At 35.0% G+C, this 72,089-nt stretch overlaps 6 protein-coding genes across 6 annotated transcripts in view; 1 reads left to right on the top strand and 5 right to left on the bottom strand.

The window, feature by feature from the left end:
• LOC141721547 (uncharacterized) overlaps window positions 1-3,008 on the bottom strand; it is a 4,117-nt gene extending 1,109 nt beyond the window's left edge. Inside the window, exons 1-4 of the mRNA XM_074524494.1 lie at window positions 2,624-3,008; window positions 1,448-1,748; window positions 832-990; window positions 348-643 (exon numbers count right to left, since the gene is read on the bottom strand). Coding sequence (XP_074380595.1) covers window positions 348-643; window positions 832-990; window positions 1,448-1,748; window positions 2,624-2,824 — 957 coding nt within the window. The 5' untranslated portion in view covers window positions 2,825-3,008. The remainder of the gene's footprint in view (window positions 1-347; window positions 644-831; window positions 991-1,447; window positions 1,749-2,623) is intronic.
• Window positions 3,009-29,775: 26,767 nt separating this feature from the next.
• LOC141720040 (uncharacterized) lies at window positions 29,776-30,456 on the bottom strand. Its single transcript, XM_074522396.1, has one exon. The coding sequence runs from the start codon at window positions 30,454-30,456 to the stop codon at window positions 29,776-29,778; it is 681 nt and encodes a 226-aa protein (XP_074378497.1).
• A 2,305-nt stretch (window positions 30,457-32,761) lies between these two features.
• Window positions 32,762-36,795, bottom strand: LOC141717301 (uncharacterized). The gene is made up of 10 exons (XM_074519384.1): window positions 36,541-36,795; window positions 35,821-36,121; window positions 35,500-35,658; window positions 35,101-35,396; window positions 34,693-34,761; window positions 34,383-34,520; window positions 33,640-33,940; window positions 33,405-33,563; window positions 33,000-33,295; window positions 32,762-32,883 (listed from the first exon to the last, which is right to left on the bottom strand). Exons 1-10 carry the CDS (start codon window positions 36,730-36,732, stop codon window positions 32,782-32,784), a joined length of 2,013 nt encoding a protein of 670 aa, XP_074375485.1. The 5' UTR covers window positions 36,733-36,795; the 3' UTR covers window positions 32,762-32,781.
• A 3,022-nt stretch (window positions 36,796-39,817) lies between these two features.
• On the top strand, window positions 39,818-41,019 carry LOC141720039 (uncharacterized; the record flags this gene model as incomplete). The annotated part of the gene is made up of 3 exons (XM_074522395.1): window positions 39,818-39,983; window positions 40,510-40,662; window positions 40,778-41,019. Coding segments are annotated over 3 exons (561 nt in total), but the record flags the coding sequence as incomplete, so codon positions are not given.
• A 9,781-nt stretch (window positions 41,020-50,800) lies between these two features.
• Window positions 50,801-51,780, bottom strand: LOC141717300 (uncharacterized). The gene is made up of 3 exons (XM_074519383.1): window positions 51,599-51,780; window positions 51,133-51,428; window positions 50,801-51,033 (listed from the first exon to the last, which is right to left on the bottom strand). The coding sequence occupies exons 1-3, from the start codon at window positions 51,627-51,629 to the stop codon at window positions 50,932-50,934; spliced, it is 429 nt and encodes a 142-aa protein (XP_074375484.1). The 5' UTR covers window positions 51,630-51,780; the 3' UTR covers window positions 50,801-50,931.
• Window positions 51,781-51,787: 7 nt separating this feature from the next.
• LOC141717297 (uncharacterized) lies at window positions 51,788-53,287 on the bottom strand. Its single transcript, XM_074519382.1, has 2 exons — window positions 53,061-53,287; window positions 51,788-52,141 (listed from the first exon to the last, which is right to left on the bottom strand). Exons 1-2 carry the CDS (start codon window positions 53,235-53,237, stop codon window positions 51,788-51,790), a joined length of 531 nt encoding a protein of 176 aa, XP_074375483.1. The 5' UTR covers window positions 53,238-53,287.
• Between the last annotated feature and the right edge of the window lie 18,802 nt (window positions 53,288-72,089).

The following is a 72,089-nucleotide window of genomic DNA, read 5'->3' as shown; positions in this document are numbered from 1 at the left end:
ACCAACTTAATCTACTATACGATTTAGCTGCTTTAGGACTTCAAGTGCTAAATATTATATTGAATGATTACACAGAGGTAGGTGGAAATTCCTAAACAGCATATTTTCCAAAGAATGTCAAGGCTTCTACAGTCGTCCGTCATTAGATTTTTTGTAAGTAACTAGTGGTTCTGTATATCAGTTTGAAATGAATCCATGGGGAATTCAGTCTACTTGACCTGCTAGGCTACTACCAGTCAGAAAAGTTAACAATCAGTGCTTCAGAAAGCTACATTTATTGTAGTATATCATTAATGAAATTATTCCTTTATAATCAGAGAAGTAATATATGAGAAAAGAATACAGACCGAAGGTTCCAGTCCCCTCTTTTCAGCATTAAGAAGGTCCCTGATGGGAATATAGGCTGCCTGCTTGCAAAGCTCAAGAAGATCTGAGCCACTGTACCCATCACATAAACCAGCTATGTGGTCAAAGTCAATTGAACTCTCCACCCTTTCCCCCTTCAAGATAACCTTTAGTATTTCAACTCTACCCCTGCGATCGGGTAATCCAATTTTAAAAGCCAGAGGGAGACGTCTAAGTATTGCTTCATCAAGCTCTGATGGACGATTGGTGGCGGCAAGAACCATCACTCTTGCATTTTCTACATCAATATATCAGAAATAAGTAAAAAAAGTAAAATTTATCTTTAAAAACTGCAAAAATTCTACCAATTATATTGACCCTGATCCGCAGCTGCTAAACACAGTTATGATATGGAAATTAGAAAGAGAAACTGTGAGATCAACTTTAAATTAGGGTATAAGAATAATAAAGATGAAGGGAACATACGATCAGTGGTGAAGCCATCCCATAAAGCCATAAACTCTGTCTTCATGTTTGTTAATGCTTCATGGTCACTAGAACGGCGCTGACCCAAAAAGCTGTCGACCTCATCAATGAAGATAATAGCAGGCTGGAGTTTATGGGCCAAACTAAATACAGCAGCCACTGCAATTTTTTTTTATTAAATCAAACAACTTTAACATAAACGTGTTGGGACTACAACACAAGAAAGGATAAATTTAATGTACAGGATACAAAGCCCTTACAGACTACTGCAAAATTGCAGACCAACGGTAATTCTTTTAAAGGGATTTATTAAAAAAAATTAATAATCAAAATTTAAGTCAAGTCTGACTCATATGAAAAACTATAATTCTCCTAACCATCCAAGCTGCTACTATACAAAACACGGACAGAAGTCCTTAGACCGAAAGCTAAGTAGAGGTATCAGCAAAAAAGAGGTTCTAGAACTAAATAGTCGGAAAATAAAACTGGTCAATGCAAAAGACAACATAAAAATCACAACCTGATAGAATTTATATTTTAGAATACATGTCCCATCAAAGACTAAATTAGAAGAAACAATTAATAAAGATCCAAGGACTAGAGCAAAAAATCTCACCAAGTTTCTGTGCATCACCGAACCACTTGCTCATTAAATTTGCTATCCTTACATTAATGAAAACTGCCCCCGACTCTTTTGCAATAGCTTTTGCGAGCATAGTCTTCCCTGTGCCAGGAGGTCCATATAACAAAACACCTTTTTGAGGACTAAGGAGTTTCCCACCTGAAAAAAGTTCCGGTCTACAAAGTGGGAGAATAACCATTTCGTGCAGTGACTGCTTAATGCTTTCCAGCCCTCCAATTGAATCAAATTCCACATCGATGTGATCAGGATTAATAACATCACAAGCTATTACATCCTGTAAGGCAATATTTGACAAGTTAAACATTAGGATTACATGGATCTCTAAACCAACAAAGGCCTCTTGCTCTGGGTCTCTCACACTTGTCCCACTTTACAGGAGGCAGATGCTGAACTAGAAATATGATAAATAAATTCTAGGAAACGATGAAAAAATATTTTTATAATATAACTTGATGAAACTGTAGAACAATGCTCTAACATGCATGGTGCATTCCATTTATCCTATACTCAGAACCATTAACACATAATAAAAGGCATACACATATAGCACACCAATAAAACAAACTACCTGAACGTTCTTCATTTTCTTAAACTAAATTTAACATATAACTAACATTCTCATTATAGCATCTCAAGAACCTTCCCTTGTTCCATAGTTTGACATCGAAGCACACATTTAGTTTATTCCAAATATTCACAAGCACAGTAATTCATAGCTTAACACATATAATGCCACCACTACAAACCTTTATCCAACCTAGTTTAACAAGTACATCTCAAATTGCATAGTAAATTAAACCATTATACATTATACACAATCTAGATTACCAAACTACGCAATAACAGTAAATACAGTTTGAGTTCTCCAACTACAAGAAATAGTCCAATTGATAATAATTTACCCTACTAAAAATTTAAAACATAACTTACCTATTACCAAATTATAAAACACGAAAACTCGAACTAACTTTTTCAAAAAAAAAAAAATACTCGAACTAACTTAAAAACCAAATTGTAAAATTCAACACCACTACAACCAATAACACCCAATACATCAATCCAACACATACAATTAAACATATACAACAAAATGTCCAACACAATAATTTACTGGGGGCTGTAATAAAAAGGACATAAAGATAGATGTACCTCGTAGGTATTGGTCTGAATGAGAGGTCTACCAAGACGCTTAGCAATCTCTTTCTTGGCTTCGAGAGCCTTCTTAGAAGCTTCTCGATTAGGGTCAAGCAGACGTAGACCAAAAAATAAAACCAAACAACTACAGGCGGCGCTGGCAGCGTACAGTATCAGTTCTTGTAATAACTTCGTCTCTTCGCCCTTCCCCCTCATCTTCTTCTTAGATATTAATATTTTTGATGGGGGTTTTCAGGGTTTTGCACGAACTGGAGTTTGTGTTCGTGTGATATCTATGGGTGTCGTGTAAGAATGTTTTATGTAATCTAAAATGGTCGAGAAAACCTAGAACTGCAATGTTTAAGATAATATGCGATTAAAAGACTCCCTTTTTTAATATGCGATCAAACCTCTTTCCCTCTCCCATCTCCGCTTTTATTTATCTATTATTTTTTTCAATAAAATCAAGATCTAATCACTTTCGGGTTAGATCTTATCGAGTATCTTGTTATCAAATTTGTTAGTCGTGCCCATCTTTTGGGATGTTAGTGTTTTATGTCGTGATGTTCTTCTGTCATTTGTTACCGGTTTCGGTAGTCATTCTGAAAAGGATTTATATGATATCTTTGGGATCTAGGACGGTGGTGGATACCGCAAAAACTTACCTTTCACAACAGAAAAGTGTTCGTATTTTAGGGGTCTTTGTTACTCTAATATCAGTTGATATAACTAATAATTTTGAACATTGGGCTACAGATGGTGCTTATGTGAAGGACAATTGTGTTATTACTAGTTTCAGAATTGATGTAGATTGGATTACAGGAGATGTCATTGTAATACTTTTTAGTTTAAAGAATTTGAATATTCTACGTGTTAAACAATCTGAAAACAAAACAGTTATTTGGTTAGCTTGATTTTTGTTTCACAATCAGGTTGAGGTTGACAGTTCGGGGATTTGTCCCGGCTGGGGTTCAATATTTTAATGAAATTTTCACTTTATTCGTCAAAAAAAGACTCCCTTTTTCATTACTATTAATGTTTTACATTGAATTTAAATCTTATTATTATTATTATTATTTGACTCCTTTTTATGATCGGAGTTTAACGTTAACAAATATTTTTCATTTGACAAAAATTTGCAACGACACAAATTAAATTTCTTTCGAAATAAGATTGTAAATAAAATTAGGAGCATTATAATATAATTTCATAAAATTAATTCTATACTATAATATAATAATTGAAATGGTGTATATTTCGGTTCAACGATTATCCCCTTATTTTGGTTATTAAAAATAAAAATAAATACTGTTATAAATATGTTAAACTACTAAATTTCTAAATTACTAGATATAGTCTCCCTATATTTTAGTTCAACGTTATACCCTTATTTTGGTTATTAAAAATAAAAATAAATAGTTTTATACACATGCTAAATTACTAAATTTCTAAATTACTAGATATAGTCTTTTTATCACGCTAAACTATTACGACCAAAACTTATCCTACTACACTACGTGTTGAAGCCCAAAACCCATTTCCTTTACTAATTATTGTAGTTAGTCCAGTCCATTATGATTCAGTCAATTATTGTGCACATGATCCCAAAATGATTTAGGGGAATGTAGCTGTTATTTTATTTGTTTTAAGGTTGTTAGTTGGTAGTATTGTCTGCTAGTCTAGATGCCAAAAGGCTAGTACTTAGAGATATAGAATTCATATCATATTTCAAGTTTTTTTATTAATCTAATATTTATATCGCAGTAAATTAAGAATTAATAAATTATAAAGGGAATAATCGATAGAACATAAACATTAATTATCCAGTGTCTTAAACTAAAACATTATAGTGTTATCTCTATGGTTCAAACACTAACAATCTTCCACTTGCACTAGAGCCAATCACCCATGTATCTAATACTCATGAAACTAGTATGACCATTGTGCTTCTTCTGCGACAAAACATTAGTCAGTGGGTCTGCAACATTATCATTACTATGCACTTTACATTTATATCTCCTTGATAATTAATCTTTTAATAAGGTTATATCGCCTAAGGACATGCCTGTTAAGTGGCATTTATGTCCACTTAGAACGCTTCATAAACGCTCGAATTGGTGTTTTGTACTCAAGATTGTTTGTGTTTTTGATGTGTTTTTGTGGTATTTTGCATTTCAGGGCATAATCGGAAACATGAATGGTTTTACATTGTTCTTATGCTAGAAGAGTGTTAGGATGGAGCCTCGGTTGATTTTGCGAAAGATGCCACCAGTTGCAGTCAAGAAAAGAAGAAATTTCCAGTTTTTCCAGAAGCTCGGTGTAATATCCCATATTTTCAGATATTATTATTATTATTATTTGGAGTTGTTTATGTGATTTTTATGTGAATTTTAGGGAATTATATGATAAGTGGAATTGATGTTTGGATGTTTCTATATGATATTCTTTGAGTATACTAATTTTATATGTGCAGAATAAAATATAGATAATTATGGTATTTTTCTGGTAATTTTTGGATTGATATATGATTTTGTAAAGAAGTTATAGATTTAATAAATTATTTTCTGAGTAATTATAAACTATTTTATAAAGTCGGAATCATCCAACTTCAACCGTTTTTGTGTTTTTACAACCCGAAACTCTTCCGAAAACTCCTTCCTAACCTAATCTGGTAATTCCGGATATTTTCCGTGTTTTGACTTTTTCGATCCGGATTACGGTTTGACTCGTGCGCGGCCCGACGCAAGATTTTCGATACGATAAACATTTTAAAAGATCAACAAAACCCGTATTATTGAGAGACGGAATATTTTACATTATTTTCGTAGAAAATATTTTATAAGAAGCCCGGTTTTGATAATTATCCAAATCTGGTATTAAATTGTATCATTTTTATAGTTACTTAGCGGCTAAGTAATATATTTTCGGATCCGATATGATCCAATGGGATACTCGTTACTTGTTTAAATTGCATCTATATGAATCGATCCGTAAATTGGACGCGTGTTTACTTGCGTCACTCGTTTTATGTGAGTCTGAAGGTATTTTATGTGTCTTCGGGATTTTCTGTTAATTTAGGTATCGTTTCTGTTTTTCAAAAATAAACGGACCGGGACCCCGCCGGGATGTTAAAGCCCACAAAATTCGTGTTTTTCTTTTTATGAAAACAATTGTTTTCTACATTTTTGAATTATTCGCAATTTTTGGGAAATTTTGATATAAATTTTGTATTTTGCTGCTGTTTAAATTATTCCCCATAATTATTATTTTGGGGATTAATTATTTTAATTATGGGGATAAAAACACCCTTAATTTATTTTGGGGATATAATCTCAGTAAATATAAATAGCTGTGTTAGTTTTATTCTTTTTATTTCATTAAATATCAGAAATAAAAAGAATAGCCAAGAACATTTTTGGGGGTATGATTTTGTTCTTCACAAAGATTTGATGATTGTGAGAAAACCAAGAAACCAAATCAAACGTTCTACACACCAAAACGATCCTTATTTCAAGCCCGATCTTTTGATACCAGAATCACGATCTGAGGTTCAATATTCTGAAAACTTAAATTTTGTGTTCTTGTTCATGAATTCGTTTTTTATGTAGAATGATTGTTGATTGATTTTGATACTATAGATAGCTTTAAAATGATCTGGAGAGTCGATTTGAGTACTTGGTTGGGTTGTTTTAGTTCGAAATCGACTAGTCCGAGTTTTGAGTTTTTAGATTTTTTTCAAATCGATTTTTATTATTAATATGATGTTCTTGATGATTTTTAAGGATTTTGATAGTTTCTAAATGATCTGAGCTTTGTTTTGATAACCGTTTCATTGATTTTGGTTGAGTATATGGTGGAATCGAATTTCCGATGTGTTCATCGGAAAATTCATTATTTTAATCGGAAAATTAGATTGCTGGATCGATTGAACTTTATGTTGTTGTATTCGTTTTTCTGGGATGCAGTGGAGGATTTTGAGGTAAAAACCGTATCGAACGGTGTGGATTTTGGCCCTGGGAAGCCCCTGCCGGACCTGGGACGTCGCCGGCCGGTTTCTGGGTTTCTCCAGATTCCGACGGCTGTTCATCAGGTCGCCGACGAGGTTCTTCCTCCGGCCGCCAGTTCCGGCCACCATTCGATTTAAGGTTGAAGACAACCTTTATTCTCCCAACTGTTTTTGCTTTTTTACTTTTTCAAATATTTCAAAATTCATTCTATTTTCTAAAATTCTTTTCTTTTAAATAAAAAAATCAATTAGTTAATATTTTGGATTCTAAAAATTATTTACCAAAATATTTTAAATTCCAAAAAAAATTATTTTCTTTTATTATTTTTAAAAATACAAAAATACAAAATTTTTATTCATTTAAATTGATTAATTATTTAGATAATTAATCAGTTTATTTAGATAATTTGTATTAATCCAAAAATTATGGAAAAATTCTTTTTAATTTTGATTTTTCCTAAATAATGATTTAAAAATTATTTTGAGCTTTTAAAAATATATCTGAGTATTTAAAAATTAATTAATATTATTATTAATTGATTTATTCTTATTTTATTCGTTATAAATAAACCGTTGGTCCGTTTAATATGAAACGAACGCGTATAGACTCAGAAAAATATTCCGATTTCATTAAAAATACTTTCGATACCCAAATTCTTTTGTTTCGAAAGGTCGCTTGATTTGCAAACTGATTCTGAGTCGCATATTGATCAAAAAGTTATATTTATGACCCGATTTCAGTTGTTAAACGTACCGAGTCGAACCTTTTGATGAACTGAGTCATATGTGATATGAATTATGTGATACATGGATTATGTGTTTATATGTTATGTGAATTACGTGTGCATGTGGGTCATAAGTCTTGTATTTGACTATCTTCTTTATGTGCGGGCTATCGTATGGGTAGACGATAGGATGTTGACGCGCAGTTCTTCGAGTAATTATCATTTAGGCGATTAAAGTTGTATCTTTTAATTATAGATGCAGATCATTCGAGTTAATCGGGACAAGACGTTGGATAAAGAGTAAGATGAAATGGTATTGGGTATCTGGCTTCTAGCAATCGCAGGAGCAACATATCAATAAAGTGTTGAAAAGAAAGACGGAGATGTTTTGAGACAAAATGTCAGAATAGAGGCGTCTTTGCGAGTGTAACTAACTGCTAAATCTCAAAGGCAAGTATCCCTATCATCACTTATTGTTCAAGTGATATTTATTTTGAATCTTATTATGCAAATATTGCTTTCCCTATTCTCAGTTCTGAATAGATAAATGTTTTACATATCGCTGAAATAAATGAAACTGTTTATGCAAGTACTTATCTGCTATTTTATGTTCAGAATAGTCAAGTGTTTTACTTATCCAACTATTGGATGTATAAATATTTTGGATTTGAGAAAGATGACATTGTTTTGGTTTTTCTGCCCAAGTTAATGGGCGAATAAAAGTTTATAAGGGTGTCGAGTATTATGACCCTTCTCAATAAAACGTTTTAAGATTGGATGATCACAAATTGCGTAAGAGGTCGTGGCGGCGGTCCAGCGGAGATTTAGGTATTATACAGGATACAATACCTTTAGGCCGATATGTGCCTTGTGTGCCCCATTTGTTTAGTTGGATATGCTTCGGCATACCGGTGTTGCTCCGCGGCTGATCACCGGCGGCAACACACCGTCGTTCGAGGATTCCAATCTAAATTATTATATTGCTTTTGATAATCTTATAAGGAATGTTTATCAACTGTTTTGGTTTTGAAGAAAGGTGGAATACAGTTTTATTTCGGTTGCTGATTGATGTTGATATTTGAGTTGTTGTTAAATATCAAATGTGGTATTAATGCAGATGATTAATGTTGACTTCCCTATTTTAGCGCGGGTAGGTTGTGAACATCAAAATTCGTATTGATATCTAATTTGATATGACGATAAAATAAATATTAATATCAAGAGTTGAGTTTTGAATAGAGTTTATGATCCACTCCATAATCATTGCCTCTTGTTATTGTTGTTTACGATATTTCCGTAAACACGATTTTACGAGTTTTATCTCGTCAAGATTCAAAGTATTGCTGAAGCATTTCTCTCGAAAGTATCAAAAAGAGTTTTGAATACAGTAAGAAACAATTACCCGATTCTTTAATAAAATTTATGTTTCAGCAATTATGATTTTAAATGTTCTGCGCTATTGCAGATGTCGGTTCTATATCAAAACGACCCGATATTTACTATAATGATCTTGTTGAGCATTTCTTTCACTCATACTTGCCTATTTTTAAATTTAACCTCCAGTGAGGATTAACTAGCGCTGTTTAGCTGCGTAATTCGAGGAAGCAAAGAAGAAGCTTTTGGAAGGTGGTTGGTTCAGGGTTTGCGGACTAGTGTAAGTTTTATTTTATAAAGTTGTTTATATTATATTATATTATAATTGTGTTATTTTATAGTTGGGCCTAGTATACTTCTTTTCGAAGTTATACTAGCGGGTTAGTTTTGAGTTGGAATTTATTGAAAAGAGTCTTAAAATAAAGTGAAAAATTTATTTGTGAAAATTTGGATATCTTGTTTCTAGAACTGTAACCTTAAAAGATCTTGGATTAGTTTGGGGTCATAGATGCTAAATATCTTCCGCTGGCATTTGCATTTTGATTTAACAGGTTAATTTGGATTGAGTTTTTATAGTGACGACCAAATCCCTTGGCCCCGTATTTGGGGGCGTTACACTCGGCGCGGCCTCGCCATACTCAGAGCGGCCGCGCCGGATCCCAGGGCGGCCGCGATAGGTCGATTTTGAAGAATCCTGATTCTATTGGAAGACTGATTTTCTGGACTCCTGGATTATTTGGGCTGGTATTTAAAGACCTTTTAAAGATGTTTTTCATAATCAAGAGCAAGGAGATAACGACGAGAAGACCTAATAGCACAATTCAACGAAGGAGAAGAAGAACTAGTTTTTACTTGTGATTCTTTGCTTAAGTTGTAATCTTTGATGCTTGTTTTCTTTGTTGTTTGAACCTATTACTCTTGTTAACGTACTTTGATTATTTATTCAGTTTATAAAGACTTAGTTTATTTACCATGCTTTCATCGGAACCCACGGTGATGATGAGTTCGGTTATGAACTAATCGTTATCGTGGGTATCTAACGGAATTACTTATGAATTTCAATGGTTAATTTGTTTCAATATCTTAGTGTGTGGTGATTGTACGATATCCTAGTATTGGTTGTGCTTATTCGTCTTATGAGCATCGCGAACTTATAAGATAGTGGGTTAATCTCTATTGAAGCGACAGTGAATATAGAGGTCTAGATTTTGCCATGCGAGCATAGGTTCATGTATTATTGTGCAAGACATGCCTGCACTTTACCAAGGCTAAGTCAAATTGACAACCTAAGTAAGTTGTATTGTAATTTTAATTTGTATTTTGTACTTGTAACATTTAAAGTCTGTAAAAAATGTCAAAAGAGCAAACTAGAGTATTTTTCTGTAAACAGTATCAAGCCTAAGAATTCTATCTGGAAGAAGATCAAGAAGATCATGCCTCAGAAGAATTATGAAGAAGCTTGGAGTTGAATAGATCTGTTTTGGGAAAAATGTTGTAAGTCAAGATCTCTACAAGTCACAAATTTAGTGTTATAGAGAAGTCTTTCGAGAACTCCAAATGACTTATCGAGAAGTCAGGAAAGCTATTAGAGAACTCAGAGATATCGACAGGCCAAATTGAAGACATGAAGATTGGATATATCGACAAGTCACTTCTTCACTAGAGAACTCAGAGTTATCGACAAGTCAACATTCATTAGGGAACTCTGAGTTATCGATCAGTCAAATTTCACTAGAGAACTCAGAGATATCGATAAGTCTAAGTGAAGATATGAATACTAGAGATCTCGACAAGCCAAAATCTCCTATAGAGAACCCAGAGACTTCTACAAGTTAAACTTACAATGGAGTATTAGAGATCTCGATAAGCCAATATACTTATCGAGATGTCAAGTTCTCTATAGACCAAAATGGAGATCTCGAGGTAAAATCTCAAAGTACAAAATTACAGACCAGTTCAATATCCAAGATTTACAATCAACAAACAATTCAACCATCTGGATTGACAAGTCTACAAAAAGCAGCTTAAAGAGTGTACAAGATCAAAAGTGAAGATTAGCTGACAAAGGAAGATCAAAGTTACCACAGTATGCAAAGATATGCTAAGCCAGAAATGAAAGATATATTTTCTCTTAAATAAAAATGACTAGTGACAATTTACTAAAGTTAATAGCATGTCTTATTATACATTGTGTAAAGCAGCAGTTAACTAAATTATAAAGTTAACACTGGTCCTTTGTTAGTTGTACAACAATTTAGATCATGAACTCTTGTATTCTCTCAAGATAAAAGCTAAGCTCTTTATCAACAAAGAGCCTAGAAATTTTGTAGCAAAACATTCTTAATTTTAATATAAAACTAAGTGAGTTTTGAAAGATCTGTGTTCTTTATCATTGCATGTTTAATTTCTGCATGAACACATTTCACAACAACAATTGATTTACTATGTTCACAACCAAAATAGTTCAAGAAAAGCATAAAAACACAAAACACACATTCACCCCCTGTGTGTAATTCATTACCTAACAAGTGGTATCAGAGCTAAATCTGAAAGTAAACGGATTCAAGATCTTGGAAGAATAAATACACAGAAAATCAGTAGCATCAAAATTCCTACATTTGACAAAGCTAACTACACTCTTTGAAAAAAGAAAATATTGATGTTTATCAGGATGGCCAATCCACTCTATATTCAGATTCTCAAAAATGGGCCCTTCACTTCTATGGTTAGAGTTGAAGAATCAACCGATGATGATATGGCCATTTCAGCTCATTATGCTCCAAAAGACCCTTCTGAGTACACTGAGCCTGAAAAAGAGAAAGTTTCCCTAGATAGTGGCTTGCAACTGATATTGATAGAGTCACTTGACAATGTAATGTACAACAACATTGTCAACTGTGACACTGCCAAGCAAATCTGGGAAAAGATTGAAAAACTCTGTGAGGGAACTGAAGAAGTTAAATCTAATCAAAGAAGGATACTAATTTCATAATATGAGGGTTTCATGGCCAAGACAAAAGAAAGTATCACTGATGTGTTTGAAAGGTTCAATAAGCTGATAAATGACTTGCAGCTCCATGACAAATACTATGAAGCTGAAGAAATGAACTTGAAGTTTTTGCTCACACTCCCTAATCATTTAGAACAGAAAATCTCAGCAATCAGAGAAGGGAGAGATCTAAGCTGAATAATACTGGAAGTTCTTTATGGAATCTTGAAAACTTATGAATTAGAAATGATTCAAAGAAAATCATTAAGAACTGGACAAGGGCATGTTGTAGATGGTTCAAGTGCTTTAATTGTCAATGAAATTCAGACCTCTAATGATGAGCCAAGATCTCAAACTCCAGTTGCCTCAACAAGTGAGCAAAGAACAAATGATTCACAAGAACAGGTCATTCTGGAACTAGAAGAAGATGAGTTCTACACCTTGGATGAACTTGATGATCTTGATCAGTCAATGGCCTATCTGGCAAGAAAGTTCTCTAACATTAGAGTAAAGAAGCCAAGATTCTTCAAGGGTAAAGGACAGTCTTTCAACAAAGACAGCAGCTGGAAAGGAAAAGGGAAGTACACATCTGATAGCAAAAATGGTTACAAAACTGGATCTGTTAACAGATCAAAGATAAGGTGCTTCAACTGTGATGAACTAGGCCATTTTGCTACAGAATGCAGGAAACCCAAGAAAGCAAAGAAGGACAAAACTTATCTTGAACTGGAAGTAAAATATGAAGCTCTTCTGAAGAAATAGTGAAGCAAAACTTATATTGCAGAGGGAAAAAGTTGGGATGATTCTGATAATAATGAAGATGAAGAAGTTGGAAATTTTGCTTTAATGGCCTTGGAGCAAGGAGAATCATCCTCATCAAAATCACAGGTTCAACTTTCACTAACATTGATTAAATGTGAGTCAATATAAGGAAACTGTAGAAAAGATGAGTATAGAAATGTTTCACATACATACAAGTATGGTTGCTGCTAATGAAGAAGTTAGCAGACTGACAAAGATAAATGAGAAGCTTGAAAGTGAAGCTGAATTGTTGTTGGTGTAGCTTGAAACTATAAGACAAGAAAATGCATATCTGAAGAACAAGCTCAAGTGTGCAAGTGAAATTGAAGCAGTGCTATGGGAGAAGCTGGAAAAGAATGAAGTTAAATTGAAATCCTTCAAGAATGTATTTGAGTTAATTGGACATTACCATGAGATAAACAAGCCATGTGCAAACATTGCTATTGGTCTTGACAATGATGCCTTGAACAACAAAAAGAAAGATATATGTGACAAAGGAAAAGAAACAGAAAATAAAAATGTTCAAGCAATGCTGAAAAAGGTTGTCTTTCCTATGTTCAAGGCATGTGAAGTAAATTTCAGTGAAGAAGAGTTGATTATCAAGCAAGAAATTGCCGATGAAGATAAAGAGAAGAAAAATACAGAAGCAACTCCATCTTCCAAAGCTGAAGAGAAGCTCATGGACAAACAAAGTTCCAAGACACCTTTCAAAGAGACCAAGACTGAAGTTGCAAGAAAGAAGAAGAAAAATAGAAATGGAAAAATTGGGATAAACAAAAGCAATAATTTTGTTTATGTTGCAGATGCTCCAAGAAAGAAGTGTGAAAATTGTGGCTCTGTAAATCATCTAACTCACCTTTGTAAAAAGGTTGTTACAAGCCAGTTGAAGGAGCCTGCAAATACATTGAAGCAGATGCAAATGATCCCTACTCATTCTGTGACAAGTTTGACTGTATCCCTTGCAACTTGAAAGTGATGAAAAGTTGTCATAAACTAAGAGTAGACCTCAAGGAAACAAAAATTGGGTCTACAGCAGATAGGGAAAATGCACAACAGTCATTGAATTCTATTTTATCTGAAACAACTCATTCTACTTCTGCTAAATCAGTTAACAAGAAGAAAGTACCCAACACTGCCTGGGTTGCTAAACACACTTAAAACTCATTATGTGCAGGGCAAAGTTAAAAGGGTCATATGGATCATTGACAATGGATGTTCCAAATATATGACAGGTGATAAGGCCCTGCTATCACAGTTTGAGGAGAAGGCTGGCCCTTTGGTGACCTTTGGAGATAACAACAAAGGATTCACAATGGGATATGACAAGATTGTTTCTGAAAATGTTCTCATTGATGATGTAGTACTGGTAGCTGGTCTTAAAGTGAATCTTTTCAGTGTTAGCCATTTTGAAGACAAAGGTTTTATAGTCTTATTCAACAAAGAAGAATGCACTTTTATCAGCAAGAAAACTGGTGAAGTTGCTCTGAAAGGAGCAAGGAAAGGGAGCTTATTTGTTGCAGACATGGACTCAACAAATAAGGATGAAATTTGTTGCTTCTACACCAAGGCATCAGAAGAACAAAGCAAGCTATGGCATAAGAAGTTGTCTCACTTGAATTTGAAGGCAATTAACACATTGGTCAAAAAGGAATTAGTAAGAGACATGCCTAAATTGGAGTTTGCTCAAGTTGAAGTTTGTGAAGCTTGTCAGAAAGGAAAAATGAAATGATCAAGTCACAAGTCAAAAACTGTGAATTCTATAAGTGCACTATTGCAACTCATTATCATGGACTTGTTTGGACCAGTAAATGTCTTATCAATTTCAAGAAACAAATATGTACTTGTGATGGTGGATGATTTCTCAAGATACACTTGGGTAGAGTTCATGCACTCTAAGGATGAAACTCCACACATCATAATTGAGCACATAAAAAAGATAGAAAAACAGGCTGAAGATCACAATTGTGTAAAAAGATTGAGAAGTGACAATGGAACAGAATTCAGAAATACAACATTGAATGAATTCTGCAAAAATAAAGGCATTGTTCAAGAATTTTCAGCTGTTAGAACACCTCAACAAAATAGAGTAGTTGAAAGGAAGAACTAAACATTAGTTGAAGCTGCTAGAACAATGCTGCAAGATGCAAAGTTGCCAACAAGTTTCTGGAAAGAAGCTGTTAACACTGCATGTTACACTCAGAACAAATATCTCATTAACAAGGCACATGGAAAATCACCATACTCAATTATGTTTAAGAGAAAGCCTACTGTAAAACATCTTCATGTGTTTGGAAGCAAGTATTACATTTGGAAAGACAACTCTAAATATACGGGAAAATTTGACTCAAAAGTGTTTGAAGCAATTTTTCTGGGATATTTATTGGAGAGAACTGCCTACAATGTCTATGTGATGGATCAAAAGAAGATTATGGAAAACACACATGTGACTTTTGATGATGACAAGTGTCCAGGCTTGGAACGCCTTGATGAAAGTGAAGCTGAAGCCCTTGTATTTGAAAACCTCAACATTGATAGTGATTCTGATGGAGAAGAGGAAGTTGATGCACAACAGATGATAAATGAAGAGACTACTCAACAGGAAAATCATGGGAATGAAAGCTTATCTCAAATACCTGAATTTGATAGCACAAACTCAGGTGGAGAAAGAGAAGAAGGATATAACAGTCATACCAATAATGAAGAAAATGATGAAGGCACAAGTCAACAAACTCATGCAAGAAAGTGGGATAGAAGTCACACTAGAGAAGCAATTATTGGTGATCATACTGCTGGTGTGAGGACTAGAAGTGCAACTGCTAATGAGTGCCTACATACATGCTTTCTGTCTCAAATAGAACCCAAGAAAACTGAAGAAGCTCTAATGGATCTTGATTGGATATCTGCAATACAAGAGGAGCTTAATCAGTTTGAAAGGAACAAAGTTTGGGAGTTAGTTCATGCACCAAAGAATAGAATCATTATTGGAACAAAATGGGTGTTCAGGAACAAGATGGATGAAAATGGTATAGTTACCAGAAATAAGGCAAGGTTGGTTGTAAAAGGCTACTCACAAGAAGAAAGAATTGATTATGATGAAATTTTTTCTCCAGTTGCAAGACTTGAAGCAATAAAGATTTTTCTAGTATTTGCTGCACATTCAAATTTTAAAGTGTATCAAATGGATGTCAAGAGTGCCTTCCTAAATGGTGAGTTACAAGAAGAAGTTTATGTGCAACAGCCACCTGGCTTTGAAGATCCAGAATTTTCAAATTTTGTGTACAAATTACTCAAGGCTCTATATGGACTAAAGTAGGCACCTAGAGCTTGGTATGATACATTGTCAGAATTTCTACTGAAATATGGTTTTACTAGAGGTACTATAGAAAAGACTCTCTTCTATAAGAAACATGGTGAATATATGATCCTAGTTCAGATATATGTGGATGATATCATCTTTGGTTATACTAATGAAAAGTTTTACCAAAGATTTTCTAAGCTTATGCAGAGTGAATATGAAATGAGTATGATGGGGGAATTAAGTTACTTTCTTGGACTACAATTCAGTCAAAGAAATGATGGAATCTTCATCAGCCAAAATAAGCATGTCAAGGATTTATTGAAAAAGTTTGGTATGGTTGATTGTTCACCTGCTTCTACACCTATGTCTACAGCAACAAAGTTGGATGAAGATAGAAAAAGCAAGAGTGCAGATATATCAAGTTATAGAGGAATGATTGGATCATTGCTTTACTTAACTGCAAGTAGACCAGACATCATGTTTGCAACATGTCTATGTGCAAGATTTCAAGTAAATCCAAAAGATTCACATTTGATGGCTGTAAAGAGGATTTTCAGATATTTGAAGGGGACCCCAAACTTTGGATTGCGGTATCCTAAGGGAACTGGTTTTGAAGCTGTCGGTTACACAGATGCAGATTTTGCTGGATGCAAGGTTGACAGAAAGAGTACTAGTGGAAGCTGTCAATTTCTTGGTCAAAGACTAGTATCCTGGTATAGCAAGAAACAACAATCTGTATCAACTTCTACAGCAGAGGCTGAATACATAGCTGCAGGAAGTTGTTGTGCTCAAGTGTTTTGGATTAGAAATCAGCTAATAGATTATGGCCTAGTGTTACACAAAATACCTATCATGTGTGACAATACAAGTGCTATATATATAGTGACTAATCCGGTTAATCATTCTAGAACAAAGCACATTGATGTAAGATACCATTTTATTAGAGAACATGCTACAAATGGTACCATTGAGCTCATTTTTGTTCCAACAGAAAAACAATTAACTGACATTTTTACTAAACCTTTGGATGAAACAACTTAACTAGACTTGTAGGTGAAATTGGAATGCTTAATTCTTCATCCAAAGGCAAGAACTCAGCTAATGTTTTGCAGTAGATTAATTTCTAGTAAATCAAAATTAATTTGATTTAATTGGAAATTAACTGAAATATGAATTATAAATATTTCAGAAATCTCTGCATATTTATTTTTCAAAACAAAAAAAATAATTTAACTTGGAATTTTTCAAAATTCTAAGTAAACTGCTTAGCTGTTAATCTACATCATTAATATATAAAATTAACACAAGGCAGACTTAAAATTGATCAAAAGTATATAGAGAACTGAGTTCTCGATAAGTCTAAATGACTTATCGACAAGTCATTTTAAGACTTCTCGAGCGAGTTCTCGAAAAGTCAATTCACTGACTTCTCGATAAGCTCTATTATGATTTATCGATAAGTCCTTGTAAAATTCTCTAGTAGTGTTAATTCACAGAGTTCTCTACAAGTATAATTTTTAGACTTCTCAATAACTCAGAATTGAAATAATTTAACTTAATAAATTATTTTGGTAAAATACTTTTGGTAAATTTATTCTATTTTTATTTTGAATTTATTCAAATAAAAGTTAGGATTAATTTATTCCATTTTTGGACAAACTTAGTATTTATTTGACATCTCGATAAGTCAATCTTTAGTTCTCTATAAGAGTAATTTAAAATGACTTCTCGATATGTAATTTCATTTCTTAAAATGACTTTTCGATAGACTAATTTCAAACGTCTATTTTTGAGTTCTCGACAAGTCATTCGCTTTTACTATAAATACCCAAACATTTCGATACATATACATACTTACAAATTTCGAGATCTCAAGTGACCTAGCCTTTAAAGCAAAAACCGATTTCTCTCTCATTTTCACTCATTTCTCAAAAAAAATTCTTACCCATTCACTCTCATCAATCAACAATGGCACTCAATGTTGCAAGACCCTCTATTCCAGATAAAGGAACTAATTACCTCGCTTTTACTGATGCTAACCAAGCTCCTGACAGTTTCAAGGGGTTTGTGAAATTGTTGTCTGAATCTTACCTTGCAGGTGCTTTAACTGCTAACCCAGTGTTGTACCTAAATATGTTGCATGAGTTTTGGATAACAGTTGTGGTGAGGACTGTTATGATTGACAATTCTGTATCTTTGGTGGTAAATTGCTCAGTTGAAGGCCAACAAATTGAGTTTAATGAGCAAGATGTGAATAGATCTCTGGGGCTGCCAACTGCAAATCTGGTGGAAGTGCCAATTCCTGATGAGCTGACTGAGTTTCTGGACTTCATCAATTATGGTGGAAGAATCAATTTGTCAAGCTTGAACATGACCAATCTAAGGAAAGAGTGGTCATTTGTCTTTGATTCTGTGGTGAGGGCCTTCATATGCAGGAAGACAGGGTATGATAACAGTTCAAGTGTGGTGTAGATGCTGGTGTATTCAATAGCACACAATAGATACTTGAATGTTGGTCTATTGATCCTGGAAGAACTTGCAACCAGGCTGACCATGCCCCTGTCAGCTAGAGGTAAGGAAATTTTCTTTCCTAGATTTATTATGTCCACTTTAAATCATAAAGTAGTAGACATACATTTATTAAATGGTATAGATAGCATAAAAATAGGCAATTGTAAGCAAGTGTCTTGCCTCACTTACTACAAAGAATAAGGTAAATGTAAGTCTGAAAATCACTCCATTCATGTTGGAGAGGTTTAGGACTTACCCTTACCCAATACCTGACATGAGATTAAATGTACAATCTAGCACAACTATGATTCATGAACCTGTGGAAGTACAAACACATGAACACCCACATGGAGCTTCCCAAACTGAAACCATTTCTTCAAAACCCTTAGTAGCTAGAAAACCAACCACCTCATCTTCTCAAAAGGAAAAGGTGAGTAAAAAGAAGAGAAATGAGGTAACCTTAACAGTTATAACTGAGAGTGGTGAGGATCAAACTGAAGCTGAGTCACCCTTGGTCAAGAGATCAAAGAAGAGTAAGAAATCTGAGCTGACCACTCAAGCCACCTCTGTATCCTCCAAACAGATACAGTTGTAAAAATGGGGACTAAACAGACTCTAGATACATTCTCTCAACAGGGTGTGTCTATTGAAAAGAGCATTCACCCCAATGCACCTTGTACAAAGTCTGCACAGCCTGCACCTGAAGCAATTCAAGTATATGGTAGGAGGAATAAGGATGACACACACAGTGAGGGCACATCTTTTTAATCTCCCTCATCCATTCACGGGGAGCTGCCAACACTCACATCTGAGCAACAATCTCTCATATCTCAAATTTCTTCTCTACCAATAACACTTGAATTAAATTCTCAAGTGCAAGCTCAATCAAGTGACTTGGTTCAAGAAATCTTGCTCACCACCCAGACACTTCAATTAGATGGTGAGAGGCTACTAGCTGGGGTAGACCTTGATGACACCATCAAAACCATGGGGGATTCATCAGTTTTTACTGAAGACCCCATGGAGATACTAAATGCACCTTCATGTGCAAATCAGTCTTCACAGACTGTAAGGTTTGAGGGTAGTACTCCTGAGGGGGAGCTATCTAATCCTCTCCAATTTAATTGGAGGTTCCTCATGTAGGAACAACTCCCCTTAAAACTCTAGCAGAAATTGCCTTGGAAGTAGATGCTAGGAGTACAATTGTCAATAATCCTGCTACGGGGGAGGCAAGTTTATCACATTCAAGTGACAGTGCTTTGCAAGAAGCACAAGGGTTTGAGACTGGTGCATATGACAGTAACCTAGTCAAATCCCCTCCAATTCAATTGGAGGTTCCCACTTTATGTGAGGAACAACAACTTGTCAAAACCACAGAGCAATCTGTGAGTAAAACTGTGACTTCAGTCACAGGTAGTTCTGATTCACATCCCTCTACCTCTCAATCACACCTCATCTCCCAATGGCTCCAAGACACTGAAAATCAACCAACTACTATTGAAGATCTTAGAGTTGATCAACTTGGAGGCCTGGCTCAAATTTCACAACAGCTACTCACATCCAATATGTCCAATCAAGACTACCAAGCTATCATGCTCTCCTACCAGGCTGATGTGGAAGATAATCAAACAAAAATTGTTGATGAAGCTGGTCAGGATGCTAACTGTGATGCTTGATTAGACAAGGAGTTCACAATTGAGATGGATGTTGTGTTGACAAAATTCAGGGAAGAGTACATTACAATTTTGGGAAGCAATGCCAGATCCCTCACTCCACAAGAGGTATATAGTGCCATCAATGAGGTCTACAAGGCTCAAATTAAGGCTTTCCGCAACTTTGGAAAAACTTTACAAATAACATTGAATGGACATCAAGACAAAGTAATGAAGATGGTCCAAGAAAAGATGGACCAAATCATCCCTTCACAAACTGAGATCAAAAACCAATTTAAGATCTTCTCAGAACAAATGTCTAGGTATGATCTCAGTGGGATTGATAAAAGTGTAAATCAACTCAAGGAATCATTTGTAGCCTTGCACAAAGTTGTTCAAGATCATATCAGTAAAACCAATGACACAAGGTGGAAGTTGGATCAAATGCACATTGCAAGATACACTCATTCACCTTTGGTCATGAATGAAATTCAGAAATTTGTGCAAGCTACTTTTGGTCAATCTACTGCTATCTCTACTGCAAGCTCCTCTTCACTAGGGATGGAAATTTGTACCGAACCGATGGATACTCGATCCGCACCGATCCGATTGGATTTTACTGAACCTGATTTTTTCGGGTTCGGGTTTGATTTTTAAACCCGAAGTATTTTCGAGTCGGGTTTGGTTTTAGGCCATACCGTTTCGAACCCGACCCGAAAACCCGAAACCCGTTTCAAACCGATCCGAACCCGAACCCGGACCGAAACCCGTTTTAAAATATAAATATATTATATATATTAATAATAAATAATAATATTACGTTACTACTGATATAGTTCCGTCTCCCTTCCCTCTTCAGTCTTTACCTTTTGTCTTCTCAAAACAAAAACCATCGGTGCGGCGCAAAAGAGTTTACGTTACTTTACCACCTGATTCACTAATTTTCTTCATATGTTCTCTGACAATCTTATCTAAATCAAGAACACTCCTCTTATCATGTTGAAAAGCACCATCTACAATCTGTAGAATTTGTTTAATCAAATCATCTACAATTTTCTCTTGCTTGGTCCCGGCTTCCCATTAGAACCCAACATACTCTTTCTTGATTTCTCATCTCTTTCTCCTTGCTTCTGTAATTTACAGAGTGAATAGTGAAGTAAAAATATTTCGGGTTTCGGTTAAACCCGAACCCGACCGAAACCCGACGGGTTCGGGTTCGGTTTAGGTAATTTGGGTTTTGATCGGGTTCGGGTTCGGGTTAACAAAACAAAAACGGGTCCGGGTTTGGTATTTGCAAAACCCATTTTGACCGACCCGTTTGCCATCCCTACTCTTCACAAGACATTCAAGACCTCAAGAATCAAGTAGCTTCTCTGGAAACCTCCAATGCATCTCTCCACACTCAGGTTCAGGCTTTGACTTCTCTAGTCAAAAGACAACAAACAAACATAAAGACCCTGGTGGACTCTCACAAGTACTTTCAAATGCAAAACTCTGTTGCTTTGGGAGCCATCATGGAAAAGCTCAACATCCCTCTACCATCAGTTCCAGAATAGATAAGGCCTGAAATTCCTACTCCCCTCCTCATGTCTACCAACAAGACTAAGGGGGAGATAGAGGCTAGGCTAGAAAGATCCAGATCATCTACTCAACAAGTCCAGGGTGCTGAAAAGAACTCAAATCAAGAAGTAGATCTTGACATGGAGAGACTTATTAGGGCTGCTAAAGGACATAGTCTGAGCAGAGAATTTGATGAATTGCTCAAGGCCCTAAAAGCTTCCCTCAACAATAATCACTTCACATACACGAAGGCCCTGGACAAGACAATAAACTTCTTAAGGGTGATCATGGTGAATCAAGACAATTTTCTACAAAAGAGGATTGTGGTAAATACAAATGACTCTGGGATAGACAGATGTATGCAGGTGTCCCTCAATTTTCTTGTCTCAAGGAGGGCATCTGAGTTGGACATTCTGATAAACAAAGTCAGAGTTGTGACTCATGAAGACACCTTGCTGCTAACTGAATTGAAGAATGCACAAGTGGCTGCTTTTCCTGAAGCATACCTACAGCCAAGCAAATGAATAACATACATCTGTCCAAACACCAAACACTTTAAACATTTCAAATCCCTAAACAATGTGGCATGGCCAACAAGAAGCTTATCATGATTCTGTAAACTGACTTAAAATCAAAGAAGAATAAGAATTATGATGATGTAGAGATGATAAAGCTGTTGGGGAGATACTTGAGTTATGCTGAAGCCAACTTGCCCAAAACTCAATCAACAAGGATAATTTGGACGATGATGAGCAGAATAAAGATGATCAAAATCCTTCTGGCTCAAATCCAAATCAATCCACTAAGCCATCTGGAAGCAAGGGTGGAGAGAACAAGAAGAAGGATGAAAAGAAAAATGATGAGAAGAAGAGAGCAAGTGAGAGAAGGAGTAAGAGGAGACATGATGACTCAAAACCACACTAAACCCTAAAAATCCAAACACAACTATCTCAACCTTTAGCTCAACCTTCAAAATCAACTATCTCAAACATCAAACCACTTCAAGCCTCTAAGCCTAAATTTCTATACAAGCAAACTGCTAACTCTTTCCTAAAAATTCCAATCACCACAAACCAAACATTTCTAAATAAAATCTCAGTCCTACCCTCTGTCAAACCATCACACAAAACTCATTTCAATACTGTTGGGAGAAAACCTAAGAAGGCCAAGTCTACTAAAAAAGTTGAAGTTACTGAAAGGGCCATCTGGAACTGCTTTAAGCAAAGTGACTTTCTACCTTTAAATTGGTGCATCTCAGATGAAGATTATTTCCAACAACTAGCTGAAGAAATAGTTAGAGTCTGGGTTGTATCTCTAAGGGAAGTTAGAATTTACTATAAAGATGGGTCCTTCACCTTCCTTGGTTGTGATTTAATGTATTCTCTTTCTCCCACAAAAAATTAAGAGAATAATAAGTTTGCTAAAGGACAAGGATACTGCTACAAGGGCATGGAGATCAGTTCTAGCTGAATGGCTGATTACAAGGGAGGAAAGAAGAAAAAAAATGAGGCTGAATCTGAAGAAAGAGTGAGGAAGTATGATGAGGAAATTGAGATGTTTATAAAAAGATCAGGAGAACTCAAGGCCAAAGGGATGAGTAGAATCTCTAAGGATGGAAAATTTCTAAACATCAAAGCTGGTGGATTCTCAAGATTTAGGATTAATTTACTTGACAGTGGTTATCCAAAGGTAGCAAGACAAAAAATTGTAGAAGCTCTAAGTGGGACACCTATAAAAGAAGAACTTGAAGTTTTTGATCACTTAAAGGATCTCCTTAGAGAAGAAGCAGAAGCAAAAACTGTCTTTACCTGATACTTGTAACCATTCAAACTCTGTAAATCCTCTAATGTATAAAAGTTGTAATTCTGTCAAGTTTTATGTATTAATTTCATTTTCCATTTTAACTTGGGGTTAGTCTTATTAACAGGCATGAATTTGTGTTAAACAATCTTCTCACAAATTGGGGGAGATTGTTGTGCAAGACATGCCTGTACTTTAACAAGAATTGACAACCCTAAGTAAGTTGTAATGTAATCTTAATTTGTATTTTGTACTTGTAACATTTAAAGTCTGTAAAAATATCAAAAGAGCAGACTGGAGTATTTTTCTGTAAACAGTATCAAGCCTAAGAATTCTATCTGGAAGAAGATCAAGAAGATCATGCCTCAGAAGAATTATGAAGAAGCTTGGAGTTGAATAAATCTGTTTTGGGATAAATTGTTCTAAGTCAAATTCTCTAGACGTCACAGATTTAGTGTTATAGAGAAGTCTTTCGAGAACTCCAAATGACTTATCGAGAAGTCAGGAAAGCTATTAGAGAACTCAGAGATATCGACAAGCCAAATTGAAGACATGAAGATTGGAGATATCGACAAGTCACTTCTTCACTAGAGAACTCAGAGTTATCGACAAGTCAACATTCATTAGAGAACTCTGAGTTATTGATAAGTCAAATTCCACTAGAGAACTCAGAGATATCGATAAGTCTAAGTGAAGATATGAAGACTAGAGATCTCGACAAGCCAAATTCTCTTATAGAGAACTTAGAGACTTCTACAAGTCAAACTCATAATGGAGTATTAGAGATCTCGATTAGCCAATATACTTATCGAGATGTCAAGTTCTCTATGGACTAAAATGGAGATCTCGAGGTAAAATCTCAAAGTACAAAATTGCCGACCAGTTTAATATCCAAGATTTACAATCAACAAACAATCCAACCATCTGGATTGACAAGTCTACAAAAAGCAGCTTGAAGAGTGTGCAAGATCAAGGGTGAAGATTAGATGATAAAGGAAGATTAAAGTTACCACAGTATGCAAAGATATGCTAAGCCAGAAATGGAAGATATACTTTTCCTTAAATGGAAATGACTAGTGACAGTTTACTAAAGTTAATATCATGTCTTATTATACACTGTGTAAACCATCAGTTAACTAAATTATAAAGTTAACACTGGTCCTTTGTTAGTTGTAAAACAATTTAGATCAGGAACTCTTGTATTCTCTCAAGATAGAAGCTAAGCTCTTTATCAACAAAGAGCCTAGAAATTTTGTAGTAAAATATTCTTAATTTTAATATAAAATTAAGTGAGTTTTGAAAGATCCGTGTTCTTTATCATTGCATGTTTAATTTCTGCATGAACACATTTCACAACAATAATTGATTTACTGTGTTCACAACCAAAATAGTTCAAGAAAAGCATAAAAACACAAAACACACATTAACCCCCCTCTGTGTGTAATTCATTACCTAACATGTATAATTGTTATGCATGATTCGTAAGTAATTTTAACCATCTTACTTGTCCTATATAATCACGATAGATAACTTGCGTATTAAACCGTCCAATTTCAGTAGATGGCTAATATAAGGCCATGAGTAAGTATGCATCAGATAAGCTTTGAGAATGAATGAAATGAAGCTAGTTCAAACCTCTAAAATATGTTTACAATTGTTTTCATGGTATCAGAGGCATTTCAGTTCACTAGATTAGATGACTTATAATATCGTGTAAGCAGTTCTTGTTTATTTTCTCTGTAACTAAACATAATAGTTATAGAGTAAAATTATGACAGGAACAACTATATATGTATTTAGTCCTTTGTATCTTCATCCCTCTGATGGGAGTACTTTCACGGTTATAGATAAGTTTCAAGGTTATGAAAACTACAGATCTTGGAAAAGATCTAAGAGAAAGTTAGGTTTTGTTAATGGCTCAATAATAAAAGGTTGCTGATGCAGTTAAAAGTGAGGCCTGGGATACATGTAATAACATGGTCATATCATGGATTCTTGGTTCAGTCTTTGAGTCTATCATGGAGTCCATTATTTTTATGAGCAATGCTCACCAAATCCGGAGGCATCTTGAACACATATTTTCTCTTACTAATGGATCCAGAAAATATAAACTCAACAAAGAGTTGTATGAGGTTAAACAACAGAATAAGAACATTAGTGAGTATTATAAGCCATTACCACAATGGTCACAGATGAGACAAATCTGATTGTAGTTCTCCATCAACAAAGGGAAGAACAAAAAATATTTCAATTTCTGAATGGCTCTGATGAAGCTTATGGCACCCGGAGAAGTTAAATCTTGATGATGCCCACTTTGCCCTCTGTTGAAACAGCCTGCAGTTTTCTTTAGAAAGAAAAAGCCCAGCGAGAAGTACTGGGACAGGTCAAAGAAGAATTTGAAGGTCTGCCTATGTTTAGTAAAGGGAGTATGCGAGTCACTTCTAATGCTCAAACTTCTACAACATCATGTGCGGCATGTGGAAAGACATGACATGTTACCGATTAATGTTGGACAGTGATTGGCTATCCAAGCTGGCATGCAAGGGCAAAACCACAACTCAAACTAGTGAAAAAAAACTGTGATTGGCTAGGTTTTGTGTAATGCATTTCTATAGGAATATGTACAAAGATCACAAAGGAGTTAGTTGCAGATCTTTACTATGGCTTGTAGATAGGTCTGCTACAGAGTACATGTTTAAAAAATATATGACTGGGCTTGAAAGGGTAATAATTTCATTGTTGGTTTTCTGATTTAAAAAACATTTGATTTAATTGTTTGCTTGTTTGACAATAATATTATTTTTTATTAGTCGTCCAAACAATTTCATGATTGGTTAATGGAAAAACCAATTTCACAATTATCTAGATCAGCATTTAGGACCACTTCTCTCTCTGATATGTTTGTGAACAACTACTGTGAGGTGTTCAACAATAGTACAAGAAAGTATAGGGATCTTACTATAATTGGATTGCTGCAGGGTTTGCATAAAAGTGTCATGAAAAGAATTTAAACCAGGAGAGACAAGATGGCTATATGTTATGCTTTAAATCAAATTTATACCAATTCTATGAGAAAAGTTAACAAGTAAGTGAGGTGTTATTAATTTAAATTTAATTTTTAAATAAATTATAATATTTTACATTTTAAATTATGCATGTTCATGGCTATGAGTTTCACCAGTGGTTGTGTTGTTCAATGATCTGGTAAAAGCAAGTAATTGGTGATAATGACCAGGGAGGCATGAAATAGTTGTTGATCTTGATGCCAAGATATGTGCATGTAAGAAATATGATCTAACATGCCTTTCATGTTATCATGCATGCACTTGCATTCACTGAAAAAACTTGAACATGGTAGACTACATACACAAAATATCTAGTAAAAATATGTACTTGGCATGCTATGATCACACACTTGAGCCCATTACTAGTGATCAACTGGAAAAAAGCACAAATTCTACCATCACTACCACCTGTGCTTAAGGTTCAACCTGGGAGGCCCAAGAAAGGATCAAGAAGAATGATATTCCCCTTGATCCAACCAAGCTCAAAAGGCAAAACACTAATGTTTATTGTAGTTATTGCAAGGAAAAATGTCATAATGCAAGAACATGTCCTGCTAAGGTAAGTATTTCATTATTGTTAAATTTTATATCATGCTACTGTCCAATGTGCTAAGTTCATAATTTTGTCTAATATGTAAAAAAATGATCAAGCAAGTAAAGCAACTGCAACTGATAAGAAAAAAACAACAAAAGTTGTGGCATCCAAGGGAAAAAATACAAAGCAAAATATTAGTCCTAATGCTCCTTCTGAAAGCACAACTACGACTCCTCAACAAGTGCAAGGGTATAACCAAGGTGGCATATTTACTTCTTACACTCAGCGTGCTAGAATGGAGAACACAACCTTAGATATACAACCACAGATGTTTATGGTTAAGAGCCAATTTAAGAGAATCTTGAAGCAGATTGAAGCAAGAACTAATGCAAGGAAGGCACAAATAGCTACAAAGCCTCCATGGAGGTTGTGAAGTTGATTTTGAAATTGGAAATCATGCAGTAGAAACTGATATATTTTGGTATATTAGAGGCTAGTGCCATGTTTTGTATAATTAATGCAGTGACCAAGTTTTAAATTTTTGGTACAAAATATTTGTACACAACTTTATTGTTGGTGACAAACTTTAGTCATGTAACAATTTCTATTGCATAATTAAATATTTAGTGGATTAATTCCACCAGTTTTCATGAATGTATAATGTTATTGGTCATGGCTATAGACTTTTACGGCTTGCTCCCGAATTTTTTAATGGGAAGGAAGTGAGTGATTAGGAGGTAAAGTACTTTGTCCCATTTTTGGAGTGAAAGTTTTGGAATGAAAGATTGTTAAATTTGCATTCAATAATACTTCCTTTCGCTCTTTTTAAAAACCCGGGAGCACGATTACGGAGGGAAGTGAAATAACTTTATTTACCCTCCACTGGCTTTCCTTCCTTTTTAAAACTCGGGAGCAAGGCGTTATAGACTTTGAAACTGTCTCGGTAATTAAAGATTTGAATGTATTAAGAATTAATGCCTTGACTGTTTTGACCAATGCATGTAAAGATTTATGCTACTACATTAATTTCTAATCCACCATATAAGCACATACTGCATTGCATATTTCACTCATAAAAAATCCAACTACACATAATGTTCTCTTATTTGATCTTTGTACTCATCATGGCCGACTGGAGGAAGCCTACTTCTGCTAATATCTTCAAGGTTAATTGTAAGGGGCTGTTTGACAGGGACCAAAGACAAGGTGTTGTTGCTTGTATCCTGAGAAACCATAAAGGACAACAAATCAGAGGGAATGCTGGAATGATGGGCCTCATATTGCCATTGGCTGCCAAGTTATGATCAATCTTTTATGGAGAGAAGATGGCATGTCAGAAGGGGGATGTGAAGTCAGTGTTCACTAGATCAGATTGTGAAGAGGCTGTAAAGCATGTTAATGAACTGGACCCAGAGTTTTGGTTGGATGATCTAGTTGTGTTGATCAACAACATGCAAAATGTGCCCAGTGCTGCTAATAAAGCAGCTAAAGCTTTGGCCACTTCTCAGTTTGGGAAGGATGGTGGTCTCAATTAGTATGATGAGGCCCGTGCTTTTCTTCATACCATCCTTGCTGCTGATAGAATATAATCACTCCAGTGCAACTAGAGTTTTATCTATGTTTGCTTTAATCAATGTTGTTTGATGTAATCACTGCTTTTATTCAGTGTTATGAATATATTGCTATGTTTCTTAATTAGTCAAAAATTTAAACAAAAATCAAGCATCTATAATCAAAATAAGAAAAATGTAGGCAACAACATCTTTTTATTATTAATCAAACATGGCTACATTGGATTTTCAGTTGCATCACGACCAAAGAAAACAACAACAAGAACAATTACAGCAACAAAGTTACAAATTAACCATAACCTATTTCCTAAGTTGCAGCACCTCGGCTTCTTCTCATTCTCTCGCATATACATCATTTTTTCCAACTACTCTTCATTTCTCTGTATTCTTCTCAACAATCCAAGTATAACTGTAAAATTCGTAATTTTATTTTTAATTTATTTATTAGAAATTAGATATTAATTTGTCTAGATAAATATTTTAAAATTAGAATATTCTGAAAACATTTTGTGCAAGGTAGTTGATTTGTGAAAAGATTTGTTATTTGTGGAAATAAGTGTAAGAATAATTTAGAAAATCGAAATTTTTTTAGTTTAGGTAATTGTGTGTATCAAATATTTTATTTATGGAATTTACTTGGAGAGGTTGTAAATCTTTAGGAGGAAATATTATTATTTCCTAGTTGAGATATAGGGTTTTGTATCGTTATAAATACACCATATTCGTATTCCTTGTTTTTATCATTAAAATTCGTAGGACTTTCTCAGCAAAAATCAGCTGTCTTGTAAAATTCGTAGAAAATTCATCGTAAGTCAGAATTCAGTGATTCTGGACTTTTCAGAAAGGTCTTTTCGTTATCTTCAGTTTTCGTGTTTCGTGTTTTTCAAGAAAATATCGTTTAGAGGGTCAAAAAGAGTAAATTCAGATCTGGTCAGGCTTTGAGGTAAGTACCTTTTGACTTACTTTTAAATTTCCGAAAAGATATTTCAGTTCTGTTTTTAATTTCATATAAGATATACAAATTTCGATTTTCTAAATTATTCTTACACTTATTTCCACAAATAACAAATCTTTTCACAAATCAACTACCTTGCACAAAATGTTTTCAGAATATTCTAATTTTAAAATATTTATCTAGACAAATTAATATCTAATTTCTAATAAATAAATTAAAAATAAAATTACGAATTTTACATTCTTCCCTCCTTAAAAGAATTTGGTCCCCAAATTCACATAACATAAATAAATTAAATAAGTCACTAAAGAAAAGAAATCATACCTTAATTGCGATAGTTGTCATTTCCTGTCAGCTGAAACACACGTCCTTTGCCCATCTTGTTATCTGCTTCCTTCCTTGGTGGCGGTGGCGGATTGTGCGGACAATTCGAAATCTTATGTCCTACTTCTCCGCAATGAAAACAAGCACCTGTATTCCAACGACAGACTTTGTCCGGATGATTCTTGCCGCACCTGGTACACGTCTCTCGATCACCTTGACCCCCGATGTTATCGTACACGTGTGGCTTCTTGAGTGGTCCCCCTTGAAAAGATTGCCCACTAGTTTGAGTGAACCGCCTCTTATTCCAACTGCCAGACGCCTTTTCAGATTCTGCCAAGCCCCTTTCGATCACTAACGCCTTGTTGAGGACAGCCTCGTACGTCTGAAGTTCAAACGACGCCACTGAATTCCTGATGTCACTTCGAAGTCCCTCCTCTAATCTTCGTGCTCGACTGCTCTCATCTGCTACTAGGGTCGACGCGTACTTCGCAAGCTTTGCAAATTCTGCTTCGTATTCAATGACGGTTCTTCCACCTTGTTGAAGTCGAATGAAGTCCCTCTCTTTCTGCAGACGAACTGTTCTCGGAAAGTACTTGTCCTCTAAAGCCTTCTTGAACTTTGCCCAAGTGTACGGTTCATGATTTTCTTCAAGATTTGTCGTGTCATTCTTCCTCTTTTCCATAAGCCACCAGTCGTAAGCGCTTCCTTGCAATTGGTACACAGCTAAGGTCACCTTCTGTTCCTCATTGCTCCCCAGAAGTCCGAAAGCTTTCGTGTTTCGTGTTTTTCAAGAAAATATCGTTTAGAGGGTCAAAAAGAGTAAATTCAGATCTGGTCAGGCTTTGAGGTAAGTACCTTTTGACTTACTTTTAAATTTCCGAAAAGATATTTCAGTTCTGTTTTTAATTTCATATAAGATATAAAAACTTTGATTTCGAAATTATAAGATATAAGTATTTGTGAATTTTAGAACCCAGTCTCTACGTTTTCGAACCGTTCGTAATTTACGCTATAGTTCCGGAACTAGCCTTAGATACCCTTAGTAGGCGCACAAGTGTGCAACTTTAGATACCTATTAAGGGCGCGTAATTATTGAACTTTAGATGCCGACCACTGGCAAAGTGTGGTATAAAGAATAAGAATAAGAATTAGATGCCGGCTACTGGCAAAGTGTGGCCGTAGATCAAGACTGTGGTATTTATAAGAATTATCGTTTCGTTCTGTTTTATTCTGCTCAGATCTGTTATAAAATCTGTACTGTTATAAATTCTGCTCTGTTCTGTTTTAAATTCTGACCTATAAAATATAAAACTTTGGGTTGGATTTATTTTAGAAAATGTTTTACAAAATTATTATTGTTTTAAGAAAAATCGTTTTATCAAAACACCCATTGTTTTTCTGTTTAAAAGTTAGTCAATTTGTACTTGCTGAGCTGTGTAGCTCACCCCTTTTAACATTTCAGGTTCGGAATTTGGAGCATATTAAGATTAAGGAATGAGAACTATGTGGAGATCTGTGCTGCTTCGTTTTGTGCTATTTGAATTAGAATAAAGATTTTGTTTTTAGAGAATAAATTTAATTATCTGTTAGACAATTATTATCGGATTTGTGGAGCTGCGTCTCTATTTTTATGATTTTGATTATTGAGTTTGACCGCTGCTTTGAATTTCGTGATCTATTAGAATTATCGAGTAATAATATATTTTATTTTTAGTTTTCGATTTAGAATTTAATAGTCCGGAAGTGCGGGTTGTTACAATAACAGCACGCCCACGATCACAAATCGGAGGATCAGTCCAACGAAGTACTTGCAACCCCGTCGACCATTTAGACAGCTAACAAACCTACGATCAGAATTATTCTCCGTCCAAGCAGTCCGCTCTACCACCAACATACAACAAATGAGGGTTTATAATTTGGAGGAATAACCCGTTTAGGACCTGAATATCAACACAAATATGATTAAAGAGGCTTTAGACACTTGCTTTTTACCAAAATGCTCTCACGCCGTTAAATCTAGTAGACGGAAGTCCCCAACTTGCACGGTTTCTCAATCTTCAGCATTCTTTTTGCTAGTTTACCAACTACGGGTACACAAAGTGCACCATTTGGAAACTATAGGTACACTGTCTACAATTTACTCTAAGAAATATTTGTATTTGAACAAAAGCCTAAGTTAATATAGTGATTAGCGAGTTCTTCCTTAGTTTGGAAGAATTTTTTTTCCTACCCCTTCTTTTGTTCAAAATGAGTAAAGCTCTCTACTATTTTAATGGCAGCATGCACAAATAAGCCCAACCATTTCGTTCAAAACAAATTAATCAACGCGAGAGTGCCATAGTTTGGCAGAGACCAGGTGGGAAACTTGCAATGTTTACAAATGTATGAGCTCGTTTGGATGTCTGCTTTCTTAGCTGGGATGGTGGGATAATATTGCATAATCTTAGTCGAAAGATATATAATGTATGAGCTCGTTTGGATGTCTAATGTTTTTATTGAGCTCGATTCTCTGGAGGGTGATTCAGGCTTTAAAAAGTGTGCCTCTAAAGACTTGCCATATTTTGGTGCAATTATTTCTGATTGTTCTATGGTAAAGGACCTGAAGTCCCATCCAGTGTACTTCATTAAGTGATCTGTTTTTCTTTTCATGCAAATGAGCCACAAGGGCGGTACAAATTATAAACGGAAGAGAGGAATCCAACCTTTGAACTATCATACACACAATATCAGCCTTTGCCACTAGGCTAGGATCTCATCGGGATATTAGGTGATCTGTGATCGAAATTGCTCATAATATTCCTACAAAAATTAGTTGCTTGTATCCCTTGTCTGATCGCACTCTATGGATATTAGTGCTGAAGATAAGCAATATAGTAGTCACCTTGGTTTTGTTTGAGAAATTCATAAAATGCTATATAGAGAAATTATGTTAAGAGTGGAGGAGAGTAAAAAATGCCAATATATAACAGATTTTTCTATACAAAAGTATTGAAGCACAAAGAAACCTTTATATGTACATACTATTACAGTATTCACTGGTAGCAACTTCTTTTTTCTTTTTTTCAGAAAGAACTTTCTCCAGATCTGTTTGTGATAATGGCCTTGGTTCCTGAAAGAAAATGCATATATTGAAGACGCGTAAGTAGGAACATCAGCAGATAAAAGCAGTATACTTATAAAAAGGAATATATAAGCCAATAATAAGACAAGGATACGGATACAGACCGATGATTCCAGTCCACTCTTTTCAGCATCAAGAAGGTCCCTGACCGGAAAATAGGCAGCCTGCTTGCAGAGCTCAAGAAGATCCGAGCCACTATACCCATCGCATAAACTAGCTATGTGGTCCAAATCAATTGAACTCTCCACCTTCTCCCCTTTCAAGATAACTTTCAATATTTCAACTCTCCCCTTGCAGTCAGGAAGTCCGATTTCAAAAGCCTGAGGGAGACGTCGAAGTATTGCTTCATCAAGTGCTGTTGGACGATTAGTGGCAGCAAGAACCATTACTCTTGCATTTTCTACATAAAATTACATAAATGAGTTATATTATCGAAAAGATATCTTAACTATTAAGGTGTAACAGTTGCACCAGTTGTGACATAGAAATAACATTTGAAGAGAACATACGATCAGTGGTGAAACCATCCCATAATGACATGAACTCGGTCTTCATGCTTGTTGATACTTCATGGTCCCCTGGACGACGCTGACCCAAAAAACTGTCGACCTCATCAATGAATATAATAGAGGGCTGGAGTTTATGAGCCAAACTAAATACCGCAGACACTGCAAATTATTTTGCATACATTATTAGAAGAAACAACTTATGAAGATCTAATGACTAAAGAAAAATAACACTCACCAATTTTCTCTGCATCGCCATACCACTTGCTCTTAAGCTTTGATAATTTTACGTTAATAAAAACTGCCCCCGACTCTTTTGCAATAGCTTTTGCAAGCATAGTTTTTCCTGTGCCTGGAGGTCCATGTAACAAAACACCTTTTTGAGGACCAAGGAGTTTCCCTTGTGAAAAAAGTTCCGGCCTACGGAGTGGGAGAATGACCAATTCTTGCAGTGACTGCTTAATACTGTCCAGCCCTCCGATTGAATCAAATTCCACTTCAATGTGATCAGGATTAATAACATCACTAGCTATTACATCCTGTATTTAAAGCATCATTATAATGTTAAACACAAGGATTACATGGATCTCTAAACCGCCAACAATGTCACAGCATATAAGAGCCATGACACATGTCTGTCAGCAGAAATACCTAAATGCACACAAAGAATTATGGCGATTGCTGTCACTGAGGACAGCTCTCTGAGGTTCAAAATGCAGTTTAGTACCAACTCAACTAAAGAATAAATTTTAGAATGATAACAACCATTAAACAACAAACACAACTAATCCAAGTAGCAATTCTGACTTGTTGAAAATGAAAGATAACTTCTAAATTTTGAATCTCCCGGATTCCTCACCATATAAATAGTCCAATCTCAAAAAGATCGAAAATTTTGATGATGTTCTACTCTACTTATAACGTAACAAGTGGTTGGGGAAAAGCACAGAAAGATAGATGTATATGTATGGACGATGGTACCTCGTAGGCATTGGTTTTAATAAGAGGGCGACCTAGACGCTTGGCAATCTCCATCTTCTTAGTTTCAAGTGCTTTCTTGTTTTCTTCTTGGTTCTGGTTCTTAGTAGTTTCCTTGGATGCTTCTGAGACCTGATCAGGCTGATGGAGAGCCATGAATAAAATTAAAATTTAATCATATGATGTTTGTTTGTGCTAATTGCTATAAGCACAGAGTGTTTGGCACAAGCACATACAAAACTCTTTCATAAATCTTTTAAGCGTTTCAAAATTAAAATAAAATAGAATAAATGTCAAAACAATTGCAGCTTACCTCTGTTTCTTCACTAGCATTGTCAGCAAGAACTTTCTCCACATCTGATTGTGATAATGGCCTGGGTTCCTGAAAATAATGCATATGTTGAAGACTCGAATAAGATCATCAGCACAAGCAGCCTTAAAACTATTGATTACTTGCCATGATCTATAACTAGATGAAAACAAATTCAACCAATCGAGCAACTTTGAAGAATTGCCTAATATAAAAGATTCTCAACTCCAAAACATTAACAATTCAACATTAAGATGATCCTTGATGTGATGCTACTACGGGGATTAGTATACGTGACATGCTACTGATTGGATAAATAATCAGCGGATCTGGAAACCAAATTTCAAGTAGCAGAACATCAGTGAGATATTTTGCCTTGAGAAAAGTAACTTGAAGGATATGAATACATACCGGACATATCAGTTTAAGCTTTTCAGCATTAAGATGATCCTTGATGGGAAAATAGGCTGCCTGCATGCAGAGCTCAAAAAGATCAGAGCCACTGTACCCATCACATAAACCAGCTATGTGGTCAAGGTCAACTGAACTGTCCACCTTCTCTCCCTTCAAGATAACCTTCAAGATATCGACTCTCTCCCCGTGATCAGGAACTTCAGTTTCAAAAATATGATGGAAATGTCGAAGTGTTGCTTCATCAAGTTCTGATAGACAATTAGTGGCAGCAAGAACTATCACCCTTGCATTTCCTACACAAAATATCAGAGAACTGAATATAAGTCCAGTCGAAGATAATGTGACAAGAAAAAGTAGCAATTGCACCCAATATAATGATATTTGAAGAGAACATACGATCAGTGGTGAAACCATCCCATAATTCCATGAAACTAGTCTTCAATCTTCTTATATAGACATCGCCTTTAGAAGAGCGCTGGCCCAAAAAGTTGTCAACCTCATCAATGAATATAATAGCAGGCTGGAGTTTATGTGCCAAACTGAATATCGCAGACACTGCAAATTTTGCAAAAAAATTACATAATCTGAAACAATATTAAAGTTTTGATACAGGGTTACATGGATGGATGAATTTAATTTATCCCTTAAGGACTATTGCAGAACCTTACAAGGAATATATATGGTGAGATGAGAAAACTAAGGCCAAAATACACTCACCAAGCTTTTGTGTTTCATCAAACGAGTTGCTTATTAGATTGGCTAACCGAACATTGATGAAAACAGCCCCTGATTCTTTTGCAATAGCTTTTGCGAGCATCGTCTTTCCTGTACCTGGAGGTCCATGTAACAGAAAACCTTTATGAGGTCCAAGGAGTTTCCCCTGCGAGAAAAGTTCCGGCCTACTGAATGGAAGAATGATAAGTTCATGCAGGGACTGCTTAATCGTTTCCAACCCTCCAATCGAATCAAATCGCACTTCAATGTGATCAGGATTAATTATATCACAAGCTATCACGTCCTGTACATTATTCCATTCATTAAAATTAACTGAAAACATGACATAGAATTTAATATTTACAAAAAAAGCCCGAGGATGTGTTTGGTATTGCTGCAGGAAGCAGCAGCTTTTCGTTTTGGTAAAATTTAAAAGCTGTTTTTCGAAAAAGTGCTTTTAGCCTGAAAATGCTGTTAGAAAAAACAAGTCCGTTCATGCTTTCAGAAAAAGCTGTTTTTTACGCGAAGCAGATTCTGATTTCACCATCAAACCTTACCTAGCATACATATTTTTAATTTTTTGCATCAAAATATATACTTATCAAAAAAATTACCAAACAGTCATCTGATTTTTACGACAACACTTTTTTCAGCAGAACTTTTTCTAACAGTACAACAATTTTTAACAACAATCCCAAAAAGAGCCTTGACATAGGTATGTACCTCGTAAGAATTGGTTTTAATACGAGGTCGACCAAGACGTTTAGCAATGTCTTTCTTAGCTTCAAGTGCTTTCTTGGATGCCTCTCGGTCGAGGTTAAGCTGACGGAGAACCTTGACACTCACCCAGCAGCTAACACCGACACTGAATGTATACATCAACACTTCTCGCAAAAGCTCTCCAGTTTCCTTCATCCTCTTCACTATTTAATTTTTGATACGAAAATATTTTTTCAGGATTTTCAAGTATGTACAGAGTTTTTCTGAGGCGTATAGTAAAGGTTCAAGAATCAAATTCAGGTGTCTGTATATATGTATATTTATGTCCTAGCTAGCTTAGAATTAGGACCATGCACAAACATTTAGAGAAGTTCTTAACGAAAACTAATATGAACTGTCCATGTAAGAATCAAAATTGTAATAGAATCAGAACTCAGAAGTACTAAATACGAAATTACTCAAAACTAAAATTATTACAGAATTGAAAATAGATTATAAATAGGAATTGACACTATATGATATAAGCTCTTCCGTCTTCAGTCTTCGATATAAATTTTACAGGAACTTCTGTTCTTTTTGCAGCAACAGCTTCTCCAGATCCGTTTGTAATAAAAGTCTGGGTTCCTGAAAAATGATGCATACATCGAAGACTCGTAAATAGGAACATTAGCAGAAAAATGCAGTAATGTTACAAAACGCAACAATGCATTATGGATAAATGTGACAAGAAAAACAGACCGATGATGTGAGTCCACTCTTTTCAGCATAAAGAAGGTCCCAGATTGGAAAATAGGCTGCTTGTTTGTTGGAAAATTAACAATACTAAATTACTACTATATTAACACAATATAACAGTTATATAACCAATAACAAGAATAAGGTAATAGCTCCAATAACGAAAACAAAACACGAAGGTTGTAAATAAAAAAAATAATCAGCAACTGTAAAAGAAAAATTAGAAGAGAAAGAAAACTTAGCATAATGAAGCTTTCAAACAGCTGAGTCACCAATCCCTCGAGAGAAAGAGGATGTTCTTGAAGAGTTTATTGCCCTCACTTACTGTGTTCAGAGACTACATAACCCTCCCAGGATAAAACAGCAACAGCACACCGGTTCACAGCAACTCGATCTACAAACAGCGATCAGACCTCAGTCGCCAAAACCTATGCTAATCTGTATAATTTTGAAGGAGAGAAAAAGAGGAAGATGATAGCTTGGGTTTTACGTATGTATATTTCAACGTCTATATTCCAAAACGTTTTGTTCAGTATAAATATTACATCCCAAAACATAACTGAATATGTTATATTAATTAAATAAATATTCTGACTTAAGTGCATTTAATGAATACTTTCAGAATCAGAAACAACCCATCCCCGGTGGATAATGCGCCTATGGATAATGCTCACTTAGTACCCCGACGGATAATGGACACTTTGTACCCCTGTGGATAATGCACACTTTGTACCCCGGTGGATAATGCACACTTTGTACCCCGACGGATAATTTACACTTTGTACCCCGGTGGATAATGCACATTTTGTACCCCGGTGCATAATGCACACTTTGTACCCCGACGGATAATGTACACTTTGTACCTCGACGGATAATGTACACTTTGTACTCCGACGGATAATGTACACTTTGTACTCTGACGGATAATCAGTTCAGTGCATTTCTCCAAATCCTGATATTCAGATTCAATATTCATATTAAAATAATATAATAAGTCAGTAAATATTATAATTAAACATTAAGTAAACTTCCTCGCTTACTTAATCAATATGGGACAAACCCACACAACCCTTTTCAAGCTACTAACTTCAACTCAATTTTTTTATGGATTATACTAAGAAAATGACTTAGATCCAAACATGAAAGTTTAAGTCCTCATTACAAAAGTACCGTTTTATATCTTTTGCATAAATGTTACACGATGTACCGTTTTGAAGTGATATTTAGGGTCATTTTTAATCCCAAGTGACATTTAGGGTCACCACCCCTAATTCTTTGAACTCTAAAATCAAAGAACCGGGGACACGTTTTATAAGTATCCGACACTTGGATTTGGACACGGCAATTAGTATATATGGTATATTATGATTATTTTTAAACACAAATACCTATCATTTTATATAAAATAATATATATACTTTTGAAAACAAGGGTAAAATAATATTTATTATAGATATAAATTTATAAGAGGTATAATATCAAAAGTTAAAGGGTTAAATATAACAAAATATTAAAAATAGGTTATCAAATATCTGAGATGAAGTGTCCAATTTCCAAATATCACTTGAATCTGTGTCGGTGTCATGTCCAGTGAACATGGATACGTAGAGTCCGAGCATCACAGGTTTTCTCCCAGCCATTTGTGTTTATACAAATGTTTAAACTTTGGTAAATAGTTAAATTGGAGAAGTTTTTGTCAAACAACAATGCATGAAACTATATATATAATAATGATCTTTTGAATCTCAATGTTTGCACCAATATATCCATTTGCTCATGTGTTACAAAAATGTTTCTTTTTGCCCCTGAACTACCGAAAATGTATATTTTAAACCTTGGACTGCCCGGTTTATACCGATTTTTCCCCGGTCCAGGGGTGGCCCTGACTATAGGCAAGCAAGATTTGCGCCTAGGGCCCCCGACACATAATGGCCCCAAAAATTTCTAACTTTTTTAAGTAAATATATATGAATTGCCATGATATATATATATATATATTAGGGGCCCATAAACTGATTTCGGCTAGGGCCTCTCGAATTTCAGCCGTCCTGCCCCGGTCCTTCTGTTTTTTTCCCGGTCCAAGGTTAAAAATGTACGTTTTCAGTATTTCAGGAGCAAAATAGAACATGGGTATATTGGTACAAACATTGAGTTTCAAAAGGTCATTAAGCCTAAATATGATCATTATCATATTTTTGCTTCTTTTGTTTTTGGGTTGAAGTTAACGTTTTACTGTATTTACTTAGCAAAAAAAATGTTCTGCTGTATTTTAAATTGATTTTATGGTGAGCAAAACTCTGGGAGATATTAAACTTTGAATTTTAAATTAAAAATTGATACTTGCCTGCTTGGTTTAGTTGTGTTAGTTGTTTACATGTGTTGCCGTAGTTCTCAAGTCCTTGTTTTAGTTGTGTTGGTTCTACAACTGCATTTTCAACCTTAAAGAGTTGTCTTCAATGACAGCAATTGCGATGATTCTTCGTTAGCATCTAGGTGTTTCTGCTGACAAAATGTGTCATTGCTGTAAATGCAGTGACATTGTTCACATGGGAAACTCCTTGGTCCTCAGAAAGGTGTTCTGTTACATGGACCTCCAGGCACAGGAAAAACTATGCTCGCAAAAGCAATAGCAAAAGAGTCGGGAGCAGTTTTCATTAACGTAAGGATATCAAATCTAATGAGCAGAAATGTTGGTGAAGCACAGAAACTTGGTGAGTTATTTTAACTTTAGCCATTAGATCTTTATAGTTATTTACTTGTTTCTTCTGATCTTGACTTTGATCAAACATGTGTGCTATATCTGTCAGATTGTGAATAGCTGAATATTTTGTTTTCTTTTGCATTGACCAATTATTAAATAGTTCAATTATTTAGTACTACAACTCTTTTTTGCTGATTTCCCTACTTAGCTTTGGTCTAAGACTTCTGCCTGTATTTTATGCACTAAGGTAGTCTAGTAGCAGCTTGGCCGGCAAGGGAGAGTTATAGTTGTGCATATGATTCTGATTATCTTGGCTTTTGAATTTTGAGTACTAAAAACTTCAGAAAATTCCTAAAAAAGAATTACAGTTGCTCTCAAATATGTCTACTGTTCTGTGTAGTCGTAAGAGCTTCATGTCTCTAGTACATTAAGTTTATCCTTTCCTGTGTTCTAGTCCCAATTTTTTTGTGCAAGTTGTTTGTTATGTTAATATAAGGAGAAGATTTATTTTCTTTCTTATGCAAACCTATTTGCAGTGTCTGCTGTATTTAATTTGGCCAACAAGCTCCAGCCTGCTATTATATTCATTGATGAGGTTGACGGCTTTTTAAGTAAGAATCATTCCAGTAACCCGGAAGTAAGATTGAAGACCGAGTTCATGGCGTTATGGGATGGTCTCACCACTGATCATATGTTCTCTTCAAATTTTATCTGGTTTAAGTTTGATGTCAAAGTTTCTCTTTCCATATCATAACTGTGTTCTCTTTATCTGACTAATTTTTTTTTCCTGATATTTTCATATAAAAAATGCAAGGGTGATGGTCGTTGGGGCAACTAATCGTCCATCAAAACTTGATGAAGCAATTCTCCGACGTTTCCCTCAGTATTTCAAAATTGGATTACCCGATTGCAAGAGCAGAGTTGAGATATTAAAGGTTATCATGAAAGACAAGAGGGTGGAGAGTTCAATTGACTTGGACCACATAGCTAGTTTATGCGACGGGTATAATGCCTCAGATCTTTTCGAGCTCTGCAAACAATGTTAGAAAATGGAAAGTTTGAGTCATGTTTTAGACATGTTCTTAATGTAATTTCCTAAATCTAATTGTTGGAGGTTATTCTTTGTAATGAGGACTTAAACTTTCATATTTGGATCTAAGTCATTTTCTTAGTGTAATCCATGAAGAAATTGAGTTGAAGTTAGTAGTTTGAAAAGGGTTGTGTGGGTTTGTCCCATATTGATTAAGCGAGGAAGTTTACTTAATGTTTAATTATAATATTTACTGACTTATTATATTATTTTAATATGAATATTGAATTTGAATATTAGGATTTGGAGAAATGCACTGAACTGATTATCCGTCGGAGTACAAAGTGTACATTATCCGTCGGGGTACAAAGTGTGCATTATGCATCGGGGTACAAAATATGCATTATCTATTGGGGTACAAAGTGTAAATTATCCGTCGGGGTACAAAGTGTGCATTATCCACCGGGGTACAAAGTGTGCATTATCCACCGGGGTACAAAGTGTACATTATCCTCCGGGGTACTAAGTGAGCATTATCCATCGGTGTACAATGTATGGATTATCCATCAGTGTACTAAGCATTATCCACCGGGGATGGGCTGTTTCTGATTCTGAAAGTATTCATTAAATGCACTTAAGTCAGAATATTTATTTAATTAATATAACATATTCAGTTATGTTTTGGGATGTAATATTTATACTGAACAAAACGTTTTGGAATATAGACGTTGAAATATACATACGTAAAACCCAAGCTATCATCTTCCTCTTTTTCTCTCCTTCAAAATTATACAAATTAGCATAGGTTTTGGCGACTGAGGTCTGATCGCTGTTTGTACATCGAGTTGCTGTGAACCGGTGTGTTGTTGTTGTTTTATCCTGGGAGGGTTATTGCAGTCTCTGAACACAGTAAGTGAGGGCAATAAACTCTTCAAGAACAACATCTTACTCTCGAGGAATTGGTGACTCAGCTGTGATTGAAAGTTTCATTACGTTAAGCTTTCTTTCTCTTCTAATTTTTCTTTTACAGTTGCTGATTATTTTTTTTATTTACGACCTTCGTGTTTTATTTTCGTTATTGGAGCTATTGCATTATTCTTGTTATTGGTTATATAACTGCCTCATTGTGTTAGTATAGTAGTAATTTACTATTGTTGTTTGCCCAACAATCTTGAAGAGATTATTTGTTATATAGCTATTTAACGAGATGGTTAACGAAACTGAGACTCTTGTTGTTGTTGGCTCTGGTTCTGGAGTTAATGCGTCGACCATAGATTGGACCACGTACAGATTTCCACAACCTATTGATTTATCGGGCATGCCTGATAAATTCAGTGGGGGGCTTCCTTTTCTCGCTGGCAAAAAAAGATGAAGCTCTGGTTAACTGTAAAGGGTCTATGGCCGGTGGTACAGTATGATCCTCCTGTTGTGGATCAAGAAAAGCCTGAAAGTATGACTGTTTATGCGCTATGGGCCGAGAAGGATGGGGTGGCTACGGCTGCCATTCTGGCTGCTTTAACGAACACTTTGTTTGATGTTTATTCATCGTATGCTTATAGTGCTAAGTAGTTGTGGGAGAAGCTGGACCAAACCCATAATACTGATTCTCAAGGTCTTGAGAAGTATTCTGTGGTGAGGTTTCTTGATTACAAGCTGGTGGATACCATATCCATGATTGAGCAAGTACTTGAGTTTGAGATGTTGGTGCATGCTTGGGTGAGTCTGGAATGGACTTACCTGAGAAGTTTAAGGTGATGGTTGTGATTGAAAAGCTCCCTAAGTCTTGGGAGGAGTTTGCTCTCTCCCTGAAAAGACAGAATGGAGAGATCACATGGACAAACCTTATGCTGGACATCTCTGTGCAGGAACAACATAAGTCCAAATAAGGACATGTGATGTCTGTTGAACATGAGAGTAGTTCGAAGGTGAATGTAGTGACTGTATGACAGAAAAGAAAGGTAGTCACTAAGAAGGCTAACACTAAAGCTGACAAGAACAAGGCTAAGAAACCAAAGGCGAACAAACCATGTTGGTCTTGTGGACAGGTTGGTCATTGGAGTAAGGACTGTCCAAGTAAGAAAGCTAAGAAAGCTATTGTGGTAGCTCAAGCAAATACTGTGCTTGGACTTGGAACCACAAGTGGGCCTGTAGCTAACATGGTCGTTGGTGAGGTTGTTGCCTCTGGAACCGATGACGGGTATGTTACTTACAACCCTGTATTACTTTCCACTTACCTGTCACATGAATGGTTGATTGATACTGGAGCTAATGTACATATTTATGCTGATATTAGCTTGTTTGTATCTTATCAACAAAGTCATGGAGTGATAGTGACGATGGGGAATGCTAGTGCTGCATAAGTGCTTGGAATAGGAAACGTGGACCTGAAGCTTGCTTATGGGCGGATTCTATCTCTCACTAGAGTGTATCATGTTCCCTCTATTCGTAGAAATATTATAAGTGAAAGTTGTTTAGTTAAAAACGGCTTTGAACTTTCTTTGAAGTGTAATAAAGTAGGTATTACTCATACTGGTACATTCTTTGGCAAAGGTTACTTGTCTAATGGTTTGTTTTTAATAAATATTGAACCCGTTTTAGGTGGTTTTATTAATGATAGTGTTGCACCTTCTGTTAATTGTGTGGAATCATCTGATTTGTGGCACTTATGACTTGGTCATTTAAATTTTGGTACCCTAAAGAATATGAAGAATTTAGAGTTGTTCCAAAGTACGCCATTGATAAGAAATCTAAGTGTCAAGTGTGTGTAACTGCCAAACAATTAAGGAAACCTTTTCATAATGTTGTTAGGGATTCAGACTTGTTAGATTTAGTGCACTCAGACATATGTGAATTTGGTGGTGTGTTGACTAAGGATCACTGTAGATATTTCATTACCTTTATAGATGATTGTAGTAGATATTATTATATTTATTTGCTTAACATAAAGATGAAGCACTAGATAAATTCATTATGTTTAAAAATGAAGATGAAACACAAACTGGTAAAGTACTTAAAAGGTTGAGGTCGGATAGAGGTGGTGAGTATACGAGTACCTCATTTAATAAATTTTGCGCAAGCAATGGTATAGTTCATGAGGTGACTCCTCCATACACACCTGAGTTTAATGGGGTGGCAGAGCGAAAGAACAGAATTTTTAAAGATATGATTAACGGTATGCTGATTAATTCGGGGTTTCCTAAGTATATGTGGGGAGAGGCTCTGAATACGGCTTGCCATATTCTGAACAGAGTCCCTCTGAAGCACATGGATAAGACTCCTTATGAATTATGGAGAAAGCGTAAAACTAGTTTGAGTTATCTTCGTGTGTGGGGGTGCCTTGCCAAGGTGCTTGTCCCTGAACACAAGAGAAATAAACTAGGACCGAAAACTGTTGATTGTGTCTTTCTGGGCTATCTTGAAACCACAATTGCTATGAGTTTTTTGTTTTTAAAATCTGACATAGATGGTATTGTGGCGAATTCGATAGTTGAGTTTCGTGATGCAACATTCTTTGAGGATGTGTTCCCTATGAAGACTGGTATACCACAAGGTACTTTGGTGATGATCACACTCGCACATCGAGTTCCATTCCCGATCATGTGGAAAGGATGACGAATGTGGGGGCGGATCCTGGTAGTAGCTCTACTCCTAACGAAGTAGAGGAACCTAGAAGGAGTAATCGTGCAAGGCTAGTCAAGGACTTTGGAAGTGATTACATCACTTACAATGTCGAGGACGAACCTTTAACTTTCCGTCAGGCCATGGATTCTTCGGAATCGAGGCACTAGAAAGACGCTGTGAAGAGTGAGATGGACTCCATTGTTCCTTAACGGAACATGGGAGTTAGTCGATCTCGTCCTGGGTGTTCTACTATAGGATGTAAGTAGATTTTCAAGAGGAAGTTAAACCCTGATGGTTCAATAGATAAGTACAAGGCTAGGCTAGTTGCTAAGAGCTTTAGGCAAAGAGAAGGAATTGACTATTTTGATACATACTCTCCTGTTGCTAGAATGATAACAATCAGATTGCTTATTACATTGGCGTCCGTACATGGTCTTATTATCCATCAGATAGATGTAAAGACAGCTTTTCTTCATGGTGACCTTGAAGAAGAGATTTATATGGATCAACCTGAGGGATTTGTTGCTTCTGGTAACGAGAGGAAAGTATGTAAGTTAGTCAAATCCATTTATTGCCTAAAACAAGCACTTATAGACTGGCACAAGAAGTTTGATAAAACTGTTTCAGGCTTTGAGTTTTTAATTAATGAAAGTGACAAGTGCGTCTACTATAAGGTTAGAGGAAATGAATGTGTGATTGTGTGCCTATATGTGGATGATATTTTGTTATTTGGAACCAATATTGAGATTATTAACGAGACAAAGAGTTTCTTGAAAAGGCACTTTGAGATGAAGGATATGGGTGAAGTTAGTGTGATTCTTGGGATCAAGTTGACTCGGTCAACCGATGGAATAACCTTGTAACAGTCTCATTATATAGAGAAATCTATACTTGAAAAGTATGGTTATCCAAATTGTAGAATCGCTAGTACTCCATTCGATCCTAAAGTTGGCCTTATCAAGAATAGTTCAGGTATTCTTGTGTCTCAGTTTATGTATTCTCAGATTATTGGGAGTTTGTAATATCTTGCTAATGTGACTAGACCGGATATTTCTTATTCTGTGTCTAAGTTAGCTAGATATACAAGTTGTCCGAACAAGACTCATTGGGAGGCACTGGATAGAGTTCTTAGATATCTCAAGGGAACAATTTCTCTTGGCTTGCATTACCGGAGATTTTCGGGGTACTCGAGGGGTACAGTGGTTGGATAGCTAAGAAATCTGGTTCCAATGGAGTGACTGGATATGTGTTTACCCTTGCGGGTGGAGCAGTGTCCTGGAAGTCTTCTAGACAGATTTTGATTACTCGGTATACTTTTGAGGCTGAGTTATGTGCACTTGATGCCACGGGGACGGAGGCTGAATGGTTACATGGACTCATGAGTATGTTATCTGTAGTAAGCAAGCCGCTTCCTGCCATTTCTGTTCATTGTGATAGCCGTACAACTATCGACAAAGTCAGACGTGTTAAGTATAATGCTAAAACAAAGAGACACATCCAAGTTAGGCTTAAGTCTATAAGGGGTCTTGTGTTTGATAGGATTATTGCTATAGAGTTCATAGGAACTCAGGATAATATAGCTGATCCTTTGACTAAGGGGCTTGAGCATGCTGTGGTCCTTAAGTCGAGGTTGGGGATGGGACTGATAACCCATCATGGTTCATCTACAGCGGGATCCCAATACACCTGAGAGGAGATCCCTCGAAGTGTATTCAATGTGGTAATAACAAGTTGTAAGGATGAATCGGTAGTACCTTTACTTTATATAGACTGATACTTACATATCTGAGTCTATTCCCTGGAAACCTCAAAAGGTGCTGAAACTGCAAGTATAGTAAGAGTTTTATAACTCTAAATGGGGTCAAGTCGTAAGACGAGATGTAAGCAGTACATCTTCGTGTAACGTTTTGGCATTTTGAATTTTTTTATGCGTAAAACGGTAGATAAAATACCGTTTTGGTACAAAACACTATATGATGTACCGTTTTGAGCCAAAACGCTACTTCAACTAACGTTTTGCACATTATAAAATAAATTTTTAAAAAAATAAAGTGCCAAAACGGCACACTATGTAACGTTTTGCATTGAAAAAACAAAACGTAAAACGAAGTACGGTTATGAAGTGACATTTTGAGTCATAATTTTCAAAAGTGACATTTTGGGTCATAATTTTCAAAAGTGACATTTTGGACCATTTAACACTCAAAAATGACATTTTGGTCCATTGTTCAAGAATTAGAATCTCTGATTCGTGTCCGTGTCCGCTGCTTCTAAAAAGTCCGAGCTAGGAAAAAACACATAGGCCATGTTTGTTTAATGGGATTATAATCCCGGGATAATAATCCGGGGATAACTAATCCTATCAAAATTAGTCCTGCGGATTAAATAATCTTATTCTAAGTTTGTTTGAAAGGATTAAGTATAGGATTGTAATATAATCCTTTAAAATTTTATCCTATGTTTGTTTTGTGGGATAGTACTTGGGATTGGAATATAGTCCTTTAAATTTTCCAATCCTATGTTTGTTTCATATGGGATAACAATGAGGGGATTATAATCTTTTAAAAAATGACTTACAGGAGGGGATAAAATAATACCTCCTCCCACCAAGCATTAGATGGGATTATAATCATATCCTCTACTCCAACAAAACAAACATGGGATAAGATAATTTAAAGGATTATAATCCTTGGATAATCCTTCACTAATTTTTTATAAAACAAACATGAGATTGGAAAATTTAAAGGACTATAATCCTATCCCCTACTTAATACCATTAAACAAACATGGCCATAATGATAGATGCATATCAATATTTATATGTATATATAGACGGGCGATGGAACCTCGTACGAATTGGTTTCAAGATGAGGTCGACCAAAAAGCTTGGCAATCTCCTCCTTGTCTTCAAGTATTTTCTTGGATGCTTCTGCAGCTTCGTGAGCTATCTTCAATTCTTTTGAGTTAAGCTGACAGAGATCCACAAACAAAATTAAATTTTAAGTACATTAAAATTTTCAAGATATGATGTTAACTAAGTATAAGTAGGGTTGTCAAAAAAATTCGAAAAATTCGAAAAATCTAATATTCTTTCGAAAAATTCGCATTCGTATTCGAAATAAAGCGGATATTATCCGTATTCGAAATAAAGCGAATATTATCCGTATTTGAATCCGACGATTGCGGATACGGATACGGATATAGGCATATTCGTATCCGATAATATCCGAATCCGAATAAATATATTTTATATTTAAATATTTAAATAATTTAAATAATTTAAAAATATATTATATTATATTTATAATGTGATTATGTGTGTATATATACATGTATAATATATATATATATATATATATATATATATTAAAAATTATGTTTATACAAATTTTATAGACATATAGAAAAAATCATTTGAGTTAAACAATTTAAAGATAACGATTATATTGAATAAATAAATAAAATTAATTTTTTGAAAAATTAAAATACTATTAAATCACTTTATCTCTTATTTTAATTTTTAAAAATAAATTTTTAATTTTTACTATATTTTTTCCATTTTTTTCAATATTTTTTAAATTTTTAATATAAAATAAAAAATCTGACTGAAAATCGGATTCGGATCCGGATATTATCCGTATCCGGATAGTATCCATCGGTTCCGGATTCAGATATTATTTTTTAAATATTTTCGGATTCGGATACGAATACGGATATGAATTTTCGGATTCGGATCCGGATACGGATATAGCTTCTTTTTGCTATTAGTTTCTTTTAGTCAATTGCTAAAAACATGATTTTTTTTTGCCTGTTGACAAAGTGAAATTATGAACTCAGTATAATAAATTCAATTATCCCCATCTCATATTCTCTGCCAAAAGCACACATAAAACTCTTTCCCTGGATCATTGTAATACATGGCTTCCAAATAAAAACTCGGGACCAAATAAGCTTAGATAGCTCACTAATGGAAGCATACCTTGTTGTATTCACTAGCAGCATCTATTGTTTTTCTTTTTGTAGCAAGAACTTCCTCCAGATCTGATTGTGACAATTGCCTGAGTTCCTGCAAACACAACGCAGTTACTGAAGACTCGTAAAGAGGATCTTCTGAGAGAAGTATCAGTAACGTTAATGACCACTTCCCATGAATCGCGATCTATAATAAGATGAAAACAGTTTAAAATGTTTGGAGCAATTGTGATGATAGGCTAAATATAAAAGATTCTTTACTCCAACATCAATAATCCAACACAATCCTAAAAGGCATGAACAGCTCCCACAGAGTTACGTTCCATAATTGTTCAAGTTCATCATATTTTTACACTGCTTTGGAGTCTTAGAGATTTTAATCTATCCAATCATATGAACTCAGAGGTCCTATTTATGCATTCTTTAATGTGCAGTCTAGCCTACATTTATTATTAGTACTACCAAATACTGATACGAATTTGGTGGTATGCTAAGACAACCTATGCAAGTAAATTAAAAATCAAATTTATACTACATGATAGTTTCCACATTGTGCTTGCCACCCAAAAAAATATTTCCAAACTTGGAGAACCCACAAGTTATAAGATTTTTAATTAGTAGTTCCCTGTATAATTTTGGTAGTGCATTGACATGGATAGTTCCCTGTAATCTCACATCTGATTTTATCGATGATATTCTTCTCTTTTCCAGGGGAGAGGCGAATTCAGTTGCAGCCCTTATGACAGGTGTTCATTGCTTCTCCACCATCTCTGGTTTAATGCTCGGGACTGCCTGCCTCTTGTTCTGAAACTGTGTAGGAAATTCGAGAGCTGGACTTGTCGCTTTCTTAGTTATGCGGGTACTTCAACTTATTAAAACAGTGATTTTTGGTGTTCAAAGTTATTGGTCTACTCATTTGTTCTTACCTCAGAGCATCCTTAAGCATATTCAATCCTATGTGCCAAATTCTTTTGGGGTAGTTTTAAAGTTATTCATGCTAATTTTAGTGTTTGGCATGACCCTTGGTTCGAAAGGCAGCCACTCATTGAAAGGTTTGATACTCGAACTGTTCCCATATCCTTAACCTCTGATAGAGCCACGGTAGGTGATTTTATTCAGGATCAGAGGTGGAACCTCCCTCGTTCTAGTCAGGTTCGCAATATTATTGCTAATGCTTGCATTCACCAGCGAGATGCTATGTTGGCAGCCTCTTTCAACCCAAAATGCTCCTTCTTACTTTAAATGGCTCTAAAAAATAGACTTTTTACTCGTGATCGTCTTCTCCACTTAGGTTTAAATGTTCATCACAGATGTTTGCTTTGCAGTAATGGTCTTGAATCTGCTCTTCACATTTTTTGTGAGTGTAACTATTCGAAGAGTGTGCTGCAGGATGGTGTTCTTAACGGTTGCTGGTCAAATTACTTCAAGTCTTACAGTTTTCTTGTGGTAGGGCTCTCAAAAAAATTCGAAAAATCCGATACTCGTCCGAAAAACTCGCATTCGTATCCGAGAAAAAGCGGATATTATCCGTATTAAAAATAAAGCGGATATTATCCGTATCCGAATCCGGGATATTCGAATCCGAAATCAAATACAAATATGATATTTAAATTATATAAATGTATAATTATATATAATTTAAAATTTTTTCTATTAGTTTATAATGTGTGTATATGCATTAAATAATACAGTTATACAAATTTTACATGATTGTACATATACTTTATACATTTATAAATATATTATTTGAGTTTAATCATAAAAAATGTTCAAAAATTATTGTCAATACAGTAGGGTCATAAAAAAATTCAAAAAATTCAATATCTGTCCGAAATATCCGCATTCGTATTCGAGAAAAAGCGGATAATATTCATATCCGAAATAAACCGAATATTATCCGTATTCGAATCCGATAATTGCGGATGCAGATACAAATATAGACATATCCTTGTCCGAATTATCCGTTTGACAACCCTAGCTTGTGGTGAGATGTGGTAGGCTTCAATGCCAGCTAGTTTTAGTAGGGTTCTTTTGTAACCTTTTCGTTTGTTTTCTTGCTGTGTTTCCTTTCTTTGGTGCAATAAAATTTTATTTATAAAAAAAATAAAAATAAAAATATATGTGCTTCTGTTGATCTTTCGGAGTTATAAAATTTTGTCAGCAGGACTTCATGGATGTATTTAAAAATTTTAAGATCAGCAGTGACAAACTCAGCCAGACAAATATGATTTAACATGTATCGACAACATATTTATAAGTTCCAGGGATTTCAAGAAAGTCTAGATCATTGATTCTTTTTATGAAAGCAACTCCTAAATATTCTTTCTCAAACACATCATATATACATACTGCTAAATTTTTCACTAGCAGCATCTTTTGTTTTTCGTTTTTCAGCGATAACTTTCTCCAGATCTGTTTGTGATAATCGCCTGGGTTCCTGAGAATGAGATTTCAATACGAAAATGTAGCAGGATATTAGTATCATTCCTTATGTCTCATGTATTAGAAAAGTAACATGTAGGATAAGAATACTGACCGACAAATCCAGTCCACTCTTTTCGGCATTAAGAAGGTCCCTGATGGGAGAATAAGCTGCCTGTTTACAGAGTTCAAGAAGATCCGAGCCACTATACCCATCACATAAACCAGCAATGTGGTCAATGTCAATTGAACTGTCCACCTTCTCTCCTTTGAAGATAGCTTTCAATATCTCAACTCTCCCCCTATGATCCGGAAGTCCAACTTCAAATTTCCGAGGCAAACGTCTAAGTATTGCTTCATCAAGCTCTGATGGACGATTAGTGGCTGCAAGAACCATCACCCTTGCATTTTCTACACAAGAATATTAGAAATGAGAAAAATCTTAACTAAAAGAGGTTACAATTGCACTAATTATATTGGCAATGACCGATGGTTGCTAAATGCAGATATTACATGGAAATAGAAAATGTGAGATCAACTTCATATCAGGATAAATCAAATAAAATTTAAAGAGAACGTACGGTTAGTGGTGAAACCATCCCATAGCGTCATGAACTCAGTCTTTATTTTTGCTGATACTTCATGGTCATCTGAACTTCGCTTACTTAAGAAGCTGTCGACCTCATCAATGAATATAATAGCAGGCTGAAGTTTCCGTGCCAAGCTAAATACAGCAGCAACTGCAAATTATTTTGCATTTACATAAACATTCAATTAAAAACACGCAACCTGATAGATTCTGGAATACTAAATATACACTCACCAAGTTTCTCAGCACCACCATACCACTTGCTCATTATATTTGCTAGCCTTACGTTAATGAAAACTGCCCCAGACTCTTTTGCAATAGCTTTTGCGAGCATAGTTTTTCCTGTGCCTGGAGGTCCATGTAACAACACACCTTTCTGAGGACCAAGGAGTTTCCCTTGTGAAAAAAGTTCTGGCCTGCGGAGTGGGAGAATGACTAATTCTTGCAGTGACTGCTTAATGTTTTCCAGCCCTCCAATTGAATCAAATTTCACTTCAATTTTATCAGGATTAATAACATCACGAGCTATGACATCCTGCACAATATCGTGCGTTATTTCAAGTCTTCAAGATTAACGGCAAATTTAAAAGTACAGATAATATTTAATTTCTTTATCACATACATACACTACCAATAAAGGGTTGGTGTAATGGTTGGGGTCTTGATGTCACTAAGAGAGATCAAGAGTTCGACTGTGAGTTCGACTTATGTGTGTACGAGTTAAATAAAACACATACATACATTACGTAAATATTAGCGACTCATGTGGTACATACATTATGTAATTAGCACTCATGTGTGTGAGAGTTAAAAAAGCTTTGTACATATATTACGTAATGGAAAATGCTACAAGCCCCAAATATTGTTATAAAAATTGTTCCCAAATACTTTATAAATGGTAACTTTCCTAGTAATAATATGGGACCCTGCGTGCATTCATATGTACCCACGAATATATTTAAACACGTGTCATGCCACGTCACTTTGTAACTATTTTGGTACGAGTTTTGGGTTACGTAGCATTACTCTTACGTAATTAGCTTAGAAATACATTAGGGATTATTATAGACTTCTAGTCTTTTAGTGTTTCATATTCTACCAAGATTCAATGTTTTTTTTGTCAAGACCAAGATTCAATGTTATTATATAATGTTCATCAAAATATACTTCTAGTTTTCTTGCCAATATATTATAACCAAAATTCGGAGTAGAGAGTGGTATCGAATCCGAAACCACTATTTCAATTGACAGGGATAGTTCAGTAAAATATTCAAATGGAATACGGATTTTTTAGTTAAAATCTCAGACTTTTAGTTATGAATCAGTAAAAAAATTTTATTAACCCCAGCTAGCATCAAAATATTACCGACCGGCTATTTTGGAATCCTGGTTCCCAGTGCAACCAAGTATAAGCTAAAAAGTTGGGAAGTTTGATGAATGCATGCAAGATGTACCTCGTAAGAATTGGTTTTAAAGGTAGGTCGACCAAGGCGTTTGGCGAGTTTCTTGTTAGCTTTAAGTGCTTTGTTGGCTGCGTGTCGATTGGGATCGAGCAGGACGCTGGTCCAGTAGCTAAACGTGGCGCTGACTGCATACAAGAACACTTGTTCCAACAGCTCTTCTCCCTTCATCTTGTTCGAGAAGATTTATTTGATGTGATTATTTTCTGGATTTCGCAAGTACAGAGCTTGATCAGGAGTAAAGGCACATTAAGAAGATTCGAGTGGTGTTTTTATATGTGTCTCGAGTGAGTCTGTTTAAGATTTGAAATCAGATAGAATTAGAAGTAAATATGTAATAGGATTTAATTATAGGATTCATAACAAATTTTAAAAAGAATTAGATATTCTGCACATAAATCTCAGGATAATTACATCAAGTCACTAAACCCAAACTAATTTTTATTTACAATTAACTGGTCAAGAGAGTTGCTGCGAAAAGCGATGACCTCAGAGCATGTTGAATGGTGTTGGTTATAATTGCTTGGTTAAACCAGATCGGTGTTGGTTATAATTGGTTGGTTAAACCAGACCTGTAAAAAAATATGTAAAATTTATTGAATCTATAAGACATTGTATGTATATTGATTAGCTATATTTTGAAAATAGTATGTTATTAAAATTTTATGTTGTTATAAATAGAATATTTATATCTTCAATATGGTAATAAATGATTAGATTATTTTTTTTTACAGATTTCTTATAGGTTTGCAGTGGTTCAACAAATATAGCTAACACTTATAGCCAACACCAAGAGGTTGGCTATATTTATAGAGAAGGGGAATGTACCATTGGAGATGAATTTTTTTTTACATAATTTCTATATTTTTTATTTATAGTATGCATTAATGATTTTTATTTAAGGGTTCTACATGGTCATAGATACTCTTATAATGTATATTTTCAAAAATATATATAATTATTTAGGAAAAAAGAAAAATTTTAACAAAATATTATTTATATAAATTTTTTATACTGATTTTATGTCACGCTTTATTAAGCTATACCTCTTGTAATAAATTTTATATAAATAAAAAAGTATTAATAATATATAATAAAATATAAACTGTAATAAAATAATTTTTTATACTAATTATGTGACGTGCTTCATTAGGCCAACTGTTGTTATAATTATAAATGTAGAATACAAATTATTATGTAATACTAAAAATTTAAGTACGTCTTTTCGAACTTCAGTTATTTATATTATCAGTAATATTTTTTTGAATGTCATAGTCACACGCATTGGGCGAACTTATAATATATTTTTCAAATAAATATTATTTAAGAATATTTATAGAATATATTAAAATAAATTTATTTATATAAATTTCTATAATAATATTGTGCTATGTTTTACTTGGACGCCGCCTGCTTCAATAAATATGTATATAGCTTAAAAATATGAAAAATATGTAATAGTTAAATTTTTATGTATTGACCACACCTTCAAAGTTTAAGTTATTTACATTTTAATCATAAATGTACTAATTATAAAAATAATTAAAGCGATAATATAAACTCTTCTTATTTTTATAAATCCAAACACCCCTCCTTTATAAATTAATATCTTTTTAATGACAATATGTTAACAAATGATACAAACTTCTTTATTTTATATAAATCCGTACACCCCTCATTTATAAATTAGGATACATTTTTCAATTACAAATAATTTATAGAATCCTAATTATGAATATGAAAAATTACGAGGCTCCAAATAAGTAAAATATATTTAAATGATTTTGGATGCCGAAGAAGAGTTTGTGCTATGAAACATGTAAACTGGCCTAAATGAAACTAATTTGGAACCCGATTAAGGGTGTGTTTGGTATTGCTATTGCTGAGAGCAACAGCAGCTTTTCGTTGAAAATCAATTGAAAAACTGTTTGGTAAAATTCAAAAGTTGTTTTTCAGAAAAGTGTTTTTACCTAAAAGTTGTTGTTAGAGAAAGAGAAAGCAAGTCCTCCAATATTTTTAGAAAAAGCTGCTTTTCAGCTTTTGCGGTAAGCAGACGCTGATTTCACCATCAAACCTTACCAAAAATATTATTATTTTTAATTTTTTGCATCAAAACATATACATATCAAAAAAATTACCAAACAGTCATTTGATTTCTACAACCGCACTTTTTTCAACAGCACTTTTTCTAACAACACAACAATTTTTAACAGCAATCTCAAACAGAGCCTAAGGGTGTGTTTGGTATTGTTGTTGTAGAAAGCCACAACAGCTTTTTGTTGAAAAACAGTTAAAAAACTGTTTGGTAAAATTTAAAAGCTGTTTTTCGGAAAAATGTTTTTGGTCTAGAAGCCGCAGTTAGAAAAAACAAGTCCCCCATGCTTTTGGAAAAAGCAATTTTTCAGCTGTTGCGGGAAGTAGATGGTGATTTTACCATCAAATTTTACCAAAAGTATCATTATTTTTAATTTTCGCATCAAAACATATACGTATCAAAAAAATTACCAAACAGTTATCTTATTTTTATAACAGCACTTTTTTAGCAGCACTTTTTCTAACAGTACAACAATTTTTAACAGAAATCTCAAACAGTGATCAAATAACTTTTTTAGGATTGCTGTTAAAAATTTTGATATGCTCCTCAGGCTTCACTTTTTTAACGAGCAGTGTAGTACATCTTGGGTATTTTTTTGATTTTATCTATTAAATTACATTATTGGCACATAAAGACATTGAGGGGTAGTATTTGGTGTTGAAGATCAATACGAGTTATAGATAAAAAAAATGCAAATAAAATGTAGAACATGTTATAAGTTGTTTATAAATCGACCTTGAATAGAACAAGTTTAAAATTTTAGTTCTTCTAATAACTTTTAATGACACAAACTCTTTTTTCTATAAATACCCCAAAATGTTTAATTATATGTCCTTCATATAAATTCGATATCTTCCTCAATACAAACTCAAATACCTTTTTAACATCCAATATATTAAAGATTTCTCCCTTTTAAATCTCTTATCCAATTTGAAAACAAAATCAATTTTAATTAATAAAAATTATTGTGATAATTAAGATTGTGTAAACATGACGTGGACATTTTTTTTTGACCAAATGCAATTTATTTACTCGAAAAGATCATTCAAGATACAATGCTTAACGTTGATTGGAACATCACTCCAATCAAACATATGATCCGGATACACATAGGACACATGAGCAAGTTCATGTGCCACTATATTCGCAGACCGTTTAATAAAAGACAACCTTACGTTGTTTAATTCATTAATTAACTTCCTGCATTCTTCAACCACCTTGCCAAGTCTAGACCGTAGAGGAGTCGCACTACGAATCAGCTGAACAACTACCAAACAATCTGATTCAAGCACCACTGCATTCCTACTCCACTCTTTCACCCAGCTTAAGGCTTCTTTAATAGAGAGAGCTTCAGCTGGAACCGGGTCCAAAACCTCATCATAGCGCCTGGTTTTTGCTAGAATCAGATGGCCATCATGATTACGAGCAATCAATCCTGTACCAGAAACTTCGTAGTCCTTAAATAATGTTGCGTCTGCATTGATCTTTACTTCATTGAATTGTCGCTTCACCCAGTAAATTGCCCCATCTCCTACCTCAGAGGGACGAAGAGGAACATTAACACACCTTCCCTGAGCTAATTTCCACTGTGAAAGATACTCATTTGCCTTAACAACAATTCTTAAAGGACTCGAATATTTATTGTTCCACAATAAGTCATTCCTTGATCTCCATATGGACCAGCATACAGTGATAATCTGTTCTGTTAACGACGTTGACTTTCCAGATAAAATCGTACTCAGCCAATCTGTAAAATCAAAACTTCCATCCGTACTAATTCTTTGGTCCAGAATTTGACAACATGAAGATGCAACTTTACACTGCACCAGACTATGGAAGATTGTTTCCACTTCTTCTTTGCAGACAGGACAAACATTGTCAATTTGAACACGTTTCGTTTGTAGAATAGCCTTAGTAGGTAAGCAGAAAGACGCAGCCCTCCAAACTAAGCTCAACACCTTTGGAGGGGCTTTGATGCTCCACAATTTCCTCCAGAAATTATTATTTTGAGAACCTGTCCAAGCACCTTTTTGTCTTTGTAGCAACCTGTAAGCACTTTTAACAGAGTACTGTCCCGTGTTTTCAAGGTTCCAGACCAGAATGTCCCTGTCCAACTCCTGATCCACCTTAGTATTTATGATACAGCTTCTATCTCGTTCTTCAAAACAATCGTTGATCACCTCCATGTCCCAGTCTTTAGTTCCAGGATAAAACAGGGATTCTACAACTTGATTTGCCAGCACTGGGGAGACTGTAGAAACAAAAGGATTGTCTGCATTATTAAGCTATGGTTGACCAATAATCTGTATGTCTTTACCTGTACCAATTCTCCAGCTGGACCCTGCAGAAATAAACTTCTTTGCCTCGATTATGCTTCTCCAAATGAAACTTGGGCTACTTCCCAATCTAGCATACATGAATTCCGTATTTGCAAAATATTTAGCTTTATAAACACGAGCAACCAAGTTATCTGGATTTGTGATTAGCCTCCAACATTGTTTTCCCAACATAGAAATATTAACATCACGAAGACATTTGAAACCTAAACCACCAGCCTGTTTGTGATGTGTCAATCGATCCCAAGACATCCAAATTATCTGATATTTGTTTTTCTGAGATGAAGACCAGAAAGATTGGCCATGGATTTTTCTAAATCTCGAATTAATTCAAGAGGGAGGAGAAAAATGCTCATTGCATACGTAGGCAAAGTCTGAGCTACATTCTTTATTAGAATTTCCTTTGCTGGTCTGGAAACATTCCTTTCATACCAGTTCTGAATGCTAGCTTTTACTTTCTCCTTTAAATAACCAAAAATCACAGACTTATTCCTCCCTAAGGTATTAGGAAGACCTAAATACTTAGAGGATTCACCAGCTTCCTGAATTTGCAGCAACTAACAGATAAGATCTTTATTATACTGAATTACGTTTCCACTAAAAAACACGGTCGTCTTACTTCTGTTAATTCTCTGACCTGAAGCTTTTTCATAAAGATGCAACAGCTCCAACACCTTTTCAGCCTCACCTGTCTCAGCTTTACAGTAAAGATAGCTATCATCAGAAAATAGCATGTGACTTATTACTGGAGCTTTTCTGCAAATATGAATTCCTTGTAACCACTTCCTAGCTTCAAAATGTCTGATCAAAGCTGATAGACCTTCAGCACAAATGATGAAGAGATAAGGAGATAGGGGATCTCCTTGTCTCAATCCCTTACTTGGTTTTATTGGGCCCATATGATACTCTTCATGAACGATAGTATAGACAACAGTAGAAACACATTGCATAACTAAGTGAGTCCACCATTTATCGAACCCCATTCTGAGCAACATTTCATACAAAAATTTCCATTCTATACGATCATACGCTTTGGACATGTCGAGCTTGAGAGCCATAAAGCCTTCCTTTCCAAACTTCTTTTGCTTAAGGTAGTGCATAACTTTAAAAGATATCATAATATTGTCAGTGATCAGCCTACCAGGGACAAATGCGCTCTATGTGTCTGAGATAACCGTATCCAACACCTTCTTTAATCTATTTGCCTTCACCTTTGTAAGGATCTTCATAATAACATTACACAAAGCTATTGGTCTCAACTCTGTGCATGTTGTTGGGTTTTTTTTCTTGGGGATGAGGACAATATTAGTAGCATTAACATTTCCATACAGAGTCCCTGACGCGAAAAAATCACGTACCATCTGAACCACTGCATCACCTACCACAGTCCAATTCTTTTGAAAGAAACACGGGGTCATACCGTCAGGCCCCGGAGCTTTATCAGGAAACATACTGAAAATAACATCTTTTACTTCTCTATCAGACACAAGTCCGAGTAACGCTCTATTTTGTTGTTCAGATATTACACTAGGTATACAGCTGAGTACTTCTTCTCCTTGTGCTTGATCTGCAGTAAAGGGATGTTGATAGTATTATTTGATGACGTCCTGTAACCCTTCCTTCCAACCTACCCAAACACCCTCTTCGTTCTTCAATCTCTGAAAATGATTAGCATGTTTCCTCCTTTTACAAGCTGAGTGGAAGTATTTGGTATTTTTTTCACCAGCTTGCAACCAAAACTGTTTGGACCTTTGACGCCAAAAAATCTCACGTTGATCCAAAATTAAAAATAATTGTTTCCTAATGGTTTCAAACTCTGTGACGGAGATAGCGTCCCTCTTTCCCCTTAGTAATTTCAACTTCATTTTGCACTCTTTAATGCGTCTCCTAAAACAACCTGTAATCTCCTGCCCCCAGACTTCTAAACTATCAGCACATCTGTTTAGCTTCTGCATTACATTATCGTTCGACTCATCCTTCCAGCATTCTTTGATAATCTGGAAGCACATAGGCTCGGTGAGCCAAACGTTTTCAAAACGAAAGGAACGTTTCTTGTTACCTCTTTGTTGCACTTTCGGACACAATAGCAGAGGACTGTGATCAGATGGAGAGCCTTCAAGGTTATAAACTTTTTCCCCGTCAAACAAATCTAACCACCATGTATTAGCTAGCACTCGATCTAATCTTATTTCCACCCAATGATCAGAATTTCGACCTCTTTCCCAAGTAAACTGATGACCGGTGAGATGGAGATCATACAATTCTGCATCACGAAGACAGTCATTAAACCCTTCTATGAGATGATTAGGATAAGGGCGACCACCTCATTTATCTGACTGAGAAGTAACATTGTTAAAGTCTCCCACCAAAACCCAAGGCAGATTAGCATCTCGAGATAAATTTCTCAATAGGTCCCGAGTTTTATGTCTCTGTGATCTTACAGGTTCCCCATATATACTTGTCAAGCGCCAATCATTATCACCATTTGATCTTACTGATACATCTATATGAAAGCGTGAATAACTAAGCAAGCTAACTGCATCTGCATTTTTCCAGAATAGAGCAATTCCCCCATTTTTTCCTTGAGGCTCCACAGCTATAAAATTTTCAAAACCCATCTTATTGCACAAACTCTCCATTTTACTGTAACTACTTATTGTTTCACATAAAAAACAAAAAAAGTTTCTCAGTACGGGTTACATCTTGTAGGAACTGAACTTTTCCAGGTGAACCCAGGCCCTGGCAGTTCCAAGATAATGCATTCATGATGACTGGCTGGACTGCATAATAGTGCCCGCCATTAGCTCGTTTTTTGATTCAGTAGAATCATCATTCTGTGTTTCCATATGTGTGTCCTCTACATGAGGAGTAGAGACTGGAATATTATGGTCCAAGCCCGCTCTTCGTCTTTTTGGATCCACAATAATTAAGTCAACTGTGTCGGCCTATTACTATCTCCCTCTAAAACATTTTTCAAATTTTGAATGTTTACCTGATTATCCTCCTTTTGCTCTGATTTATCCAATTTACCATCAATTCCGCCTACACTTTCTCTCTTAGCCATCTTAACATAATGAATATCCTCCCCTACATTAACGCTAGATAGTTGTCCTGTTGCACCAATTATGGGGTTTTCCTTATCCACGTTTCTTCCGTCATTCTCACCGGAATTCATCCCCTGAGCACTTCCTCCATTACGAAGCCATTTTGTCCCCATAGTATGAGTTTTCCTTCTTGGATCTGCCCTAAGCCATGGACCATACGGTTTTTCGATCTTTTCCACCGGAGTATCGAAAACACGCTCACAAAACTGTTCTCCATGACCTATCATCCCACAGATGAAACAAAACGTAGGAATAGCTTCATATAAGGTTGGGCCGGCGCCACTCGGCCACTTACGCCACTCCTAGTTCAGATGAAATCCATGACTCTGAAACGTAAAACTCGTCTCCCCTTTCCCCAAGTAGAACTTGTTGATACGACTCCACCAAGATGCCGTATCTAGTTGGAAAGGAAGACTCACCGATATTTTCCAGGGGATGTCTGTTAATGGATTAAACTCATTCTAAGAATTTACTTCCCGGGTGTTGGGTAAGTAATCAAAAGTTCTTTTATCAAAACAGCAACCTCGTTGCGAATATAAAAATACATTACAGAGCTGGATCACTCAGATTTTTGAGCGAGTATTTAAATCCCCTTCGAAAGGAAGATCTTAAATTTGAAAATAAGTTTTAGGATCCACTCTAACTTTTAAAAATAGTTTTGATAAAGTTCGAGAATAATCTCTGAAAATATTTTAAGTAAGAATGTTTTAATAGTATCAATCATTTCCCGAATATTTGGCGAATATCAAAATATTATTCCTTAAGATAATAGAAAATATTATTTAATAAAATAAGTGGAGTCATAAGTCCGCGAATAAATATTCAAACTAATATTCATTTATTAAATAAAATAAGTTTGACGAGTAGAAACTCTATTCAAGTAATTGAAATAGTGTTTGATCGTAATAAAAATCTTAAATGAATATTTGTAAAATAATATTCACTTATAATTTAAAACTATCGAATAAACGTTATTCAATTATTAGTTTTGAAAACTATATATATATATATACTCGGGAACATCGTCTCCCGGTTTAGAAAAATGTTCAATTTTGGGTCCCCTATATTAAGGGTATACGCAATTACTGTTTATCTCTAGCATAAGTATTATGTAGTTTATAAGTAATTGAATTGACAATGAAATACCAACGTTTCAAAACATGCATGTATATATATATATATATATATCATATCGACATGCTTCCTAAAATATATATGCAACAATATATCGCAAGATTTGCTAATAACAATCATGCACTTATCTCAAGATAATGCATATATATATTTAACATCACAACAACAGTTATACGGGTAGAAAACTTGTCTGAGCGACCTGGGGTGGAAATAGGTCTCGTGTGAGTCCGGTAATCTATAAACAAAATATAAGCCGGAATTAATTCACAGTCTCTTAAGAAACTAGACTTTATCCATTTAGACCCTAACATTCGCTTTTACGCTTAACGATTTACATTAGTCGCTCGCGTATCCTCGGCTCCACCATTTTTATAAAATTAACCGTTAAATATTTTAAGGAGACTCTTTCGCGAGTACTTTACCAACTTCCTAATAAATCTTACATAAATGTTTCGTATTCTAGTTAGTCTTTTAAGGGCCTTAAGCAAGGTCTCAAAGTTACGCGAGAGGTAAGGGTTCGTTCGCGAAACGCCGTTACTTAAAATGATTATTTTTCCTAAACTGTAAATCGGATCTAAGCGAATTACATATCAAAACGAAGCTTATGACATGATCTAACTAAACATGGCAAATGTGTAGTTTGGTCAGTGAATGTTCTGTTCCGAATGTTAAGCACAAACAGCTTAAAATAAAATGGGCATTACGACGGCTACGTTTACGCGATTTCCAAATTTTACCAATCCAATCAATCCATCCCAACTACAATCCATCCACAACTTCAAGATCTTACTTAATCAATACTAACCCAAGTAAAAACTTTCAAGATCAACCCATTTCAAGCATTATCATAGATCCATCAACAATAACCATTACAAATCAATCAAAACTAACTAATCATACATGGATCATACTTCTCCTTATTAACTTAACCATAAACCTCATCAAACCTCAAAGTCAAGGCTAGGGTTTTAGAAATTATACCTTCCTTGGAGTGTAAGAGTGTCTATTAAGCTTTGAATGACCCTTGTATATCCTTATTCTAGCTTAAACCATCCAAGAAAATAAGATCAAACGAATTAGTTCTTGGAAAACACTATTCATCATCACTTTTGATGATTTATTAGAAAAGATTGGCAAGAAATTCAGGGCTCAAACTTATATGAAGTCTATATCTAATCATAAAGAAGATTAGATAATTACCTTGCAATTTATCAAGAAGTGAAGCTTGAGTTTGGATTTTTCTTCCTTTGTTTCCTTGAAGAAGCCGAGAGCAAAGAAGTGAAATATGGGTAAGAAATACTCCTTGATATTGCTTTATCAAATGTGTGGTGAATTAGCCTTGGTTAAGCTTAACCTTGGCTTAATCAAGGTTAATTTTCTTGGCTACAAATCAACCAATCAAAATATCTATTAATTTTGCTTATCTCATCATTCCTATATCACCTTTTGCCACTTGTCAAACTCTTATGACTTGATGACATCATCTTGATCTAATCATCTTGATTAATACTTAATTGTTTGGTTAATCTCCTTGTTATCTGCATAAGCTTGATCCTTGGTCGCTTATTTATTTTATGGTTCGCTTAACTCTCGTTCTCGTTGTCGTTTGAGGGATCATATCTGGGATCTGATTACTTGGGCTTCCCTAAACCTTTCTTAATATTTTATATTCCTTTAATGGTCCTCTCTTATAATCCTTGAATTGAAATCCTTTTAATTATGTTACCATATACTTAATTCTTTCGGTATCTGGTGGATTTTCAAGAAAAATTAAAGTCTTCGAATTCGAATTCTGACGATCTTTATATACACTCATATATATTATGTAGTACTAATATGATCTCAGAATATCCATAAAAGAACCCATATATAGGGTGGTCTGATAATTTTTATTAATCAGCAAAATCAGTACTAGTTACTATTCATCGGGATTACAAAATTTGGGGTTATTACAGTCTTCCCTCCTTAAAAGGATTCCGTCCCGGAATCAGATAGAAAATAAATGGGGGTACTTTTCTAGCATTACGCTCTCTAGTTCCCAAGTTGATTCCTGCACATTATGATTCTGCCACAGTTCTCTGACTAGCTTGATCACCTTGTTCCGAAGCACCTGCTCCTTTTCATCCATGATCCTCACTGGTTGCTCCACGTAAGTCAAGTCTGGTTGCATGTCCACGTGCTCGTATTCCACTATATGTCTGGCATCCCGATGAAAATTCTATAACATTGATACGTGGAACACGTCGTGAACTTGCTGCAGGTTCAGGGGTAGGGCTAGCTTGTAAGCTAACTTCCCAATACGTCTTAGTATCTCAAAAGGTCCAATGTACCTTGGATTAGCTTTCCTTTCTTTCCGAACCTCATCAATCTCTTCCAAGGGGATACCTTTAACAATACTAGGTCCCCTACTTCATACTCCTTGTCCTTTTGGGCTAAGTCAGCATACTTTTTCTGTCGGTCTTGGGCTGGTACCGGCCGTCCTTTGATAAAATCCACTACATCTTTGGTTCTTTGGACCACTTCGGCCCGAGCATCTTGCGCTCTCCAACTTCATCCCAATATAAGGGAGATCGGCATCTTCTTCCAGACAGGGCCTCGTATGGCGGCATTCCGATACTGGCATGAAAGCTATTGTTGTAAGAAAACTAGATCAACGACAAGTGATCATCCCAACTTCCTTTAAAGTCTATTGCACAGACTCTCAACATATCTTCTGATGGTCCTTTCACTTTTCCCGTCTGTTTGGGGATGGTAAGCGGTACTCATGTTCAGTTTGGTTCCCGCACAACCCTGAAAGCTCCTCCAAAATCTGGAGTTGAATCTGGGGTCTTGGTCCGAGACAATGGATGCTGGAATTCCATGCCGCGTCACTATTTCCTTAAGGTAAATATCTACCATATCGACTGTGTATCTCTCATTGATTGGAATAAAGTGAGCAGACTTTGTTAGTCAGTCTATAATTACCCATATGGCATCATGATTGGCTTTGGTCCTTGGCAAGCCTACAACAAAATCCATGGCTATATGTTCCCATTTCCATTATGAAATCTCCAGGGGTCGCAAAAGTCCATTGCGTCTCTGGTGTTCTCCCTTTACTCTCTGGCAGATCAAACATTTGCTTACCCATTTTTCTACGTCTCTTTTCATGTTGGGCCGCCAGTTTTATTCCTTCAAATTCGTATACATCTTGGTGCTTCCCTTTAGCGTTTTTTTAGAGTTATGCCAATTTAAATATTAAAAGTCAAATTTTCTTTTTCATTGTCCTGATTTTTAGGTATGTTGTGCAAGACATGTCTGTACATAACAAGAATAAGTCACTCTGACAATCCTAAGAATCAGTTGTATGATAATCTTATTGTATTTGTAATTGTATTTCTCGAGACTGTAAAACTGGTAAAGAGATTAGACAAGAGGATTTTTTTATGAACAACCATCAAGCTAAGGAATAAACTCTAGAAGAAAATCAATCATGATCATGCCTCAGAGAGAAGTATAGAAGCTTGGATTTGAATAATATTGTTTTTGGAAAAATGTTCTGACTCAGATATCGACAAGCCACAGGTTAAGGATTATAGAGATGTAGATCGAGAAGTCAAAAATGACTTGTAGAGAATTCCAAAATGATATCGAAAATTAATCTACTTGTAGAGAAGTCAAGATATCGACAAGTCAAAAAGACCATGTAGAGAACTGGAGATATCGACAAGGAAAAATCTACTTGTATAGAACTGAAGATATCGATATTTTAAAATCTACTTGTAGAGAACTGGAGATATCGACAAGTCAAAAACCTATATAGAGAAATACGGATATCGACAAGTCAATCTACCTGTAGAATACTGGAGACCTCGACAAGTCATAACACTTATAGAGAATTAGAGATGTCGATAAGTCATTTCACATATCAATATGTGACTTCTCTACACAGTAAAATAGATCTCGATAACAGCCTAAAATTTCAGAATACAGACAACTTGAAGATCCAAAATTATCAGTCAATAAACAATTATGTCACTGAATTGGAAAGTCTACAAATGCAGTTTGAAGAATACAAGATGAAAGGCCAAGATGAACTGGACAAAGGAGGGTCACAGACTTGTTAGATTGCATAAATATTTGCTGCACTTAAAGTGAAAATAGACAAATAGACTTTAGAATTTGTATTAGTCCATTTTAGTGTAATCTTTGTAACATGTGCATGTTATTCTATAAATCATGTTACGGGTCCTTTGTTTATGAGTAACAAAACAGATCTAGAAAATCTTGTATTCTCTCAATAGAAGTAGCAGAGTTCTTATTTTCAAGAATACGGATTTTTAGGATAAACAAATTTGATTTAATATAAATTAAGTGATTTTTGATAAATTACTTGTGTCTTTACATTCAGTCTTTTATCAATATAAATTCAATTCTAGTTGTTAAGTTCCAAAAGCCACAAACACTTTCGAATAATCAAAACCACAAAGATAACACATTCACCCCGGTGTAGCACTTCATACCTAACAAGGTAAGAAAATAATTGAATCACATATTCGAAATAGAAAAGAATTATATATTAGAACTAGAAAAGGCATTATAATTTATTTATAAATGTAATCAAATTCCATAAATAATTGACTATAATAATCAAATTACGTATCCGAAATAGAAAAGAATTATATATTACAACTAGAAATGACATAAGATTTCAATTATATATATAATTGAATCCATAAAAAACTATAAATATCTATTTTTCTAGAGCTTTACTATTTTAAATAATGAAAACTTCCTTTTCCGTTTCTATTTTTATGAAATTTTCTTATAGCTTCTCCAATTTAAATATTAAAAATCAAATTTCCTTTTTCATTGTCCTAATTTTTAGTTAAATAAATAATCAAATTATATTCGAAATTAGAAAACAATTACATATTAGAACTTGAAAAGACATTAAAATTCAATTATAAATATAATCGAATTCCATAAATAATTGACTATAATAATCAAATAACATATTCGAAATAGAAAAGATTTACATATAACAACTAGAAAATATATTATAGAATTCAATTATATATAATCGATTCCATAAAAAATTATAATTTTTTTTATTCTGGAGCTCTACTATTTTAAATAACAAAAATCAAAACTTCCATTTTTAGCAAATATAAAGAGTGAGAAGAAATCAATTTCTATTTAGGATATAAAAACGCTCAAAAGAATTATAAATCATCTTTATTTTCTTAAATCCTAGATAAAGTAATTTTCGCTCCCCAAGAACCATAAGTCTACATATGACTCCGTTTTATGATTTTATTTGATGGTTTTACATTTCTCTTCAATTTTCATTATCAAGTTTGTGACTTATGAGCCTGCTTATAATTGCTTTTGCTTATACCGCTGATACATTTGTGTCGTTAATATATCTTTATGCAAGGAAAAAGATGAGCATTTTTTAAATAAATTTAAATTAATTTTTTTGTTACTTTTGCCTTATTATCCTTCATCAACTGTTACGAAAAAAACTCATCAACGCACATTTAAAAAAAAAATTAAACAGAGAAAAATAGTGTTAACGAGAGAAACATCGAAGAATCACAGATTTACATAAATTAAATTTCGAAGATAAGCTATTCACAAAAGTATACCAAGTCTTGTCTTTTGACATGTATGTCTCTGTGAGATTTGTAATCTCTTCATTTTATATCTAAGGTCTGGAGTTGCAATTGTCGTTAATAATTACTTTTATCAATAAGGCTTTTCTGGTTATTTCTAATGGACAAACAACAGAGGTATCTGCAAGATATGGAGGAGGCTTTCGCAGCGATTCAAATTGAAGAAGAGGAACAAGGTGGACTCAATTATGAAAACAGTGCAGATGATTTAAGTGAGATTGATACTAGGTGGTGTTTAGTGGGACGATTTCTTATTGAATCTCATATAGACTTTCAAGCGATGCAGCACAAGATGGCATCGTTATGGAGGCCTGGACGTGGTATGTATGTAAAGCAACTGGATGACAATAGGTTTCTGTTCCAGTTTTACCATGAGATGGACATCAGAAGGGTGATCGAAGGAAGCCCTTGGTCGTTTGGGCGCTTTCACTTAGTTATGGAACGTCTCAAATAGGGAGATAATCCCAGGATGGTAGAGATTTAGAAGATTGATCTCTGGGTTCAATTGCATGGTATGTCTGCAGGTTTTATGTCACAACGCGTAGCTACTGATATAGGAAACTACATTGGGTCATACATTGATGGAGACCCTAATAATTTTATAGGGGGCCCAAATGGATCGGAAGTTCCGCTGAGACGGTCCATTCCTTAGGTTTCCAACGTTCGGTCGAAAAGTAAATCCGACTGTTCTCCTCTACATGTAAAAAATTGCGGGGTTGTACTACTGTGACTGATCATCATAAGTGGTCTTCCTGGAGCGGCAAACTCCCGTAATGAGTTTATCATCCAGTTTGGATATTTCTGTAACACTACCCAGAGCACTTCGATAAAAAAGCTACGGCTGGGTGACTGATGAGTGTTGGAAGGATCGAGTTTTCAAAATGATGTTTTCATCAAATGAATTATCTCGTAACTTCATATTTTGTTAATGATCAAACAATTGAGTTTCCTTGAGTGGATAAAAGCCCTCAAGAGTATTTGCGAAAATGTTTTATACAAGTTTTACCTTGTAACTTCATCTATGAGATAAACTTTTAAAAACTTATTATACTTTGAACAATGGTAGTTCAAGTAGTTTTTCTAAAAAGGTATAAGTATATTGGAGTATTTTGTAACTTCATCTTTTAAGCTTATATCCAGTAAGTAATTATCTTACACTTGATAAAGAATTTTCAATAAGTTATCGATTCAGATACTTGCATTGTTGATTAAACTATATATTATCTTGCAAGCTGTAATGTTCACTCTTACTTCATTTCTTCATCACACAAAAACAGTTAGGAAGGATGGCCAGACTCAAGCAGACCCAACGCAAGAGCGTGGGAAGCGTCACGCGTCTACCCGCCGATATTATAGTCGCCATTGCTGCAGAGGTAGATCTATCTGTAGTTTAGGCATTCAACTTTTGGGAATCAAATTATGTCTAATTATAACTTGTGTTGGATAATGACAAAGAACTGTAAACCTATTAAGTAATCATTTTGGGTTGTAATAACTTTAAATTGTGGATTCAATGACTGTTACCTATTTCAATTTCATCTCTGAGACTGTAACGTGTTGTGGAGTGTGCATTATTGTGGGGTCACATTGTGCACTTATTTATTTTTAATATAAGTTAAGAGATATTAATGGAAAAAAAGACCGTGACAACCTGGATTTCCGACCCCGGATCTAGGGGTGTTATACACACCACAATAAAATGGTGTAGTTGAACGTAAGCATAGACATCTACTGGATACTGCCAGGGCTCTTGCTTTTCAATATCTTTTACCTATTTCTTATTGGGGAGAGTGTGTATTATGTGCTTTTACTTAGTTAAATGTATGCCTCTTCAGAGTATTAACAATGATACTCCCTGTCAAAGACTATACAATAAACCTCTTTTCTTCATAATCTGAGGATTTTTGGCTGCCTATGTTATGTTTCTAATAACACACCTAATCGTTCTAAATTTGATCCTAAAGCCTCCCTTGTGTTTCCATTGGCTACCCTCCATACACTAAATGATACAAGGTTCTTTATTTGAAAACTAAACATATTTTTATTTATAGAGATCTTACTTTTCATGAGCATCATTTTTGTTACTACATTATGTCAAAATATTCTAATTCTCAATATAATGCGGTTGTTTTCTTGCCTAACGTCACTTTCACTGAATCATTTGATCTTTATGATATATCGAATGACATTTCTCTCACGCCACTCCTGATGATTCTACCATTAATGGTAACTTTGATCATTCTTCCACCATATTATCACCAGATACTTCTGTTTTTGTTTTCGATTCCGAAAATACTCCTTCTGATTATACATCTGATATTTCTTTTCAAAATGCCATTATTGTCCCTTTAAGGTAATCTACCAGGATCAGAAAGGCTCCTTCTTATTTGAATTCTTATCAGTGTCATTTGACACATCTTGACAGTTTCAATGCATAATCTCATTGGTGTAATTTATTTTAGTATGACACCTTTCCATCTGCACACAAAGCTTTCCTTTCACACACTAGCTCTATTATAGAACCTAGAAATTATACCGAGGCTTCTTCACATCCTATGTGGCTTGAAGCTATCAATAAGGAATTTAAAGTCTTATCAGATAATCACCCTTGGGATTTAGTTGATTTTCCCCCAAGCAAGAAAGTGATTGGTAATAAATGGGTTTTTAAGGTCAAGCTCAACTCTGATGGTTCTCTTGAATGATGCAAAGCTCATTTACTGGCAAAGGGTTTCAATCAAAAGCATGGTATTGATTACAATGAAACGTTTTCACTTGTTATAAAGATGATAACAGTACGGTGTTTGATTGCTCTAGCAGCTAGCGAAAAATGGAAACTATTTCAGTTGAACGTAAATCATACGTTCTTGCACGGTGATTGAAAGGAAGAAGTTTATATGAAGGTTCTTGATGGTGTGCCTCATTTTACCTAACTAAGTTTGTTGTTTAAAAGAGCCTTTATATGGTCTTAAACAGGCATCCCGAGAGTGGTTATTTATGATGTTACAAGAGTTAATTTTGCAAGGCTATACCCAATCCAAAAATGATTATGGCGTGTTTACAAAGTTCACTGACGACAAGACCACTATTGTTGTTGTTTATGTTGACGACATTATCATCACAGGTGATAAATTGGTTGAATTTGATGCGCTTAAACTCATCTTGATCAGGCATTCAATATTAAAGACTTGGGTGAGCTTCATTATTTATTAGGACTTGAAGTTGGATATGTATCTGAGGGTATTGTGTTAACACAACGCAATTTTTCTACTGAGTTGCTTCAAGATTATTTATTGGACATTACTCGTTCGGCTGTTACTCCCCTTCCTCTTCATTTGAAGCTTAACATGTCTGAATTTCTGATCCTGAAATGTACAGGTCGTTAGTAGGTAAGCTCAATTATCTTATCAACACTCATCCTGACTTTTCATATGCTGTTCAAACGTTGAGTCAATTTATACAACACCCTTGTTCAACTCATCTGGCTTCTCTTACTCATACATTGCGTTATGTTGTACAATCCACTGGCCAAGGCATTTTGCTTAAGGACTTGTACACTTTAACTGTCCAAGCTTTCTCAAATTCCGATTGGGCTTCTTGTCATGATACTAGACGTTCCATTACGGGTTACGTTGTTTATTATGCAATTCCCCAGTCTTCCAGAAATCTAAGAAGCAAGGCACCGTTTCACGGTCATCTTCTGAATCCGGGTAGCATGTCATGGCTGCCATCGCTTTTGAAGTTACTTGGTTGGTTCATCTTTTAACAGAACTTGGCGTCACTGGTTTAACTCCGACTACTCTTTATTTTGATAATTAATCAGCACTTTACATAGATAAGAATTCCGTCTTTCACGAGCGTACCAAACATATAGAATTAGATTGTCATTTTACGTGTGATAAGGTGTTGAAAGGGGATGTCAAGAATTACACTTTTCGTTTCAGATAAGTTTTGTACATTTTACCATGATGCATAATAAGAGTTAAAGTATATGACTAGATAAATAATGTTGCATGCTATGTAATTAATCTTGATTTATGTGCACTAGCATAGCCTCTATTTATCCGTGTCTTCCTTTTTGGCGAGAAACTAATTAATCTATTTTTTTAGAAATCCGATTAGTTATATCACTTCAAGTTAAGGTGTCTGTTAGGAATGTATGTGCATTAGTTTGATGATATGTTTAACAAAATACTTAAGTAGAAATTTAGTGTCTGTAGCCTCAACGGATAAGACCACTTTGGCTATCCGTTGATGGTGTAGCTTTACTTAGAAATAAGTCTAGTGTTGTAGCATATTTCAGTCTCTGTATTTAAAATATAATTCTTGGAAGTTGAGAGAAACTATGAGTCATGTTGACTACTAGATGATATGCAGATAGGAAGGCCAATTGTAAATACTTCATGCCTTGTAATTTTGTATAAGTGAAGTGGTATCAACGGATGACTTAAAGACCTTCAACGGATGAGAAGCTAAGCTTCAACGGATGTCTCTAAAGCTTCAACGGATAAAGTCATCAACGGATAACATCCTTCAACGGATGAGTGCATCAACGGATGAAAGCTTCAACGGATAACATCCTTCAACGGATGAGTGCATCAACGGATGAAAGCTTCAACGGATGTTCTGATGATTAGCCGTTGATAAGGGGTAGTTGTACCTACAAACAGAGGCACATGGGTTGACAGAGACAACTGAGATGT

This window comes from Apium graveolens, chromosome 4 (genome assembly GCF_009905375.1).
Source record: "Apium graveolens cultivar Ventura chromosome 4, ASM990537v1, whole genome shotgun sequence".
Classification (NCBI taxonomy): Eukaryota; Viridiplantae; Streptophyta; class Magnoliopsida; order Apiales; family Apiaceae; genus Apium; species Apium graveolens.
Note: the sequence above shows the minus strand (reverse complement) of the source record. Positions and strands in the feature narration are given on the sequence as shown.

What these genes read in the sequence shown, in the direction of transcription:
- LOC141720040 (XM_074522396.1), bottom strand. Translation starts at nt 30,456, where the DNA reads ATGGAAAAGAGGAAGAATGACACGACAAATCTTGAAGAAAATCATGAA.
- LOC141717301 (XM_074519384.1), bottom strand. Translation starts at nt 36,732, where the DNA reads ATGAAGGAAACTGGAGAGCTTTTGCGAGAAGTGTTGATGTATACATTC. An exon ending in TTAAAACCAATTCTTACGAG is followed by an intron (nt 36,122 to 36,540) that starts GTACATACCTAT and finishes AATAATGTACAG; the next exon opens with GACGTGATAGCTTGTGATAT. An exon ending in GGATGGTTTCACCACTGATC is followed by an intron (nt 35,397 to 35,499) that starts GTATGTTCTCTT and finishes TATTTTGTGTAG; the next exon opens with GAAATGCAAGGGTGATAGTT.
- LOC141717300 (XM_074519383.1), bottom strand. Translation starts at nt 51,629, where the DNA reads ATGACGCTATGGGATGGTTTCACCACTAACC. An exon ending in GGATGGTTTCACCACTAACC is followed by an intron (nt 51,429 to 51,598) that starts GTACGTTCTCTT and finishes ATTCTTGTGTAG; the next exon opens with AAAATGCAAGGGTGATGGTT. An exon ending in AGAGTGGACTGGATTTGTCG is followed by an intron (nt 51,034 to 51,132) that starts GTCAGTATTCTT and finishes TCTCATTCTCAG; the next exon opens with GAACCCAGGCGATTATCACA.
- LOC141717297 (XM_074519382.1), bottom strand. Translation starts at nt 53,237, where the DNA reads ATGAAGGGAGAAGAGCTGTTGGAACAAGTGTTCTTGTATGCAGTCAGC. An exon ending in TTAAAACCAATTCTTACGAG is followed by an intron (nt 52,142 to 53,060) that starts GTACATCTTGCA and finishes GATATTGTGCAG; the next exon opens with GATGTCATAGCTCGTGATGT.